This window comes from Aegilops tauschii, chromosome 6 (assembly GCF_002575655.3).
Source record: "Aegilops tauschii subsp. strangulata cultivar AL8/78 chromosome 6, Aet v6.0, whole genome shotgun sequence".
In the NCBI taxonomy this organism is placed as follows: domain Eukaryota; kingdom Viridiplantae; phylum Streptophyta; class Magnoliopsida; order Poales; family Poaceae; genus Aegilops; species Aegilops tauschii.
This window is the reverse complement of record NC_053040.3, coordinates 60,960,240-61,032,328: the sequence shown is the minus strand read 5'-3', so window position 1 is coordinate 61,032,328 and position 72,089 is coordinate 60,960,240. Positions and strand designations below refer to the sequence as shown.

The 72,089-nt window shown below is 46.8% G+C and overlaps 2 protein-coding genes across 2 annotated transcripts; both read right to left on the bottom strand.

The window, feature by feature from the left end:
• Positions 1-20,554: 20,554 nt before the first annotated feature.
• Positions 20,555-35,711, bottom strand: LOC109782370 (uncharacterized). The gene is made up of 26 exons (XM_073501741.1): positions 35,483-35,711; positions 34,932-35,082; positions 34,017-34,082; positions 33,825-33,908; positions 33,336-33,419; positions 33,169-33,222; positions 33,063-33,093; positions 32,931-32,988; positions 32,800-32,851; positions 32,665-32,701; positions 32,353-32,570; positions 31,649-31,726; positions 31,434-31,559; positions 31,227-31,321; positions 29,972-30,764; positions 29,846-29,884; positions 29,529-29,626; positions 29,221-29,335; positions 28,809-29,135; positions 27,904-27,972; positions 27,003-27,085; positions 24,687-24,959; positions 24,491-24,597; positions 23,466-23,617; positions 21,778-21,968; positions 20,555-21,197 (listed from the first exon to the last, which is right to left on the bottom strand). The coding sequence occupies exons 2-26, from the start codon at positions 34,983-34,985 to the stop codon at positions 20,885-20,887; spliced, it is 3,597 nt and encodes a 1,198-aa protein (XP_073357842.1). The 5' UTR covers positions 34,986-35,082; positions 35,483-35,711; the 3' UTR covers positions 20,555-20,884.
• Positions 35,712-36,895: 1,184 nt separating this feature from the next.
• On the bottom strand, positions 36,896-41,531 carry LOC109782369 (uncharacterized). The gene is made up of 2 exons (XM_073501013.1): positions 41,118-41,531; positions 36,896-37,475 (listed from the first exon to the last, which is right to left on the bottom strand). The coding sequence occupies exons 1-2, from the start codon at positions 41,370-41,372 to the stop codon at positions 37,239-37,241; spliced, it is 492 nt and encodes a 163-aa protein (XP_073357114.1). The 5' UTR covers positions 41,373-41,531; the 3' UTR covers positions 36,896-37,238.
• Positions 41,532-72,089: the final 30,558 nt, after the last annotated feature.

Genomic DNA, 72,089 nt, shown 5'->3' with positions numbered 1-72,089 from the left:
AGATATAATCTCCTTGGTTGCAAAAAAAGTTAGACATGCGTATGAATATATATAGCATGTTCAAACGCACAACAAAGATTGATGCCCCCTTTTACATCTGATTTACAAATGCCATTATCTCGGGTTCAAATAGATGAATGCACTTCCTATGAATTCGAATCTTCGAAACCCCCTTTATGTTGAATTCGACATGTATTCTATTTCGTAGCTAGCAATTTGGAATGTATCCATGCAAGTGACAAATGTATAAAGTGCTTCACACTAACAACATGGAGTGCACTAATTAATGTTTATATATGAATTGCAAAAGCATCCATTGCCTGTATTTCAAACCGCTCTCACTCTATGGATCGATAATATGAAATAAACACATGCACATGCTAGAATTCAATAGAGTATGGGTGTCTGGTAGACCGATTTTCGTCCATACGCAATTTGCAATATTCATGATCTCATCCAAAAATAATAATGCCATTTATATTTTAATTTAATGCGTAGAACCTCCTTTTACACGTAGATGCACTATGCCTCGGCCCGTTCTCACAAACGCGATATATATCTCTCTATCTACCGCATAAGTGCACACACTTTATATGCATCGGCATTTCTCTTTCACACATGCTCACAATCTCTCTCGGGGTGTCGGGGAGTCTCACGCACATGCTCTCTCTGTATCTCTCTTTCTCTTTCTGACTACTATGTACCACTCTTTTCACTAATCTCAGTTGGAAAACACTATTTCTCTCACATGCATATATACACACGCACGGTCTCTACTAGCCCTCTATACGCACATATATGTGCCTACGTGTCTCCCGCACGCACATTATCTTTAGGCCTCTCTCGCACACATTGCCCCCCCCAGACACACCTCTCTCTTAGTAGTTAGCAGATATGATTCCATCATATCATTCGGTAGGATATCCCTGACTGTTAGGCTGGATGGTAATACGAGGCAAAGTTTTACCCTAGTTCAGACCCTTGTAGTTGAGGAAAAAGCCTACTCCTGGTACTGTATATTAGTGATAGGGGTGTGTACAAAGTACACGTGAATACCAGGCATTGTGCGTGTGTGTATACTATCGACGAACTAGCCCCCAAGATTCTATAACATACTGGGGGCCTAGGGTTACAAATCATATATAGTCGGCTTATCACCATTGGGGATAGAGTCCTCCGCGACGCTGGTAGCTAGCTTCGTGTTTTACGCCGAGTCCTCCACATGGGTCTTCGTATAACGCGTCTCGATCCAACCTATGTGGCGCAGGATGGAACCGACCCATGAGTCCTCATGTTGACCCACCACAACTAGAAATTATGTGCCCACCACACCACACACGCAATCAGCCACTAAGAAAATAAGCATATACAATAGTACAATGTTATACATGAAAGTTAATTGCATGGTGCATCCAAAAATATTTGTTCTGCATTGTGAATGTTTATATATTCTCCTAAAATATTAGTCACGGGAAAGAGAAACGAAGGGCATATCTCTCCTTGTCTCCACCGGACATCCCCTCTTTCTACACCACTTTCACGTACGCACACAAACTATCTCTCGGCCCTCTAAAAGTATGCATGCCCACGACACATTCACGCATGACGGTCACTGTATTTCAAGCTAAAGCACTATATGGTCACTGGAGTTCAGAATATGCTCATTACGGTCACCGTATACATTCTCGTGGTGATCATACGGTATCTAGCTCACGATACGTCTCCGTATTTTCTTGATGACACTGACGGACTTTGCATTTGATGCGTGCTCCGTATTTTGTTGACGACACTTACAGTCATTGTATTTGAAGCGAAAGCACGATATGGTCACTGGACTTCAGAATAAGCTCATCACGGTCACCACATACATTTTGTCGTGCTAACCAACATGTGGTTGGATGGTTAGGAGGACAGTGGTTTCTCGAGCCCACCAGGGTTAAAGTCCAGGTGCTCGCATTTATCCTGGGTTAATTTCAGTATTTTCTGGCGATGTGCGTTGAGTGGGAGGAGACGTTCCACTCGACTACGAGGCACCTATGGTGACTTCGTAAAATCTCAAGATCATATGCTGGCCCACTCTCTCGAAGGTACTCATAGGGGTAGGGTTTGCGTGTGTGCGCTTATAGAGGTGAGAGCTTGCACGTATATATGAGCCCTTGCGTCTATACCGTGTTAAAAAAATACATGTCATGATTATACGGTCACTGGCTCACCCGTACAACTCCGTATTTTGTTGATGACACAATCAATTGACCAGTCAAACGTTCCACGTGGCGCAACTAGTGTTGCACCATCGGGGCGCGTAACCGTGGGGCCCACCTGTCAGCCCGTATATGAAAGAAAGAAATGGTAGTTTGAGTCTGTACTTGTGTTAATAAAATACGGAGTACATTTTAGGGTGATCATACAGTCACTGGCTCACCATACAACTCCGTAATTTGTTGATGACACGATCAATAGACCAGTCAAACGGTCCACATTCAGCAGCGCACATTACCATAGGGCCCACCCGTCAGCGCGTATATGAAGGACAGAAATGGTAATAAATTAGTGGTCGGTGGGTACTCAAAGTCGCGAGACCTCTGGTTGGCAGTCGCCGGCGGTGGGGGCACGTTTATTGGGCGGTGGGGTGGGGATCGCCGGAGAAAAAGCTCGGCGCGGGGGGGCCTAGAGGGATGGCCGGTGCGGCGGCGGACCGACAGTGAGGAGTGGTTTCGGGGCGGGCGGGGCGGCGTGGAGGCGCGGGCCGGCCGCGGGGGGCGGGGGCCGGCGGTTCGGCCGGTGGTGGCTGGCGGCTCAGGGGGGTGGAGTTTGGTGATAAACTGCAGGCCCTTGATTTCGTATCCAACGGCTGGAAAATCTAATGGCCAGAGATGAAAAAGTCAGTCGACTGACGTGTAGCCTCACCCCGCACGTACACATGCACGCACTCAAGACACGCACGCATGCAGGCGTGCAATACTGACACATACACATAACGAACAGACGCACACATGCAGGCGTGCAACACTGACGCGTACACATGCACTCACGAACACACGCACGTACGCACACATGCATGCAACATTGAAACGTACCCTTGCACGCACGCAACACTCGCACGCCTGCATGCACACAGCACATGACGCAAGACACATGCTCAACCTATACGTGCATGCACCCTTTGTTAAGGACATGGATTGTTACGGGTATTAATCAATCTTATCTGTGATAAGCAGAACATTGATGTTTGTAGCGGTCTTTATGTCTAGGTTTGTATCTCTATAGTCCCTCTCACACACATCCACGTAGGTGGAGGACGTGCACGTAGAGAAGAGGTGCACGCACGGCGCACGTACTCCCGTCTCTTTCCCAACCACACCCGCGCGGGTACACGGTGGAGCTCATTTCTGTACGAAAAAGCAGCCCACGTGGTAACTTGACACGTGTACTGGTTGTCCACTAGATGGAGGGAGGATCATCTACCACGGGTGAACAAACAAATTGCGACTTGACGCGTTATGTCAAATAAAAAAGAGGCAAACCATATGGGGCCTACCTTAGAGGCAAGGCTCTGTACACTGGAGTACTTTTGATGTGTCCCGTCAACTCACAGAACGAGGAGAAGCTTGCTTAGTACGCCGTCTCCCCTGCCCACGGGCGCGGTGGCTCGCAGGATGAGGTGAAGCTTGCTTACTACGCCTTACGCCCGCTCCCTCGCCCACGCGCGGTGGCTCGCAGGACGAGGAGAAAATTTTACTAGTACTCCCTCCGTTTACTCCTCGTCCCTACTACCTTGGTTAGAGAGATTATCATATTGTTTGGAATATATATGTCCTTTAGTACTCCCTCCATTTACTTATACAAGGCCACTATAAAAAAAATACATTTTGCATCTATACAAGGCCACAAATAGTAATCGAGACAAAAGTTACTACTCCCTCCTTTCCAGTTTATGGCTCAATTTCAAAATCTCTCCAACCAAGGTAGACGGTGAGTGGTCGAATTAATTTCGTACTCCTAGTTTGCAAAAGTAATTAGTACGCTCGTTTTTCTCAAGAAGTTATGTTTACCGAGGCATTAATTAGAACGAATGCATGAATGACCACTAAATTTCCATGAACTTCTACATGCATTGGTGAGTTTTCTCTTGACACTGCTTGCATCGGGTGATCTAACGCACCTCGAAATCCAACATGTGATGGTACTACTGCTAGTAGTAGAATTGAGACTTATAAAACGAAAAAACGAATGTTTTTTAGATGAGCCCTATAAACCCTAGTGGGTACGTACTCCGTAAAATCAGATTTTCCCAAAACTAAGTCGCTCAACCTTTATTTGCTTGTTTCCCTTCCTGCCTCCTTGCCTTGAACAGAGTATGCCAAACTCCCCTGCCTGCCGCGCGGGAAAAGACCCGCCCTCGCCTTTTTTTAGTCCGGGTTTGTATCGATGGATCACGCGAAGCAGCAAAAACCCAAGCCGTGTCTTGTACTCCTCCGTCGACGCTCGCTTTCATGAATTTTGTACTTCCTGTCGCCGACATGTGGGACATATAGCAACCGGGTCGACGTGTCAAGCACCAAATAACAGTGCAGAACAGCAGGGGGGATGCACCCCAGTCGTACCGCCCCAGTAGTAGTAGTAATGAGCAATGAGACGTCAAATCACAATGCCGCACCTTCCCAGACGGACGAAGCAACCATTGTTTCACACTTTGGTTCGCCATCATCTCAAACCAAGTAGTATTGCTTCTGCCTCAAGAGGAACACGCGCATCGCCTTGGTACATCATGACACGTGGGACCGCATGACAGGCCATGCTCCCCCGCCGATCGCTCGGTAAAATCACCTCATTTTTACTACTATACTTCCTCCGTATCGGTTTACATGGCATGCACGTCGTTCTAGGTTGAGAATTTAACTGGCTATATATGTGATGAACAGTATATGTTTAGAAACTACATCCGCTTAATAATCCAATGATATACTTTTTGTGACATAGTAACTCAGATTTAGTTAGTCAAATGGATGACCTAGAACTACGTGCACGCCCTATAAACCGAGACGTCTAAAAAAACGAGACGGAGAGGGTAGTTCAGTACGTATCTTTTTAGATCAATATAGTCGGGATTCACCAAGGAGCAAAACCAAGTGGTAGGCTGCACCTATCGTGTTGGCGTAGCGACTCAAGCAGGGTCAGTCCGCACATGAAATGGCGACACACATAACAGGACCCCTTTGGCCGACATGTGGCTCATCCACCTTCTTGTTCCACGTGCGATGCATCAAATTACAGTTCAGAGCAGCGGTTGGAATTGGAGGCACCCCGGTCGTAGCGTCGCAGTAGTAGAAAATGAGTGATGAGGGGTCAAATCACAAAGCCCCACCTTTCCCGCATTAAGCTGGACGGACGAAGCAACCATCATTTCACTCTAGGGCGCAAGAGCATAAAGAAAAGAGAAAACCAATGATGCGTGCGGCAGCTACCTAGGGCACCCTAGGGTAGGGGTCTCCACTACATATCTTTTTTTGAAAGCGCCTCCACTACAAATCGGCTTCTCCCTCGTCCTCTTGAAGAAAACCGGTGATGCGTGCGGCGGTAGGGTTTGTAGGAGTACTACTACGGCGTGCGGGGCCACGTCGTAGTAAACGGGAGAAGGATTGAGTTCGAGTCGACGCCTTAAATATGTGTGGGCCGCTTGGTTTTAGGGGAACGAGGCTGCATTTTGGGTTCGGGGACCAGTGGAGATATAGTACGTACAAAAAATTGTGGACGTAGGTTCGACCGAAAGGCAATGATGCATGGGCCCTGCATTTTGATATACCCGGGGCCGCGTGAAATTTGCTACTCTACTCAAAACTAGTAAGGTACACATGCATTGAGCGCATGAGATTTCGAAACCAAATTATGAATAAATACACACTATAGCATGTAAAGCTTTGAGTCATATATGCATGATGTAGATGTTCGTTTAGTTCTTATAGTTCATCTCATTCAAAATCAGTTAGTTTTATAAAAATGTTAAGATTCATGGGGTTGTGCAATGTAAAGCATAAAGTAAAAAACAAATAATGGCATTTCATTTAGAAAAAAACAATTATGATACGGAAGATTCTAGAACAAAGGAGAAGTGCATGTGTTTTGAGTTTGTGCATTATGCTTAAGTTCAACCATGGAGTCTTCTAAATTGTACATGTGGCAGATCTGGTGGAATGTTGATGATATCCAACAGCCAGTAGTGCTCGGATTTGCCATCTCTGCACTGTCGGATTAGCTTCATCCAGCGACCATCTTTCAAGTTATTCGCACACTATATAGTTCTTGTGCCATAGTTGCATGTCTTGGAAAAAAGCTACTAGTGGGTTGTACTAGCTATTTAGGAATATAAGATGTATACATGGAAGTTGTAGGGAAAGAGATGACATGGAGTATCTCAATTCCTATGAGTAGGGATTGGAAAAGAGATGTCATTTGGTTGACATCATAGGAACTTTTCTATTGAATCTAGAGATGACATGTATCTCAATTCCTATGAGGAGGGATTAGAAAAGAGATGTAATTTGGTTCATATCATAGGAAATTTTCTATTGAATATACGCTAATGTTTATTTTCCTTTGAAATTATGGGAGTATAGGAATCCATTCATATGAACCAAGTGGCTCTAAAGCTATAGAAATGATATCATGTTTATTTCCTTTGAAATGTGGAGTATATGAATCTATTCCTATGAACCAATTGGCTCTAAAGCAAAAAATCCTATAAAAATCATATCATATAGAGTTCCTATGATATTCCTCCACACCAAAGGATGGTTGAAATTGCTGCAGGTGATACGATGGTCTTTCTTTGTAGACTCCTCCCCCATCTTTATAGTTACCTCTCGAAGATGAATGAAATGATATATACAGGGTAATCTACATGTGCAATTTGGTACACGAAAACTCGGTAAAAGTTTGTGAGGTTCGAATTTTCAATAAAGCTATATGCACTGCATTTTGGACGGAGGGAGCATACGGCAGTTGCTAACACTCACGTGGAAGATTTGTGTGTAGGAGGAGTGGCTGTTCTATTAAATGACATGGCAAAACTGACACTGTCGGATGCCGATCTAATGGTTCTTACGGCGTTCGTCAGGAAAAGGCTTGTGGCGAACGTTTGTCGGATAATGATTTACGGACACATGCATTGCATTGATACGTGCCCCCTCTCTCTCACACACAGGCACCCTCCCGAGTCCTCTCGCACCCACCGTCTATCTGCAGGTAGATGTCACACACATATGTGCTCTTCACACCCTACCCTCAGAACTTCTAAAAAACAAAAGACGTCGCACACATTTTATTTTAGCTCACACGTCACACACTTATGCTATTACTCTTGTGGCGAACGTTCTTTGGGCATAGTATATTGTACTCTCACGAAGAGAAGCGGTGCACGCATGCACTAGTTCTCTCACACCCACTCGCGGGTACACGTAGGAGCACATTTTTTTGAAGCTGGTACAACAAAATCACTCCACTACATATATAAGCAGGAGCCTTAGCGCTTGCTTTACTAGGGTTCCTCTCGTTCACTCTCTCATGCCCTCCAGATCTAATCAAGACATAGGTGGCCACACTCTCTCTCAGCTCACGGCTGGTCACAAATCCAGCTGGACAACCTCGACCGGGGCAGGAGTGTAGGTGCATCGTTCACGCTGTCGTCGGCGGCGAGGGAGGAGACCAACGGCTGCCCGCACGTCCCGATCGGCGGCCGTGCCGTTCTCTCCGAGAGAGCGCCGGCTCCGGAGGGCCTCTGACCCCTTCTTCCTCCCTGCGGTATTGTGGCCAAGATGCGGCCTCCCGACGCCGTCTTTGCCACATGCCGACGACCCTCAGGTATATATTCCTTCGAAACCTGCCTTGCTCTACTGCCCCATCTCCCCACTTGGCTTCGTGTGGATCTTTTTCTACTTCCGTCCGCTGTTCCAAAGCCACCTAGACTTTTACTATTATTAGAGGTAAAGCTAGTTCATACAGTCGACTCTAAGAGTTGGTTCAAACAGGGAAGAAAGTGGGAAAGCTGTAGCATGAATCTAGGACTTGGTTCTAAGAGGAAACGGGGGAAAGTAGTAGATACTGGCTACCCAACCGGTCTCTTGGTTGAAAAGACAAAGAAAGCATGGTGGATGGCGAAGTGTGGGGGGAAGTGGACCTATCTCTTGGTTGAAAAAGGAAAGAAAGTGACGGGTGTTGGGGGACAATGCAAATGAGAATGAGCAGGTCTAGATTTCCTGTGCTCACATAGGAAAATGTCGCCGAGGAGATAAAAAATGGGACAAATGCAGACATGCTGCGTGAGTGTTTGCCGCTCTCGGCAACCACATCTGCCTCACCACTTTATGCCTCTGTTGTCCCTACGCCCATATCGCTACCGTTAATGTAAAATCACATGAAGCATTAAGCAATGCCACCTAATGTCACTATAAGTAATGGTCTAGTGCCGTCGATAAATTGAAGCAATGCCACCACCATTTTATGAAGTGCTTCCGTCTTGCTTTATTTCCCATGAATTGTGTTTTTGCAGTTACACTTAAATCTCACACCGCTAACATTGCTTCATCCCAGTGGAACTGCACAAATTTGATTGCACATTTACTGACCATGTGCTACTCTCATGACAGTAATACTAATGCTATTGTTCTGCATGTTAATCTAGTGGCAGTGTTGATGTGATGTGATGCTACTTACTTAAGGACACTTTCATACTGTCAATCTAGTGCCAATTATAACACAATAGATGCTGCTGTTAATCATACGCCACTGCAAATATCTGTTGCTGTTTAAATAACCGTATTTCGTATTTGCGCAAACAGGGATGTCTGTCTCCATATCGTTTCGGGATGTCTCTCTTTGTATCGTTTCTATCCGCGCAATCAAAAGCACACACCTCAGTTTTAGTAGAACTACGCAAAATGAGATGGCTATCCCTCGTTGTCGTCGTCTAACCACCCATCTTCCAGGTATTCCTACATTGGTAGTTACTAGGTAGAATGACCAACGCAATCTAAAAGAAGCTGATTCATACGTTTTACTTCCTGATTGCAGTGCAGGGACGAGCGAAAACATCTGCATCCTAGTCCGGAATGCACGTTCCTCCAATTCATCCATGGACCGAGGACAAGCTGGCACGGCTGCACGGAGGTTTTTGGGACAGGTGCGCGGGCAAGAGGCATTGTGGTCTGCTTATTTCTACAAATAGCGGCGCTTAAATTTAGTGGAATGCACAAGACTTTCAGCTGGTCAATACACTGCATGGTTCAGTTTAGCATTCCAGCTGAGAACACAATTATAATTGGTTATTCTGGAATGAGAGAACCTAACCCTGGATGGTGGCAACAAGAAAAAACCAGAGTGAACTCCAGGAAATTTAAGCCTGCCGGGAGGCCCTTTGCTCAGAGAAGCCTTGCTTGTTTTTTCTGATTTGTAAACCTTCTCACAACTTTGTCTTTTGCTATTAACTAGTATATGTTTGTTATGTTCTATGAATCATTGAGATGTATAAAATTGCTTAACTTATGCTTTTCAAGTTTTTTATGAAGCCGAGTTTAATGTGAGTGTTCCACATGAACGCTGGACTAGCGTGTGAACGTTTGGAATTTACATTATGGCCTCAGTTAACTGCATGAATCACTGTAACAAGATACATAGTTGCTTATATGTCAGACAGCAGATTGTTGATTGTTAGCTGGTCGATAGCCGAGTGTTGAAGCGAGCTGAGCCAATGTGACGTGTTTTGCACAATTGCTTACAAGTGGGGTAGCACCAACAGTGTTTACAAGTACTTATGTATACGTCGGCGCACAGTTCTCGAACGAGTACTCTATTTCATCAAAACACACACTGCTCGTATGATAAAACTAGTGAGGATGCATCTATTTCGGCAACAATTACGATGATTCACGGGCACACAAAAGTAGCAGCAGTTCCCATAGATGGATTCAAACAGAGTACTAGCCCCAGAGGGCTCGATAACAGGCAAGGTTCGGATAATTAGACAGAATCCAAACTACTATTAAACACTAGCTGGGGCAAGTATTTCATGCCTATATCTAATTTGGGCTGGACACAAGACGGACCTTGCCATGAACATCATCGAGGACGTCCGGCAGCAGCTCAATCCTGTGAACCTTCATGAAGAAAACCTTGTGGCCTTGCCACTCATAAACTTGTTTGTGGAGGCATGCCACGTCATCTTCCTGCGTAAGCTTGACAAGAACAGTATGCCTCACAAACGAAGGAGTAGCTTTGAACTTCTTGTGCTTCAGTACACCCTAGACAACACACCTGACAACAGTGAGGCTGGAATACAACTCTTCATTGGTATAAGCGCAAATGGCTTCCAGGATCCAACAGCCTAAAAACTCTATTTTTCCAGTGTGTATATTCAGGTCATCCGCCTCATAGCGAGTGACATGTACAACTACACAATCCTTGTCTGCGTCAGGGCTCTAATTGAAACAGAAACAAATTCTGAATTACTTTCTAGCATAAGAAACACAAGTTATTTAAACCACTATGTATAGCATGGCATCGAAGCTAATAAAATTTTGCATTATTCATCACCACATACTTAGATGAAAAACCACAATCGAGATCGGCAAAGAAGAAAATCACCTTGGGCAGCTCAGCGGGGGGGGGGGGGGGACATCCTCGAAGGGGGAAAACTGCTCCTGCAGTGCCACGGGGGCTGTAACCTCAAACGGAGCGTTGACCATCTCAGTAGTGGCCGTGAGCGTATCTGGGGTCGGCTCGGTGGCTGCCTCCATCTTCTTGGAGCTCTCTGTCTCGTGGGGATCAGCCTCCCGCGTCTGCTCCAATATCGACATATCTTTGCCTGGTTCTCCTTGGTCCATCATGAAACTGACGAATACTAGGAGACCACTGAAAGGAAAACACAATCGCAATGACAATGAAACAAAAAAGAGAGTGAGGATCGGTTACTGCTTTGCAAAAGTTCTTTTTTTTCTCTAAACGAAAATATACCAACATCACGGATCCGCTTACCTTCCCTTTGTTGGGAGAGAAGAACAGTGGCAGATGCGAGTGTTGCCTTTCTTGAAGACGGTGAGGGAGAAGGGGATTCAGCGAAGAGTGAAAATGATGGTTGTTTCGTCCGTCAAACTTAGACTGCGGGGAGGTGGGGTTTTGTGATACGACGGCTCGTTATTGCCGCGCTACGACCAGGGTGACTCTCCGCCTGCATACTGCCTTCTAATTTGGTGGATGGCATTCGGGCCCGCGCGCTGCATGGCCCGCATGTCGGTGAACAAAAGTATAACGACATTCAGTAGAGGGAGACGTTTTGATGACCTAGGAGGAGCCAGAAGCGGTATTTTATCCACTGTACTAGTAGTAATTGTTTTTCTGGGTAGCTGTAGAGTGTCTCCACTGTACTAGTAGTAATTGTTTCTCTGGGCCCAAGACAAAACAGCCCATCCACCCTAGTAAATAGTAAAATCAATTCAAAAGTCCATATATTTACTGAATGAGAGGCGCTACCCACACCCAGCACACCGCCCCCCAAAAAAACCTGGGTGTTCTTCTTCCTCCTCACTCCCACCCACCTCACGTCAGCTCGCTCCACTCGTACCCCCAAATTCCTCACCTCACTCCTACAGAAAACCCCAGCTCCCATTCTTCCTCACTACTACAGAAAAACCCCAGCTCCCCTTCTTCTTCACTCGCACTACAACTAGGCTCGTCATTCGTTACTCTGCTCAAATCCGTGAGGGCGACGCGACGCCCTCGAGGAAAATGGAGTCGGTTGACCCCAGTGCCAAGAAGATGAGGCTCTCGCCAGCGGCGACGCCTGTTGTAGATCCCGCACCCGGCAGTGCGGGGAGAAGCGGCGACCCGCCCCCATCGGATACCAGGAACCCGTAGAATCTCGGGTGGACCGCATCAGCGATCTCCCGGACGCCGTCCTTGGGGAGATCATCTCGCTTCTCCCCACCAAGGATTGCTGCCGCACCCAAGTCCTCTCAATTCAGTGGCTCCCTCTATGGCGCGCCGTGCCCCTTAATCTCGACTGTCATCAGCTATCTCTCTTCAATGATTTTGAAATCCCCAGAGCCATCATCTCCTCCCACCAGGGCTCCGTTCAAAGCCTCTACATCCCGTCATGCTACCTGAGCAAGCATACCATGCCCTGCACGGTGGACGCCTGGCTGAAATCCCCTGAATTCACAGAACTACAGCTGCTTGAGTTCTACTATTCCCCTGGAAATCACCTACCAGATACCGAACGCCATCTACCTGTGCCCTCAGCACCGATGTCCATCTCACGGTTTTCCTCCTCTCTCCACACTGCCACCTTTGCGCTGTGCGACCTACCAGACAATCTGGTACTAAACCTTCGACTCCCATTTCTGAAGAAACTTTCACTTGTGCGGGTTCGTATATCGGAGGCCTCATTGCACAACATCATCCACTCCAGTTGCCCTGCCCTGGAGTGCTTGGTGCTTGTTTTCACAGTTAGAATCGGTTGTCTCCAAATAAAGTCGCCTAACCTTGTAAGAATTGGAATTTGTTTTGACGGAAGGCAGCTCATCATCCAAGATGCCCCTTCACTTCAAAGGTTGATCATTGATTCTAGTTATTCACCGTTGCAAATAACCGTCCTCTCTGCGCCTAAACTGGAGACCTTGGGTGTAATACATGATCTCTGTGCTCATTTCAATATGGTGTTTGGCTCCATAGTTCTTCAGGTACTTTACATTATCATCTACACTTCTAACCATAAGCTGCATTTTAAATTTCTGCGCATAAGTTATATGTCATCTTGGAGTACACATTTTGTACTAATATTATGTTCTATGCTCAATGAAGAGTTTCTCCATGGATGGCCTATCAGTGGTGCTGGATTCTGTCAAGATCTTATATATCCAAATGAATATGTTTGATCTGAACAAGATTATTGGCTTGCTGCAATGCTTTCCATGTCTGGAGAAGTTGTATATAAAGGTGATAATTTCACGCACATTGGAAGCCCGCATATAGTGTACTAGAATTAACCGTTCAGTTGTTGCTCTTTCGACACTCTTTTTTTAGACCTTAACTGTTTTCAATCTTCATGTCTATTTAGGCAACAGGACGGGTAAGAAAGTTATAACCAATCGGTGGATTCGTAAGCATCGGGATTTTCTCACTTCTCATGGGATTCGATTGAAGACAATAACGCTAGAACGATATGTAGCCAGCCGTGCAAACACTAGATTTGTCACATTCTTCCTGCTGAATGCGAGGTTACTATTGTCCATCAGGCTTAAGTTTATCAGCAGCATGGTTTTGATGGATGGGTATGTAGAAGAGCAAAAAAGGAGTTTCAGGTGGGCAAAAGAGCTTCTGAACGTGCCGGGCTTCTATTTACAACATATTGTGGTCATAATCCAGTAAATTTTACGACCCAGGATGTTCATTCTATGGACCTGACCGATCCATTTGACTGTGACTGCCAAAAACAGTGTTGGAGTTAGATGTTGTTGCCCTTTTCAACCTGGTTTTTTTTGTAAACCTGATGAACAATTAACCCTCGTGCTTTTGTACAGTTTGTAAGCTGGAGTTAGATGTTCTTGCCCTTTTCAACTCGGCTGTGACTTTCATATTTTCTTTGAAGCAAGGCAAATGGCTTGCCAGTCGTTTAATTTAGAGTGAAATATTGTAACAACTAACAAATCCCAACCAGTTATTTATACTAGTTTTAGCGACGGATCAGGGTAACAACGGGGCTGTGCGGGGGCTGTCGCCCGTCTAGCCAGGGTTTTATTTATGTTTACCACATCATGAGCCCAGTTGTGTTTTTTTCTTGCTGAAAATGGCTAGCCCAGTTCTATTTTTTTTTAAGAAATACCGAAACGAGGCCTACTTGCTTTATCAGCCCTGCTGGGCTGCAAATCTTTCAAGACAAGGAGAGTTTCATTCGGTTTGCCCAGAAATGGGCTGTACATTTTTTAAACACATCAAACCGGGAATTAGTTTCAATTTTTTTCATTACAAGATTTTAAATTCCATTGATTTTTATGCGTGGAAAATTATTTGGATTTTATATTTATATAAATTATTTTTCAAAATAGTTTGAATGTGAATCGATATTTCGGAATTAAAAACAGTTGATAATTTCACGCACATCGAAATATGCAAAAAATTCGTATACTTTTTTAACCGTGGCCACAATATAGGGTGTAATGCTAACAAAAAGAAGATGTGCTCCAAAAAAATTCTTAAGAATTAGCAAAGGGGTTGTACATTATTAGAAATAATGCACACGAGAGCAGTGACTGTTGGATGTCCATCCAACGGCTCTCGTGCTTCTTCAATCTCTGCTTTTCCTGCTCCAGCCGCTCAAACAAGCGCCGGCGGGACTGCCTGCTCCCTCCTCCCGCGGCCGGCTATGCTGCCGCGCAGGCCTCACCGCCCCACCGTACTCCCATCGCTGGCCTAGCCATCCCTCTACTCACCCACACCTGTTGTTATTCTCCGGGGACGACAGACGAGTCTTCCCTAGCTCCGTGTCGTTCCTTTCCTAGGACTCGCCGTCGTCCACCGCCCTGGTGCTCTCGGCGCGGCCTAATCAACGTGGTCAATGAACGACATCCATCGGAAGTGGACTGTACGTGGAGAGGCTGACAGCTGGGTCCACGACCGCACGCAAGGAAATGCCTCCTTATTACGCGCAAAATAATGATTCCTCCACCTGACAGCTAGGACCCACGGGAAGGGCTTCTGTATTTCACGAAAAAATGTTCCCCCCGCTGACAGGTCGGACCCACCAGCTATATCTTCGCATGCAAGGAAGTGCCTCCTTATGACGCACAAAAAAATGAATACCCCCTGCTAGCTGGGACCCACCATGGTGGGTGGCTGACTTGTGGGCCTACTAAGTTGACGGGGACAGAGGGCTTTGTCAACTTAATCAATATGAACGATTCTAGCTCCAGTGACCGTACGATGTCCATCCAACGGCCATAGTGCTTCTTCAACCTCTGGTCTTCTTGCTCCAGCCGCCCAAAGCAGCGCCGGTCGTGCCGCCTGCTCCTGCCTCCCGTGGCCGGCTGTGCTGCCGCGGAGGCCTCACCCCCCATACTACTCCCACCGCTGGCCAGGCCATCCCTCCACTCACCCACACCCCTGTTATTCTGCGGCGACGGCAGCCACACACCGCAGCCGAACCAGTGAACCCTCGTACTCCTCTCCGCGTGGGCATCCACTGCCGCGTCTTCCCCGGCTCTGCGTCGTCCCCTTCCTAGGCCTCGCCGTCGTCCACCGCCTTGGTGCTCTCGGCGCGGCGTGGTCAATGTGGTCAACGACCGACTTCCATCGGAAGAGTACTGTACGTGGATAGGCTGACAGCTGGGTCCATGGCTACAGCCCAGTTTTTTTTGTGATTTGCCAAGTAAGTCGCTTTGTCAGGCCTGTTGGGCTGCAAATCTTTCAAGACGAGGAGAGCTTCATTCGGCTGGCCGAGAAAATGGCCTATTAGTAATGAGAAATGGGTTGTACATTTTTAAAACACATCAAACTGGGAATTAGTTTTAAATTCCTTTTTTTTCATTTCGAGATTTTAAATTGCATTGATTTTTATGCGTGGACAATTTGTTGGATTTTATATTGATATACATTTATTTTTAAAATCAGTTTGAATGTGACTCAAAATTTCGGGATTAAAAACAGTTCGGACCGCATCAAAATATGCAAAATTTCGTATAATTTTTTAACCGTGGCCACAATATGGGCTGTAATGCTAACAAAAAGAATATGGGCTCAAAAAAAACCTTCAGAATTAGCAAATGGGCTGTAAATTATTAGAAATAATGGCAGATGGGTTGTATGATGTTTTCCACAAATTTGAGGCTTTCCTAAAAAAAGTTGACGCACAAGCAGTGACTATTGGATGTCCATCACGGCCGTCGTGCTTCTTCAATCTCTGATCTTCCTGCTCCAGCCGCTCAAACAAGCGCCGGCGGGACTGACTGCTCCCTCCTTCCCGTGGCCGGCTGTGCTGCCGCGCAGGCCGCACCGCCCCACCGTACTCCCATCGCTGGCCTAGCCATCCCTCTACTCACCCACACCTGCTGTTATTCTCCGGCGACAGCAGACGAATCAGTAAACCCTCGTACAGTCGTACTCCGCTCCGCGTGGGAAACAACTGCCGAGTCTTCCCTGGCTCCATGTCGTTCCCTTCCTAGGCCTCGCCGTTGTCCACCGCCCTGGTGCTCTCGGCGCGGCCTGGTCAACATGGTCAACGATCGACATGCATCTGAAGTGGACTGTACGTGGAGAGCCTGACAGCTGGGTCCACGGCCGCACGCAAGGAAATGCCTCCTTATTACGCGCAAAATAATGATTCCTCCACCTGACATCTGGGACCCACCGAAAGGGCCTCTGTATTTCGCGAAAAAAACGTTACCACCGCTAACAGCTTGGACTCACCAGCTATATCTTCGCACGCAAGGAAGTGCCTCCTTATTACGCAGAAAAAAATGAATACTCCCCCTGCTAGCTGGGACCCAGTACAGTGGCAGGCTGACTTATGGGCCTACTAAGTTGACGGGGATGGAGGGCTTTGTCAACTTAGTCAATATGCACGATTCTAGCTCCAGTGACAGTACGATGTCCATCCAACGGCCGTAGTGCTTCTTCAACCTCTGGCCTTCTTGCTCCAGCCGCCCAAAGCAGCGCCGGTCGTGCCTCGTGCTCCTGCCTCCCGTGGCCGGCTGCGATGCGGCGGAGGCCTCACCGCCCCCTACTACTCCCACCGCTGGCCAGGCCATCCCTCTACTCACCCACACCCCCTGTTATTCTGCGGCGACAGCAGCCTCACACCGCAGTGAACCAGTGAACCCTCATACTCCTCTACGCGTGGGCATCCACTGCCGCGTCTTCCCCGGCTCGGCGTCGTCCCCTTCCTAGGCCTCGGCGTCGTCCACCGCCCTGGTGCTCTCGGCGCGGCGTGGTCAATGTGGTCAAGGAACGGCTTCCATCGGACGTGGACTATACGTGGAGAGGCTGACAGCTGGGTCCACGGCCGCATCAAGGAAGTGCCTCCTTATTACGCGCAAAATAATTATTCCTCCACCTAACAGCGGGGACCCACCGGACGGGCCACCGTATTTCATGAAAAAAACGTTTCCCCCTGACTGCTGGGACCCACCAGCTACATCTTCGCACGCAAGGAAGTGCCTGACAGTCGGGACCCACCTGGTCGAAGCGTACGTAGCGTTCTCATTCTGGTCGCGAACGTGTACGTACATACTGGTCGATGTAGAGGCGCGCACGTAGCATGTACACGTACGTACAGCGGCTAGGGTGCAAGAAAGTAAATACGGCCACGTACGTACGTATGGGCAGGGTCTCGAACGCCTACTCGCGCGTACGTACGGCCAGGGCTCATGTACATGGCTGGGTCGGAATGGAGAAACAGCGTCGTCGTCGTGTTCATGGGGAGCCAACCGGCTGGGTCAGAACGAAATGCGTCGTCGTGTTTATCGGGAGGGCTTGGACGGAACAACCGATGAAAACGAGGCCTGGCGTACCGCAGAACGGAGGAAACGGCCTTGTGTTCGACCGGCCACGTTCGAAACGGGATCCTGTTCATCGGGAGAGGTCTGGCGTACCGCAAAACGGAGGAAACGGACCTCCTACGGTCGAAACGGGGGTCCTGTTGATCGGGAGGGGTGTGGCGTACCACAAAAACGGAGGAAACGGACTTGTGTTGGAGCGCTACGGTTGAAACGGGGGTCCTGTTCATCGGGAGGGATGTGGAGTACCGCAAAACGGGACTCCACGAGATACTGTTCATCTCCACCGTCGACCCCCTCCAGCCTCCACGGGTTACTGTTCATCCATCGTCGACCTCCTCCAGCCTCCACCTGCGACTGTTCATCCACGGGCTCCTGTTCATCCAGCCTCCACCGTGCGCTACTCCACCGGCTACTGTTCAACCAGCCCTCTCCACGGGCTCCTGTTCAACCACCCCTCCACGGGCTACTGTTCATCCTGCCCTACACCGTCTACTTTTCATCCTGCCCTCCACGGGGTGGTCCTGTTCATCCTGCCCTCCATGGGGTCCTGTTCATCCAGCCCTAACCGGCTCGAACGATCAGGGTCCTGTTCATCCACCCCCACCGGGAACTGTTCATCCAAACCCCCCAGCAACGCTCACTGTTCATCCAGAGGCAACGCCACCGGGTCCTGTTCATCCATCTCCACCGGGAACTGTTCATCCACCCCCCCCCCCCCCCCCGCAACGCTCACTGTTTATCCAGAGGCAGCATCGATCGGCTTCAGTTAGCAGCAGTAGCGAAGGAATCGCTCGATCCGGTTCAGTTAGCAGCCATCGATCGATCGCTCAGGTTCAGTAACGCGTAGCCTGCAGTGCAATCGCTCGGGTTCAGTTAGAGCCCAACGCCTCGCACACACGCGCGTACGTACGAGAGAAACGCGCATCGCTCGGCCCCCGACCACCCACCGTAACTGGGGACTCCCCGATATTTTCCGTGCCCTCGCTTCTACCACGGTTTTTTCCGTCATGGACGGCCCAAAGAATGTCATGCAGCTGCGTCTCCGGCCCGCCCAGGACGAAAAGCCCATTTTCTGTCATGATTTTTTGTCATAGAAGTAGGACCCCACCACATCTATGATGATACCGGGTTTTGTCACAATTATCGTCATAGAAGTGTCATAAGTATGACAGAAAAGATTTTCGTTCGGCCCAAAATGTCACGGATGTGTCTTTTTTTGTAGTGTAAAGAGGTGGAGTGGATTCCTCACATAGCTCTGCCAACTTGGACATAATCTGTAGAACTGGAGCCACAACATCGACGATCACTTCACCCCCGACGTCAATCGACACCGCAGAGCATGGCCTAGCACGAGGAGAGAAACCTCCATAGAGGTCGACTTCCTCTCCATCTGCAAAACTAACCTGAAGCTCAGGGAGCAGATACCCAATCGGCACAACCTGAAGTTTACCAAGAGCAACCTCCGCCCTTGCCAAGACACTCTCGACACGCACAAGACATTCACAAAGCTCAATGCAAAGAAGCTCAGCCTGCTGCTCAAGGACGGGTTGTAGTGGCACGCCAGCTTGGATGACGGATGCAGGCGGTGGAGCAACACATGGTTGCGGCGCAGCCTGGTCGAGGGGTTGCTTCGCATGGCAAAAGCGAGCAATGTGGTCGAAACGGAGGCAATTCCTGCAACGGATTGGATCTCTGCAGGAGTGTGCTCGATGACCCCGGCATAGACACCGAAAACATCTGCCTCTCAGCGACGCCAAAGGAGGAAGCCGTGCATTGAAGGTAGGGCGATGAAAAGCCGGAGGAGGCGTGAAATGACGCTCCTTCGAGACGAGCTGCCAACCCCCAGCTCATCCCCGCGCGGAGCAACCGCACAACACTCAAGAACGGCAGGTGCCTCATCCCGATGGGAGCATCCACGCCAATCCCCCCAACCCGGGCGCACTATTGAGTTGTGATTAGCCGTTTGCCACCGTAATTCGTTTCATGGACCTCCGTTTTTTTTAAAATGCCATTTGCATTGACCGCTCGTAAAGCCATCTTTGATGAGGTTTCTCACTCATGGGAGGTGCCTGTCAGACATAGTTGGGAAAAGAAAAAAAATATCACACGGGCATGGCTTGAAGAATCAGGAAGAACTAACATGTTTATTCATCGACAATTTTGTTTTTATTTTTATTTTTATTGTGCTCTCGATTGTTGGGAGTTGTTAACTTTGTAGTATGTTTGTTATAATCACACGGCTGTTAGCATCTATAATAAGTTGATGTATATGTTTGTAGTTCCTCTATCTGAATTTCTTACGCTTTTAACTATGACGATAACTAAGTCCTAAGCTTTGAAATTCAAAGTTGGAGGTCTTCGGTACCAAATATTAACTCACTCCACTTCCTAAAAGTTACTACCAAATAAAGTTTAGTATCTGGCGAATGTGTTTTAGTGGCTGTCGTGTTAATTTCCTGTCAACGCTGTTACCGAACGCTCAAGCATAGTTATCCCTCTTTCAAAGCTATAATGATACTCCTCTGTCCTGAAATAAGTGTCTCAACTTTGTAGGAACCTTAATAAGTACTACCTCCGTCTAGGTGTGTAAGTCATCTTACGTTATGCACCATGACCAAGACGGAGAGGAAAACAAGAAAACTTAATGTCTTTTTGCTAATTAATAGCATTGCATGCAATGAACTAACCACTGCATGTCATGTTTGGTAGTCTCAAGTTATTGAAAGCATGCACGGCCCACATATCTTATTGGTTGATATGTCACAAAACAAGAAACAAGAAATGAGTTAATATACCGTGCCTAAGTGTTTTAGGATTATTTGATTTTCGTAAGGTGACTTGCACACGTAGACAGAGGGAGTACTACAAAATTGAGACACTTATTTTGAGAAGGAGGGAGTATGATGCAACGACCAATGAAAGCTAAATTGTCCTTACAAGTAAGGAAAATCTTTTGTCAAAGTCTTCCTCGCGTGAACAAATGTAAAGAAAAAAATCTTGCGAGGAAAATGTAGTTACTTGTTAAATCAGCAAAATTAGCCATCTTGCAAAACTTAGCTGCCAATTCATTTCCAATACAGAAAAGAGACGATCGTTTGCGGTGAGAAGGAAAATTTTGCTAATACATTCCCCTTGTTTAGCAGGCTTACGTTGCCCCCAAAATGGCGAGTTATATCACGGACCCTACCCTCTGTACATCACACCAGCAAAAAGTTATTTACTCGCCCCAGCCAACCCAAACAGAAAGACCCTAGTACGGTTAGCGCCAAACAAGAGATCTCTACTAACTAGAGAGATATATACGCCCCGGCTGATTCCAATGTTACAGTGTTGTCCACACCCAGTTATCTTGGAACTCTCGGAGGCTTGCCCGAGGCGCCTGTATCGCAACGCTCAGCTGTCGAATGTTGTTGCTCCTCCAGGAAACCGTACACCCGCGAACGGAACTTCTGGGCCAAATCGGCGAGATCATTCGCCATCTGAGGGTTTAGCTGCCTCAAGGGGTACTTGCTCCTCTGGGGCAGCCGGTTGGCGATGTCGATTGTCAACCCCGCGCACCGCTTGCTCCCCATCAGCACCTCCAGGGTTGGCTTTGAAAACATGGCGTGCGAGGCTAGTCGGTTTAGAAGGATCAGAACTTCTCTCATCAGCAAATACCTGCATTGAAAAATTATTATTTGCATCAAATGCAAATAGGGAAGCACCGAAAACTCTCATATTTACAGCACTTGTTCAAGAACACAAAAGCATGTAATCTACGATAAAATTACAGATTATTATCTTGCAACAACTGTTCAGATTTGTCATACAGCCCACACTTTATGTGCTTGAACAATTGGGCAAAGCAATATACATCTAATCTTCAGGTGGGCTCAAGCTCCCTAACAAAGAAATACAACTATGCATCCAAACTTCAATCAATTATTCCTTATAGTGATGTATAAGTTAGCCTTCTGATCTATTATTTGTGCAACTATTTTACAACATTTTAAAAATACTGAATGAACAAAAAGGTACTCCTCCGTCCCATAATATAAGATGTTATTACATCCAATATGGCGAATGATATGATGGGACAGACGACAGAGGGAGTAGCTTCAAAGTTAATGGTCAACTAAAGAATAACATCTTATATTATAGGACAGAGGGAGTAGCTTCAAAGTTAATGGTCAACTAAAGAACTGGGGGGGGGGGGGGGGGGGGAGGTCAGGTCAGGATGGAGAAGTTTGAAGAATACCTTTCATTCAATAGCTCATGTACCTCGGTTGAAAAATCAACTTTGCATTCCATCTGTGAAGCAAGGACTTCCATGGTCAACTCAAGAAAACTGTGGGCAGTCACTGAACCTAGAAGCACTTCATATCCCAATTTGCCACTAGAAGCTATGAACGCTAATAGATTCACAACTAGCCGACAAAGCTTGAGCTCCTGAAAAACATCAGCTCTCTTTAGTTAATAAAATTTGGAAATACAAATGCTAGCTATTTTAGCTATGATGAACTTCTATTGTTGCAATCAAGCTTAAAACTTTGGAGGACATATTATGCTCATGCAGCAATGTTTTTTAGCATGGCAGGGGAAAGAACCTGTTACTCTCTTTTTAGGGTGCATTTGATTGAGGGGTGGCAGAGATATCCACTTTTTGGGTGCCGCCAACTGTTTGGATGTCTGCTGGATGAGGGCAACCACCCTTTGCTTGCATGGGTCCCGTGAGTGCAGGTGAGGGTGTACCCCCATTGGCCCGTCTCAAGTCCCGCCCCCTCGTAAAAAGAACTGTATCCTAGTGCTTGAACTACTGTACATTCAGTCATATGAATTGTTTCTATAACACAGGCTAATCTCACGACATCTTCACAATAGGTCGTCACAACCCAATGTTTATCCACATCCGTCCGACCAAACAAAAAAAATGGCTCATCCAATCCAACTTTTGTCCCTCTAACCAAACGAAAAACTGGCTCATCCCACTGATCCAATCGAACAAAAAAGGGATATCGTCATCCATGTAGACTTGGATATCCCCAACTCAGCCTGGGAATGGGGCGGTCTCGTTTGGGTATTTCCGTGCGGGTTACTGATTGGTTTCACTCTGGTTGGGCTATGCACAGAAAACGCTAAATGGGTGGGGCGGTGCGGGTGTAGCACAAAAGTGGTCTGGATTGGGGTGGTGCGGGCAGAGTCCGAATGGAGAGGCCACGGGTTCGACCCACATGAGTACAGCCGCTCCAGGCCAATAGCCACCAGCCACAGACTCTCTACTTCTATGGGGTTTCCATGGCTGCCGCTATGCGCCGCCGCCGCTGCCGTCAGAACATGATGCTGCCAGCATCATCCTCCTCCATGCACCCCGCCGGCGCCGCTTCAAGTTCTCGCTCTCCACCATTGATTTGAGCGGCGTGACATGCCAAGGCATCACATGAGAAACGATCGAATCAAGAGCTGGCAATCCAGGCGAACACCACACCGGTTTCTTGACGTCTGCAACCACGGCCGCACCAAGAGGTGGATGGAGTTGAGAAACTTCAGTTCCATACGGCACGACCACACCAAGACGTCCTGCAGGTTGGATAGCTTCACAACCACGGGCTTGCACGGTTTGAGGAATCGGGTTCAACCCAAAAGTTTGGAACGGTTTGGTGTGGGTTTGATGGAAGTTTCCCATGGTCTGATGTGGGTTGGATTCTGCAAATTGTTCTGCGGACTGGTTTGATTTCGATCGTCGACTTTTTGTGAGTGGATTGGATTGGATTCAGTGTGGGTTTCAAACCATTCCCAGGCTGATCCCCAACCCATCCCTCTTTGATCTCAAACAAAACACACCCTTAAATCAAAGGTTCCAACCTATAAATGCTACAGACAATAAGTTAAAGCTAAATATGTTTATGCAGAGTCCTGACTGAATCACTAAAGATCCAAGGAACATACCAGAGAAGTTGTTGCTTCACAAGTCAAACATTCAGACAAGTCCTTAAGAACTGAGTTTATAGCTTGCTGTGGTTCGTTTTCACATCCAACAGTTTCCATCAGTTCAGAACCATCTTTACCTCCACTGCAAAGCATCTTCAACATCGCAGGGCCTAACAGCAAGGCAGAAACAGGTATTAGCTTGCAGTTACTGGGCACAGGGAAATCAAAATAACAGCAACAAAAAATGTATACATCCCGTTAAAAAGAATCAGAAAACAAATACCAAAAAGATTGTGTGTCCCAGTACACCTAATATACCAAGAGGAACGAACGTGACCAAAATAGCATTTCTTCTTGGAGCACGTGTTTTTTTTAACAGAGTGAACAGTTAGCAAAAAATATCTGTAACTTGAAGAATTGTATAGAATCCTTGCGAACACCATATTTACGTTTAAAGGTCCGTGGATTATCATACATAGGCAGTTAGTTTAATATGCAAAATGAACCCACAGTTTTAGGCTTTTAACACCAAGACAGCATAAGTCCACATCAAAATACCTCCAGATATGACTCGACGCAAGTTTCTCCATGAGCAAAAGCTATACATGACAGTAGACCATCGATAAATACAATTTACATTAAAACTTGAGCACTGCATCAGTTTTTTTCAAATAAAATGGAAGAACTATATGATGCTAAGTTGCAATAGAGATACAGCAACCAACTTAATTTATGAGATGTCACACGCAATTATGTACATGATGTGTGTTTGGAACAAGCCAGTTAGGCAGCAGAAAGTTCAGGAAATTGACGAGGGTCCAAAACCCTTCTATCAAGCATTTAATACAAGTTTGTGATTGTCCAAGCATTTCTGTAATTATTTCCCCCTAAAATAGCTAGGAAATTCAAGGGATATGGTGTCAGGCAACTAACTATTCTGCAGAAGGCACAGTGGAGCATTCAACTGGCAAGAATAGTGCTCCATATGCAACATATTATGTTCTTAAATATGGAAGATAGAATATCTAAGCACAAGAACTTACAGTTCAAAAGCAAGAAAAGTAGATGCACCGAATGCTTCTTTACAAGCAATGCATTCTCTTTCTGCAGCAACTGATGCAAGCTTTCCATTACAGAAATAAATCCAAATCTGAAAGTAGCAGCATAATATATTAGGCGTCAGCATAGGTAATTTCAACCAATTTAAGAAAAATAAAGATTCTTCACATGTTTGCTTACTTTTCACGCTCCCCTTTGGAATCACTAGTCCTTACAGTGAGAATCATTATGGATAATGCATCAACACGAATACCCTCTTCCGAATATTTTAGCGCAATTTGTAGCACTCCAGTGAAGAATGGAGTCCAGAATGTAGAAGGAAGAAACATATTTCCAATGTGAAGTCCGTCTTCCTCTGGGTCAGGCGTATTCAGCAAAGCAGAACTGTGTTCTTGATTGTTCCTCTCGATTTCCATGTTATTGTCAACATACGTCTCAATAGAAACATTATTCCTGAGGTTACACTGAGGAAAATCATATTAAAGTTCATAAGCATTACATCCTACCATTATAAAGAAGTGAAATAAAGTAATCATACAATCCACACTTCTTACTGTATTACTGCCTATTTTCAAAAACTGCACTTGGTAGAACCTATAAATAGGAAAATATCCAGGGAAACAACCCTTTTGCTGAAAACTCTGCAGAAACCATGTGTACAAGTTTTAGAAGGAAAAAAAACTAAGAAATCCCATATGTAGGTGATGTTTTTTTTTTTGACACTTAGGTGAGGTGAAGTCATATAAACCTGAAATTTTTCAAGTTCAAACTGATTTGCATTTGAAAGCTAGAAAAAATAAGTCAGCATTGAGTACTGTTCCTTTTACTATTGGCTGTTACTTGTTTCTCTTTTTCATAGCTCCCAAATGCGCTGGAGGCCTAGAGTGCGTTCTTGAATTTTTACATGTTTGAAAAATGCCACCTCCCCAACATAATGCTTCTTTTTAGATTTTTCTAATCTGATGTCCACAGTCTTCAATGGAGAGGTAGATTACAGCAGATATTTTCCTACAGCATTAGTGGGGAGGCTAGTGGTACATCGTTCGTTCTTCTGATTCTAATCAAAACAACAGCACCTAGGACTGAATGTGCAAGGAAACGGAATTCCTTCATCTGGTGGAAGCCATTGATGGTGTTAGCCTCAACCCTGACGATGACGACCAATTTATTTTGCAATGGACCAAGTCAGGGCTCTACTTGGCCAGCTTGTCATACCAAAAGCTTTTCGTCAGCACAGCCAATTTGCCAGCTTGGAAACTGACACTGCTGGCCATACTTGAAATGCAAATCTTCACTTGGTCCCGGATGACACTTTCTCCATTTCGTCGATACTGATAACAACGTATATTGACCTCGTTTCTTTTTCTTGTCATTTGACTTCTTGGAATGGAGTTCTTCTCATGATAGTCACACAAGAGAAAGGAACTAATGAAGCAAATGATTGACCCATCATATATCATCCAAAGAAAACCTTCAAACGAGAGTAGGTTGGGGCTGAAGTAGTGGAAGAAGAGCAGGACGTGTAATCTTTCCGGGACTTGGACTCGCATAACTACTAGCAATCATTCATATTATCGACGGAGTTATTAACCTTAGCAGCGCAAAACCGGTGTTGGACGGTGGACTACCTCGTGAAATGAGGGCTGGATCATCCTGAGACACGCCTCCTTTGCGACCAGGAAGGACAAACACTTTTGCACCTGCTGTCAGAATGCACTTTCACCCAGCAGGTCTGGCATTTAGCTTTGGCCAGACATGGACTTCATGGCATGACCCTCCACCCGGTGCGGTGATCGGTTTTTTGAGTGGTTCTGAGTGCGCTGGTGATGACAAGATGAAGGCACTTGGCCACTCAACGTCTTCATGATTTGAAGGCTCTGGAGACTGCACAATTCCTGCATGCTCAACAAAGTAATGTCATGCTACCAGGAGCAGGTAGACTCCATTTGGGTGGAAGCAGGGCCATGGAAATTGGCAGGCGCAAAGATACTGAGAAGGGTACCCCTGCTCATGATACCCCCTGGTGTCTCTTAGGTCTGGGCCATAGCTGTAGCTCTAGCTGCAGTTCTGTTCCTTAGGATATATTTTTCTTTGTTTTCTTTGTTTTCTTTAGGAGGGCCTAGGTGTCTTCGTTTCTGGTTTGGCTTTTCTGTTGGTGTTCAGCTGTCATTTGTGTCATTTTGATGCCTTCTTTCTATAGTTGTTAATGTGTTACTATGGCTAGTGGTTAACATTATCTAGGTTGAACATTTGACAAACCAAAAGGCATCCTTGTCCCTCACACAAAAGCAAAGAAAAGGCCACTGGATCATTAGAGAAAGATAACATTGATACTGAATATGGTAAAAATGGCTGTTCTGCATTTCCCTTGTCTTAATTACTACTTTGTTTTAACATTTGTTTAGCCTTCCAAAGATGCAGACAAATTGCTAACCACATAACAGCTATCCTGGGAATCCTGGCAACAAGAAATGTATTCAATGAAGTAAGGCATACCTTTGGTTAGACCTGGTTCCATGAGTGAGCAAGTTCTGCAAGATGCTATGCAATATCCGCAGTGCTCTACTGACCACAACAGCCTGAAAAGAAAGGGAACAGGTAAATACATGCATAAACCAGCTGGGCCAGTCGAAGTCCAAAACTCGTAATTAAAAAAAAAAATTGCCCTCACTTTGACATACATAGCAAAAGCTAAGAGGGTTTAATGACTATATATGCACTACAGAAGAGAAAACAATCATGATGTGTCACAGTTACCATTCTTCAAATCAGTAGAAACATTATATCCAATCGAACAGACTCTACCAACAGATGCATAGTTGCATAAGAAATCTATATAGCTATTAACACTAGCATTTTCCAGAGTCTACATAATGTCAACTGGTCAGCCTTTTATTCTTCAACTAAGCAACAAGCAAGGGAAGAGGAATAGAAGTGCTCAGAACTTAAGCTTGCAAAATAATGATGATTCCTTGTTAATTAGAACTGGTTCTTGGCTGGCCAGGATTTTTACACCCAAAAATGGGTGGAAATTGGTCAAAGGTAACCCTGTGTTCATCGGTAATTACAGAAAATCAATCATTTTCCTCCCCCGAAGGAATTACAAACAACACAGAGATCACCATTTTGCAATCATTCAAGTCGAATTAATCAACTATGTTAAAAATCATTAATAACCTAATTAGTACTCCCTCCGTCCCAAAATAATTGTCGTTGATTTAGTACAAAGTAATCAGCGACACTTCGGGGCGGAAGGGGTATTAGCTTATAGAGTGCTTAGAGCTATTTCTTTTCCTATGCCAGTGAAGAAGCACAATAGATAGTCATACAAACAACAATGAAATGGCTAAATAAGCAAGTGTTTCTATGGAGATAAAGCAGGATAATTGGTTCTCACATTACCAACAACACACAGATTTAGCAATGCTTCAAGAAGCGTCTGTATAGGTATGGTGTCACTATTCATCTGCACAAACAAAATAAACAGGTTGGAGATATGAGATGTTATAACAAAAAAAATACTCCCTTCGTTACAGAATGTACCACGTACTAGTCTTGGCTCTCTAAGTACTACTCCCTCTGTTCCTAAATATAAGACCTTTTAGAGATTTCACTATGGACCACATACGGATGTATATAGACATACTTTAGAGTGTAGATTCACTTATTTTGTTTCGTATGTAGTCTATAGTGGAATCTCTAAAAGGTCTTATATTTAGAAACGGAGGGAGTATTCAGTGCATGCATGGAGGAATAAAACGTAAAGCTGGATATTTGCTAGGTATATGGGGGACAACACACTTATTTTGCATTGGACTGTGAACAAAAACAATACAAACTATACCTTTTTTCAGAGGAACTAACTGGATTAGAAGGCAATATAGGAAGACAAGCTAACAGTAGCATTCTAGCTGTTAGAAGAAATAGCAACCTGTATTCCTATGAGACCATAGGACAGTATATATGCACATACAGGTGTGCTGGAAATCCCTTATACAACGAAGATGCTACGCAGCTAACGTAAAACAACTATACATGTGTCTAACACTAGCTACTGTATATACAGAAAATGGGTGAGTGCGGTGTTCCCAATTTAAATGGTGCATTATTCTGGTGGAAACAAATCGTTTACCACTCTGTCCTATCGCAAGGCAAATAAATTGCAAGCATTGTATAACAGATTTTAGCATTGAAAAGTAAAGTTGAAAAGCAAAGTAGAGTTTCAATCTTGAAGTGCATACTTAGTGCGAGCTGCAACAGAGAAAAAGGAATCGAAAGTTTTTGTGTTTACATGACCATCACCTTGACAATAATATCATATACTTCCGAAACAGCATTATTCATGGAGGAGCTCGCTTCAGTAGAGGTTTCACACTTGTCTGGCAATCTCGCAGATTGGAAAAGTGTCAACATTTCTTCTGAGCAAGAAGCAAGGATCTTCGAGATCAAACTCCTCCCTAACATACTGTTAGCTGGCCTGCCCCAGATTGCACATAGGTTGCTAGAGATGTTATTCATTAATACTTTCTTGCGCTCAAGATGTCCACTGTTCAGTGGAAGATCTGTCTGGACTCCTTTAGTCTTAATGTCCTTAGATTTGTTCCTTTCTAATTCAGGGTGGGCGCTTTCCTACCATTCACAGCAGAACTGATCATTAATGAAATTTGTTTCGACAATATAATAGAGAACAATACAAATAAGCTAGGCATAGTACCTCCAAACATACTCTCTTCGTGGATGTCCAACAAGAACCCCTGGCATGCAAAGCCTCATTTGCAGGGGTATGGCATGGCTGATCAATATCCATCTCCCTACTAGAAATATCTCTGCTACACCCAAAAAAAAATATAATGTTAATAGCATCAAGCATGCACCCAAATGCAGTATGGATGTCATGTGAACCAAGTACAGTTTCAAAAAAGCATTCCCTACCATCGAAGCTGGTTCGAGGCCAGTTAGTTATATTTACAGAAGTTCACACAGAAAACACGTGTTACATGAGTTAAAGAGAATAGTACTTACACATTTGCCTTCTTAAGATTATGAATCTCTGCTTCTTTGGCCTCGATTTCAAGGTCTTTCTCTGTCATGCCTTTCTTCAGCTCAATGTGCTCGTTTTTCTGCATGATTGATTTGCAAGTAAATATGCGAGTCAATTCAACACTAGACTAGTAGCTGCCATGAACTTGCAGCAGTCCACATCACAGAGTAGGATCAAACAGGATCAAAACGCACCAAGCTCGAATCAGTTACAACACAGCATGGGCATTGATGAATGGTAAAACTAGTACTGCTACTATTATGAACCAATAACAATAAGCGGGCAGTGAGATGCGCACCAAGTCATTCATCTGCTTCAAGGTACGCTCCAGCTCCCTCTGCAACATCCGGTGGGATCACAAGCATCGTCAGATCACGAAAGGCGGCGCGGTGATGAAAGCACTATGTATGGCTATCTATCTCACCCTAAGCTCCTCGGCCGACTTGCTCTCTTTCTCCTTGGCCGCCCTAGGGAGCCTCCCCCTGGGCGGCACGGCCTTGACGCGGTCACCATGGGCCTGGCTCAGCGCCCTGGCATCCCTCTCCCTCGGCGCCCCCCTGGGCCGGTCGGGCCCCGCCGCCCCTGTGATCTGGCAGTCGCTGTCCTCGGCCGCCACCGAGGAGGAGGGGCGCTGGGAGAACTCCCGCGGAGGAGAGAAGCCGCCGCAGCTGCTGTCCGGGACGCGCTGGGAGAGCTCCCTCGGGGGCGAGAAGTGGAGGGGCGCGCGGGGCGCGGAGGCGGGGACGTGGGAGGGGTGCGTGAACGGGGAGGCGGCGGGGGCTCGGTAGAGGGGGGAAGCGGATGCGGCGGGGGCGCGGGGGAGGGGAGCGGCGGCAGATGCAGCGGAGGACGAAGGAGGGTACGAGGCGGCGGGGACGCGGGGGAGGGCAGCGGCAAACGCGGCGGAGGAGGGAGGAGGGCACGAGGCGGCGGAGGGCGGCGCGTGGTGCTGGGTGGTGGCGGCTGGGTCGGGAGCGGGGGTGGCGGTGCTAGGGTTGCGGGAGGCGGAGCTCTCCTCGGCTTCGCGGCAGATGTTGTCGAGGTACTGCTGGTTCGCCTCCCACCAACCGTCGTCGAAGCCGTCGCCGTCCATCCCCGCGGGCGCCTCGCCTCGTCTCCCCCCGCGGCGGCGGAAGGAAGCGGCGGCCGAGGGTGGTGGGGGGGGGGGGGGGGGGGGGGGGGCTGGGCGGTTTGGGAGAGGCAGACGACGCGCCCTCCTGGGGTTTTCGGTCCTGTGCTATATACGTCTACGAAACACTCTCAACAACTTCTTTCCAAATCAAAATCACGGTACAAACGCAGACGTTCATACACACGCACATACACCCATCCCCTACGACGCACGCCGTGTCCATACGAGCTCGAACATACTACACGAAGAAAAAAAAGGAGTGGAAATTTGCAATGAGTTTTGGCGGTGAGAACTGAGAAGTGCACGCACCCACAAATGATCTCTCTTTTCACAGTAGGGATGAAACAAGCACAGGAGTCTGCAGGTAGCGGCGACAGCATCGCCATTGTCATCAGGTCGATAAGAGGCACAAGAAAGAAGAATCATCTGATTGTGTGTGTGTGTGGCAGATCGGGGTCGCCATGTTTGTTTGTTACAAGAATCATCATCAATCATCACGAGCTATGTAAGTAGAGTAGAGTAGAGGTCCCATGCGTCGTCGGTCAGTCAGGGCTCCTTCTGGTGGCTGCCGCCGTTGGTGTCGCCCCGTTCGTTCATGTCGGGGACTGCGTCGCCGCCGCCGCCGGTCTCCCCTAGCTTCGCCTGCAGCAGGTGCCAACACCACCGTTCAGTCAAGCTCCCTTCATCCTTTTATCAAGGTACTATTATTACAACACATGATCAGGGAGGCAGGGGCTGCGTGAGGTTTAGCTACCTTGAGAGAGGTGTTCTTCGAAAGGAGCTCCTCGTACTCCTTTTTGATCCGGTCGAGCTCGATCCTGAGGGACGAGTTCTCTGACTTCAAAGCCTCAGCCCGCTGCCCGAGCTCTTCACACTCGGCCTAGAACAAGTAATAACATGCTTTTTTAAAAAAGAAGCAACTGGCGCTTTCAAGTGTACAGTGAGTACGGCATCTGTTTTACATCATACCTGCTTGCGCAGCCGGGACCTGCGCGCTGATTCCCGATTGGACAGCTTCCTCTTCTGCTTCTTCAGTTCCCTTTCATCCTGAATATTTATTTATTGGCAAGAATACAGTTATTATATGGAGAAAACAGCTGAATATAATAAAAAAATAACTCCAAATCATGGTATCATTCACGCATGATAGGATTGACTAAACTTTCCTACAATCTCATTTTGAAAATGAAGGGGAAAAAAGGTCCAGCAGAAGGTTTTGTTCAGTGGACTGTAGGTATGTTCTGGTATAAATGTCTTGTCAAGAACTACACCTGAGCACAATAACAGAACACATCAAACTGGTTTCACATTGAACAACCAAGAACTATCTCCAAATAACCTAAGGAAAATTTGAGCTGCAGTTCGGAAATGAAACAAAATGCCGTCAAAAGGTGTGGCTCAGTGGGTGGCGGCAACATAATGTATGACTAAGAACTCAAGTATAAGCAGCACGGTTGCAAAAGCAACTTTGGTTCAGCGGACTAGTAACGCAAATGTATGGTCAAGCACTACACAGCCAGCAATGATTACATAGCAGACCAGTAACCTTGACTCCTTTTCGGAGAGAAACATTCTGGTAACATAGCAGGACATGCCAGTCTTCAAAGGTAAGATCTTAGTCTAACGTTTGTGCAGAAAGTAAGGCGAGACGGAGCATGTGCCAAGGACTTTACCCATTGCTCTCCTCGAGCTGAACCAGACGGTACTTTGCCGCGCATTGCAGGAACAGGTGAAGAGCCAGTTGCACCCCAGTAGTCCATCCCTATGTTCAAGTTCGTCGCAGGACCAGCAACTCCTCCTATCACGGCACCTGATTGTACTGGAACCAACGGCATGGATTTATTAAATGTTCCATGCGATGATGAATGAGATACGCCATTCTGAGCACTGCCTGCATCACCGAATGTACCCTCCATCTTATGCAAAGAAATGTGCAAGTCCACTTTATCTATCATAAAACTATAAATAAGCCCTCAAATGCATACCATTTTCATTTACATCATTCTCCTTTGAATGTGAATCCTGTTGCAACAAAATTAGTCCACGAGTCAAGAGAAAGTTGAAACTTAAACCAAATAAAAGATATGATGTGCAAAGTAATATCAAAATATCAAACTCACATTTTGAGAATTGGCATCACTTCCTTCACTCTCACTATCACTTCCGCTTTCACTGCAGGTTGAAGGTACCATATAATTAGTTGTTTTGGAACTAAAGAAACTTGTAATTACCACACATTGCTAACAAAAACCTGTTGGACGTAACCCCATTGGCAGATGGACCAGATGTTTTGCCAGGCTCATTTTTCCCTGAAATTACGAACAGAGATCTAAACCTGATTCCCAAGCTTAAATAACCTTAACACTGATCTTGGAAGACTTACCATTCGTTTCTGCAGCACCTGGTGCAGCTCCCTGAAAGACATGTCGAAATTTGCATGAACAACTAGTGACAATCAGAAAAAAAAAAACAAAGAGATTATTACTTACAGCAGGTTCAGGATTTCCATTTGTTTGCATAGGATAATGAAATGGATGCACACCCTGTACAAGTAGTTATTGATTCGTACGAGCATGTCAGTAAAATTGGATACATATGGTGTGCGAATAGGAAGATAGCTTTGTAGATTACACTTGTCAGGTACAAAAGTTCATACAGGAGTAGTCGGATGGGCATATACTGTTCCTGGTGGATACATCATATAGGGGGGTGGTGGTGTCCCGTAAGGTGGCACCATGTGCTGCAATTGACAGGTCCATATTTTTAGGTTTACATACAAAAAGCACATGCCTACATATAAACATGATTTTACAGTTAATGCAAACCACCACCTGCCTAACTTTCACCCCCTTTCTTCCTCTTACAGAATTCTTTATCGCTAAGTAAATAATATTGGAGAGACCTTTTTAATAATATCGGGAAGAGAAACACATGTAATAATAAGAACTATAAATGGTCTATCAACAAAGCAGGAAAGATCCCAAATTCAAGATGAGGCGGACATCAACTGAGGTAGGATCAGATGATCAGTCCCTAATAATAGAGACCAAGATTCCAAACAGCACAAATTCATACTTTGCCGATCTTGCTCTAAGCTGAACAGGGATTTATGAGGAAAAGGGACAAAGTTTCCTATAGAGGGCACCTGAGCTCCCCACATATATGGATGAGCCTGGCCTGCAGCAACAGGAGGGGGGAAAAACCCATGTGGTGGCATCGCTGGGTAGCCCTGCCAAGATTTACAAGATAATAAAGTCAATGACAACATTAAATAACATAATTAATTCAGTAAAATAGAAGCACATCCATCTCATTGGTAGAAAAATCATAGAATAACCTGAAAGCCAGGCCATTCAGGGTAAACTGGAGCTGTAGTGCCAGAGGTAGTAGCTGGAGGTTGCTCCTGAGAATAGGAAAGTAAGAAACCAAAATGGGATTAGTAAAAAGAGAATGTTTATTACAACAGAAACAGGGAATTTGTATTTTGATCCAACAGGGTATTTCCTTCCGTCAGCACAAGGAAACTGGCCTAGGTAACTAGAACTGAAGTAGCCAAAATATCTTTCAGTAATGCAGTCCATGCTGTTAAATGTTGGTTCAAAACAATGGCGATTAGACTGACAAGCTGTGGGATCGAGTTTTAACAAACATTAGCTCTATTAATGATCTATCTGCCTTGCAAAACTCCAATTTTTTTATAAACCTAACCTTAGCTCCATTAATGATCTATCACCTTGCCATGTGGGCCTTGCCTGTCAGTTTTTGTGGTTAGTTCCATGAAAGAGAGAATTTGTGTGGTAAATTTCCAAAGGTTGGGGTATTGCGTGACTAGTGCCCAGAGATTGGGTTCCTTGATACAGTATTTACTAAAAAGTTAAGGGGTCTATCAGTGCCACTGCTTGAACAGATGTACGCACTTCAATTACAAAAAACAAGATTTGCAAGGCATCAACGTTCTTGAGCCAGCCAAACCATGGTAATCTGAGTAGTAAGGAAATGTGCACTTCTGCTATAATTTATATCATACAATACTTATTCAAAGTGTCTTCTAATTTGGGTGTAACAAAGTTACTGTCGTTTTAATAATCCATTAGGTGCTTGCAACACATCCAAGCTACATACACAGAAACACGGGAAGGAGCACTAAAAAACCAATCAATTTTGTCTTTTCGAGCGAATGGTCGGAACCAAACTAAGCACCACAAGACAATCCATTCATTCGAAAAGATGAAGACGTTGTGCAATCAGGCACCTGTTCTGGTGGCTTTGAAGCCTTAGGCGGCGTGCTAGGATCATTGCTCCCCATCGGATTCACCAGCAGAGCTTCCGGACGACCAGCTCCACCAATCACTCCATATCAAAACCAGTATACCTGTAACTCTGGGTGGCAGGAAAACCTAGAGCTGCAACAGAAAGGAAATCAAACATTTTAGCAGCAAGTTTTATTATGATAGGGTCGAAAGGCTTGAGAATTTCGCAGGCAGAACAAGATTCCACTCGTTTGGTGATCCCCTGGCGTCCAATCGAGCAGTAAGCTACAGCGATAGCAAGGAAATCACACTGAACCTCAAGAGAAAACTCCAAGGCGCATTACGCAGCGCCACCACAGGAACCCACACCAGCTAAAATTCTGACGAACCGCCGAACCCTATCTAACTAACCCTAGCCGATTCGGGCGCAGAGCCGGAGCCGCGTCCATCCGGCGCCACGGCTTCAAACCCCCCCAGAGATCAGAAATCCGCGGGTCTCTCGTCCAATGCGAGTGATGCACCAGGTAACCCTTCCGAGTGTTTCAAAAATTACCAGCAGGCCTCACCGGGCTCGGGCTTGGGGCGCGAGCGGCTCGCCGGAGATTCGGGGGCCGGCGGGATACGACGCCGGCGAGGGCGCCGCCACCCACGCGTGCAGAGGAGCGGCCCTCGCCGAGACCAGCAAATGCGCGGCGGCGGGGGAGGGAGGGGAGGAGGTGGTGGAGGAGGAGGGATTGGGAGGGGGGAGGGATCGAGGAAGAAGAGATGGAAGCTCCGCGGGGGGGGCGACTGCGTGGACCGGGTTCACGGCGGACGGCGGGCAGGAGGACGCGGGGGGGCCCGCGGTCCAGGCGGGCGATGATTGGTGGGCCGGGTCCACGGGCGGGTACGGCGTGAGCAGCGGCAACTGGCTGGGAGTGGCCCACTCCACTTGGATGGATAGGCCGGGAGTGGCCCACTTGGATGGATGCTGCGGCGGCAACAACCGTCGCCGGCGCCATGCTGGCCTGCCCATATCCCCTCCCTCTCTCAACTGGAGGAGTAATTAATCATTTCTTTGTGAATTGTGAGGCCATGTCATGCCAATTATGAATCCTTAATAATGCGGAGGGATGGAGATAAATAGTTTTTTATAAGAGCAACTTGCGGAACGAGTGAGGGTCCTAAGAGCGTGGAATAAACCGAAGAAAAAATGATGTATGATTGCCGCCTCATGGATCGTCGAATCTTATGATCAAAGCACGTGGGATTTTGCGAAATTATCGCTCCGGCGGCAGTGGATGCATGAAAGTTATGTAGTGGCCGGGTTCTCAAGAAATTAGGGTTTAAGGTTGAGTATTATGTTTCACATGAGTTTTTTCGCTGCCAAAGGATGGAGACAACTTCAGATTTTTATAAGAGCAACTTGTGGAATGAGCGAGGGTCCTAAAAGTGTGGAAACCGAAGAAGAGAAAAGATGTATGATTGCAGTGTCATGGTTTGTTGGACCTTAAATAGAGGAATTCACAAAATCGCTGCTGCTTAAGGTCACATTCATCGCATCCCTTTATTCTTGAAAATCATCGCACTGGCGACGGCGGATGTATGAAAGCAATGCAGGGGTCTCGAGGAATCAGAGTTTAAAGTCTAGGATTATATTTGATAGGATTTTGTTTTTCATTGACTCAAACTCATTGAAAAGACCCTTCTTTTGTTCTTTCTACTGTACAATCAAAACATACAATGCTTCAAGCTCGAGGATGTATAAATTCAAATCAACATCACATTACAGTCCCATCAATGAAATCAAAGAGCAGTGCAATGAACGAAGCTTTGTGGTTGTAGGTCGTGGTAGTCTATGTTGTAAATATGATTATCGCACAAGGTTGTTCACGTAAACAAATCATCGTAAATTCATAATCCACCATGACGGATCCTAGATGAGGAAAAAGAAATAGACCGAGAACAGCAGGCAAAAAAAGGGATCTCGCACAAAGTCACCAGCCCTTCAGTTCAAGGGTTTAGTTGGTTGCTCTATTTGAAAGTACACGTCCCCCCTTCACCAATTCAGCTTTGTCTGCTTTCCACTCACTGTCCAACAATGTACAGCTACTAATAGTGGTACAAGGGATCTGATCAGCCATGAAACCAGGCCTGATCCCAACACACTCAACTGAGAATGGTGCAAACCAGACCCACTCCTCAGAGGCTCCAGACGGTGAGGGGCACAAGGTAAAGCTCCTTTGCTCCTCGGGCCGGAGGGGGAGTGGATGACAGTTCTCGAGGCGGCAGCCGAAGGCGCGCTAGAACCCAGGCTTGCGTTTACACCCTCACACCCACTGGAGCTGCCCTTGATGCTCCACACAATGGCGGATGTCGCCGTCTACGGCGACCGTTTGCTTCCTCATCGCTAGAGCGGTTGGTCTCGTGTTGTATTTCACCTGGAACCTTCCAGCTGGGCTCGCGTCGCTGTTGTTCGAGCTTTCGGGGAGGACCTCGTCCAAGAACTCGTCGGCGACGTCGCCGTCTTCGTCAATCCTTAACCTCCTTGTATACCACCGGAAACCCTGGTTGGATGAAGACATGGCATGAATAAATTCGTATTCAAACAACACGATGGAAACAGCAAAATCTCAGGTAGTTTACAACATCGCAGGAATTTCACATTTTTCATGATACGAAACAAACATTTTAATGTGTTGATAGCACAACCTTCCAAAAAAAAGAACAATTGATGGGTAACAACTGACATCCTGTATTGCATCACTAGAGAAAACGGTGATGTGTTTTGTCATTTGCTCGTCAAGAGTAGGCAAATAACACCAAATTTGGTAGCTAGAGTGTACAGAAAAACCATGGGCTTGTGCAACACACAGAATGCTCCACATACACTCTTCTTAAGATCTTCCCACCCACCCATGCACCAACCCACAGAGCAAGCGCTCACACATGCACGCACACAAAGCTAGTCTGGTGTCCTACAACAGATTTGGTGATCAGTAATCCCTGAATGCTATCTTCAAATTCCTGGCGTTCAATACCACAGATATTTTATGCAACTTGGAGAATAAGGTATATTAGAGTAACTGTGGCCCTTGATCCAATGTCGGACCTGGGCAGATAACAAATTATTAAACCACATGTGTGACCTTTATGCTTAAAATGGGCATGATCACTTGAATGACATATGAATATGATGCATATCCAAACTCATATTTGTAGAAGTTATATCAACCATCAGTAAGTGTAGCAGCAGCCAGATTTCCAAGTCCACATCAAACTTTGGAGAAGTGTCTAGGCACCACTCGTGATGGATTTGGGAAATTCTGTACATTATACATTTGTGTACAGTCTAGTGCAAGTGCTAGGTCTAGTTCATCATTTAATGGTGACACATGACAGTAACTCATATCCGCTATCCAATACCATAGACTATCACATAAATTATGCATAACAAAAACGATAATATTGTATTCGCAGCAAAAAAACATTTTTAACAAAAAACAGGGGAACAGCTCTATTTGCACTAGGCACTGTAAGGTGCATCTCTATCCTGGGATTACTGTAGGACATCACCAGTAACTGCTCAAGGATCGAACAAGGGGCGCTCCCAGACTAAACAATATCAAAATCAGAACCAAAAGGTCTAATTCCGTATAACACATTACACATCACATAATACCAGAGTCAAATCCAACGATAGAGTAGGCTAAATGGTCATACCAGATCTAATCAGACTAAAAGGATTCACATCCCGAAGCGACTCTTAAAAGAGAAATAGGACAACAACATACTGAAGGACGACAACATACTGAATAGACAACTAAAATTGTGCTTTTGAGTTAAATAGACCATAATTGCATAAAAACTATCAACGCTCAGCAAACTAACATTGAATACCAAAAAAGCAAAAACGGGTAAACTCATCATGAGTTAATTATCCCATTTGGCCCTTGCCATTATCAAAAAAGTACTGGTGGAGTATCAATTGCACAATTCTTACAGGCACTAGAAAAACACCTAAACCAACAAGTCAACAGCGAGTCAGCAACCACCAGATGAGCAAGTCCATTAGCTAGGACCTAGAGCTGGTAATTTTGAATCACTACTGAACTTGGATAAGTACCAAAAGCAAAAGGACTTGAATTCCAAAAAATGCTTAGCTAAGCTGACATCCAGGCCGCTCATCGAGCAGCCTATGGACAAAGATGCCCTGCAGATGTGTTGTTAATTACGCAGTACAAGCTTCCGTGGCAAGCTCAGTGACTTCTTGGCCATGATCTTAGACCAGTGCTGGTGCCAATTCTTGCTAAACCAAGATGTGGTCCTGTTTCTAAGCAGGTGCCTATGGAGGCCGGCATGGGCATGGCATCAACAAACCCCACTGAAGCAGTCACATCAAGCAGAAGCAGAAGGAAGGGTTTAGAAACAAGAGCAAGTCTGAGGCGCAGGAGTTACTTGCGCGTGCATGTGTTTTTTTGGACGTGAAGCCAGAGCTTGGGAAAAAAGGAGTTGTGCAGGCCTCATAGAAAATGTGGACTTCAATTTCAAGAGTCCATTGCCAACTTGGTCCATTCACGGTGCTAACGCCGTATGAAGAATGCGGAGAACGTGAACAAGAATAAAAACAAGAAGGTTACCGCCAAGGGGAAGGCAACCACAACTACCTGATAGATGCCACTCAGTGCTTTGTGTCATCAGCATAGAATTTGTAGTGGTGGTCCTCATCAATGGGTTGGTTTCTCGGGTTTTCATTTAGTCATTGTGGGCAGTTAGATGATGCTAGTAGCCATGTTTCGTGGGCCTGCATGTATGGTGAGCTGGGGGACAAGGTGCACCTATACGATGGTCAATGGTGCTACGCTCGGAATGTGGCCAAGTAGGTGCGGCCGGCGCCCACTGTTTCTCTTTTTAGGAGTAGTCTGCAAGCCATGTAAGTGGACGTGTTTGTAACAAAATTTATTCTTTACTTAATGAATTGACAGAGGTCCTGCTGGTATCTCTAAAACATGATAAAGTATGCCTACCAGATTAAAATAAGTATTAAACTAGAAAAAGAAACGGGCAACCAGATGAAACGAGTTAAGCTTGTAGAAGAGTGGCTACATAATTGATTAATAAACATGAGAATTAGAAGAGCGGCTACATAATTGATCAATAACCAAATGAATTTGTACTCTAAAGATATATGCCTGCCTTAATATGTTCTAAACAATTGGTATCTCAAACTAAGTTTTGAAGTGATGAAGTCATATACTTCCTCATGCATCCGAACGATGGCACGATATCCTACCTTCTAATGGAAAATATCTCAGTGTACACCCCATGCACAGCATAATCTATCAGACACAAAGTATGGCCCTCAATGAACAACAAAAGTTTTAACACGAATTATGCACATTGCTTATTTTCTGGGTGAGCTCCTTTCCAAACCCTCCGTAACAGTCAGGTACAAAGTTCACCAATACATGGTAAGGCTCCCCTCTTCTGAGTGACTAGCAAAATATGTTGGCGTCATTTCTAAACCATTTTGCAGCTTCCCTCTATTGCAGTTAAAAAAGGCATCACTGTGCTAAACCGACTAGCTACGTTGCCCAAGTCATGACCAAGAAGGTCACATCTTTTGGCGGTGGACTAAATATAATCTTCACAAAGTTGCATAAGGAACCTACACCCGCACAACCTGAAACTGATGGGGAGGGGGGGGGGGGGGGGGGGGGGGGACTGCAGCACCAGGACCAGGAGCTATAGTATCCATGGTCGCCTGCCAATACCAAATTCTAAAAACGTACAGCTGCACTGCAATTGTCAGAACAGGAGAAAAGGAGAACAGACGCCCTAAAACCTAAAGTTTGCATAAGCACGCAAAGCAAACCCACGTCATGAAGCTAAAAAGCAGTACAGAACTGGCACAGCCGTCAGCCAAGATTGGATTCGTCCAAGGCGCCGCCATCTAATCGCAGTATATGCGATGCTGTGACGGGCAAGATCCTCAGAGCCCGAGATTCCCACAATCTGAGCTACTGCTCGAACTCCAGCAATTCGGCGAGTAATCATACATTTCAACTAGCAGTACAGTAGATAGAAAGATAAAAAAAAAAAGAGTAAGAGCTCTACCAAGATCTCACGCGCTAGTGAATACAAGACCTACGAGGAGCAGCGGAACTACAGGCAGCACGCACATCACCGCGTAGTACGGGGGGGGATACCTGGACGCCGCCGTCTCCCGCGGGGCAGGGCGCCAGCACGGGCCCGGCCGCCGGCCGGTCGACCGGCACGGGCACCTGGACGCTGAATCCGCGCCTAGTAGCGTGCCCGGAGGCCGCCGCCGCGGCGGCGGCAGCGGCCACCTTCTCGTGCGGGACGTCCCCGCCGCCGCCGCCGCCGCCGCCGGCGTCGTGGTGGTGGTCGGCGTCGTCCCTGGAGCCGCCGAAGATGCCGGCGATCCGGCGGAAGAAGCCCATCGCCGGCGGGATCCCGCGGGAGGGGGAGGGGGAGCGGCGGTTGATCCGACGGCGGCCGGGCGCGAATGTCAATGGTCGGTGGGAGATGGGGATATGCCTCCTTCCTTCCTTTCGCTGCTTGGAGTTCTGGGCTGAGACGTGGGGAAGCAACTTCTCCTCTTCTTGTTCGATAAGTTCTGAATAGAAAGAAAAATGTGCATTTATATATTTTGCAGCGGATAAAATAATTCGCTACAAATCTGATGTCGGATTTTTAAGAATGACAAATCTGACCGTAGAATGGCAAATCATGCTTGTTGAAGAAAATTGGCATGCTCATGACAACATAATTCGCCAATCCCGAAAGTCAGATTTTGATTCCGGCACCAGATTTTTAACATTCCCGTAAAATAAATCATTTTCCTAGTTTCTTTGGCTTGGTTTCTTTACCATGATTTTTTATGGCTTGATGGTTTGCCTTCTTCCATCTTTCTCTTTTCCATGAAACCTATATCGACTGAACCCCCCCCTCCCGCGGCGCTCCCGCGAGCGACCGGGGGGGGGGGGGGGGACCCTAGCGCCGCCCCCAGTCCCTCCCCTTCCTTGAGCCTCCCTCCTCGACGTACTGGCGGGCAAAGCCCGGCCAGTGCTGGCGGCGGCGGGGCCCTCTACTTCCCCCTCTCGGTCCGGCAGTCGTGGGCCTCTGGAGCGGGCGACGGAGCGACGTTTGCTCGGGGTGCGGCAGCAGTAGCTGGCGGCGGCGAGGCGAGTTGTGGGCCGCGGCATGAAGCGGTTGCAACAGAGGTGGTGCGCAGCGTTCGGCCAGATCTGGGTCCAGCCGGCGAGGGCCACGGACGGCGCGGGCTGCGGGCGTCCGCCCCTACCGTGGATTCCGCTGGTGGTGGTGGAGGCGCAGCGGCGGTGGTAGGTGGGAGTGCTGGTCAGAATCCAGTCGTCCCACCGGCTGGACGACGGCGGCAGGGCGGATGGGCTCCCCGGTGAGTATTCTTGGCGTTCGGCGGTTGTACTTGGGGCCCCCCTTGCCGGTGGTCGGGTCTGCGTCGGTGGCCTTGCGCGGTGTTACGTCGGCCGCTGAGATGGGGCAGCACAGGGGTGTGTCCGGTGGGGAGGCTGGCTGGAGGGATGGGTGGCGCCGACGTGCTCGGGCCCCCGTCACTGGCACAGGGGTGTGCCGGTCCGGATGCGTCCGCTCCCCCACCTCCCCCTTTCCCTGGCCGCGTGTTGGCTGCCGCAGCTCCGGCGATGTTCAAGGCAGGATGTATGCTGCAGTTTGTCGGTCGGTGGTGCTCCTTTGGGGCAAAGTTGATCTCTTTGGATGGTCTTGGGGGTGTCTGGATGTTGGGTGACGGCCCTGGCGGCAAGAGGCATGGCGTTCGGGGGCGAAACGTGCATCTCAGGTGCAGGCAGGCAGCCATGGTTTCGCGGGGGATGTGGCTGCGGGTGTTTGGCGGAGCAGGGGTGTGTCGGCGGAGTGCGGGCATCGGGGTTCATCACTTGCCCGGTCCTTTTCTGGTCATCGGTGGCGGCGTCCATGGACGTCGTATTCTTCTTGAAGGCTCCGTCGCGGTGCTCCCACCCCCTGCGTCGCTCCGGGTGAAAACTTGATCTGCGGATCGGGCGATGGCGGCTATCCGTGGCCGTACCCTTCTGGGAGGCATCGTCTTGGAGTCCTTACTTCGTCATGGACCGTCTCACTCCCTCGGTGGCTCCAAGTGGTTCTTTGTAGCTCATATTTTGTTGGCTTGGTTTGTGTCCGAGGGGTGTGATGGTGCTCGGCACCTTTGTATCCAGCCTTGGGTGTGTTTGTTGTGTGTCGTGGTGGCGTGTGTGTGCTCGGCTTGCTCAGATGTATGTAGTGATGATTGCTTTAAAATATAAAGCGGGGGGGGGGGACCTTTTTCGGTAAACCTATATCATGTTTGGTTAGGTGGGAATTAGTGGTATGAAATGAAAGTTTGAGAAACCTTTCTCTCAGATTCATACTACTATTTTCCGCTACACACCAAACATGGGTTAGGACAAATAACCAGCTTCTCAAGCCTAGACCCTGAATAAACTTCCACCTATAAACTCAAAGTCTTGCTAGTTCTTTGTAGTTAGAGCATATTTTGTTCAGAATTTCACAAGGTACTATATTGCTTTGCAATTTCTTCTAACGAGTTGTGTGTGCCGGTGGGGGGGGGGGGAGGGGGAGGGGGTAGGAGGAGTAGAAAAAATATATTTAATGCCATTATTCAGAAACTGATCAACTTTTCCTTCAATCCTAGTTTCCAGGGAAAGGTAACCAAAAATCTACAATCCAATTGAACCACTTTTTCGCTTTTTAGAAATTGTACATGCAGTGAATGAGACGACTGTCTTTAGCGACATAATAACATCTTGATTACTTCCTCTCTTTTGGTTTTATAAGGCTTGGGTGTATTTTCAGATCATCATTTTGACCAACCAAAACAAGTTATATGCCAAACAAAGAATATATATAACTGAATTCGTATTCAAATAAAGTTTCTCTTGAAATATTTTTATGACATATAACTTGTAATGTTGGTCCAATTGATGGTCGAGAAATATGTGCGAGCCTTCTAAACTGTAAGTGAGGGAGTATGCCTTTGGAGGCGGTTTAAGTTCAATTTGATTGTGTTTATTAGAATTTATGTGATTTTGAAAAAATTCTATCAATCAAGCACCTAAGTTTACAAAATTCATGCGTCTTTTTAATTCATCTGTTTTGTGCATACAATTTTTCAGTCATATCTTGTGTTTTTTGTGGATACACTTTTATATTCATGCGGGCTAAAAGTGGCCATGAGTTTCCCTTATAATCTACTCTCTCCATCCACTAAAGTTAGTATAAAGTTGAGACACTTATTTTGGACGGAGGGAGTATTTTACATGCATTTTCAAAGGATATTTTTCATTGAGTTCAACCACATGTAAGTTCTTTTCAATGAATTATGCCGCTGGTCCTACTGGTAATTCAACAACATGTTCATGAATATAGCAACACATATCACGGTATCCAATTCCTATGTTTTGCATATCCATGTGTTTTGGGAATCTTGTGAACCGTTGGCTCTCACTCTGTAGTTTAGTCATGCTTCCTCAACCCGTAACCAACAACGACATGTTATCTTTTGTTGTTACCATGGGGTTGTTGATTCTGGATCCTAAGTATGATACAAGGTCTTGACACCTAGGGCGTGTTTGGTTGCAGTTTGCAACAATAGTTGCATTGCATGTCCATCTCCAGCCAGCCTGGTTGATGAAATGCAGCCTCATATGCAGCAGATGCAACCTGTTTGGTTGTCTGCATCGCATGGAGCAGCATTTACCCCCCTGCTGTTTGGTTGACGTTTTTGTGCTTAGGGTGTGAGCAGATGCAAACTTCAGCTGTTTGGTTGCAAACAACGTTTGTGTTCTGCTCACCCCATTCAAATGTGGTGGCCTTACCACCACATGATCAACACAACAGCAACAGCAGAACGGGAAGATCAAACAAGCAATGTAATGACAGCAAACTTAACACAGCAAGCAAGGAAATGACAGCAAACTACTTAACTACATAGCATAAGTCTAGATTAAAAGCACGGGCATCCTCCTTCCTTGCTCCATGCCAGGGTGCTGCTCCTGGCCAAAATATGAACAAGTTCCCAGCACAAGTCTCGCCACACACCATAAAAGTTCTCCACTAACACCTTACTTAACTTAACTACATAGCCCGCTCGATGTTACCAACGCAATTGTGCCTGCTGCAACGAAACCTGCACATGACCGAGGAGTCGTGGTTGTAGATCTGAACCTTCAGTCCGAGTCCTGATATGTGCACAACGACGAGGTCGCCGGGGACGATCCGCACTACAAAAAAAAAATACTTCCGTGATGATACGTGTTTGTCACAGTAGGTCGCGTTTTTTGTCATGCATGTACATCCATGACGATTTTATGACAGAATCAAGATAGTCATACCTGTGTTGTCGTAGAAGTGTTCCATGACATTACCAAAATTATCATCACGGAAGTGTCCACTTCCATGACGATAAATCACGCGTCACAGAAGTGCTTTCGTCAAGGGTGACCGACACATGGCATCCACCGTAATGGAATGCCGTTAAGCTATCGGGTCGGGTTTTGGATCCGATAACCCGTTAACAGCCCTGACCAATGGGAAATTTCCACGTGTAAAATTCTTATTGGCCGGACGAAACACGTGTCAGCTCGTCGGTGGGTCAGATAGGCGCCTATAATATGTCGACACGTGCCACGGCCCACCACTAGCCCATTTAGCTTACAAAGCCGGCCCGTTTGACTTGGTCAAAAGTTAACGGGCTGGCCCATGAAAAGCCTGTTAACGGTCTCTTCGCAAATAGCCCATTTTACGGCCCGTTAACTCACGGCCCGTTAGGCCCTAAAGGAAATCGGCCCAACAACGTCATGTGGGTCGTCGAATATAACACCAGCCCATTTCACTTTCGGCCCATGTATGGCCCACGACGTCTTTCGGCCCATATGAGGCCTTCGTATCTTTCGGCCCTTTACAGGCCCACGGTGACTCTAGCCCATAATGAACAGTAATTTTCTTTATACCCGTTAACGGCCCGTGATTTACATGGGCCGTTTCCAGCCCGTGTTAGCTTTCGGCCTATTGACGGCCCATACGTTCTTGGGCTCCTTTTCGGCCCGCGATTACTTCCGGCCCGTTACTGGCCTGTTCCCCTAATGGTCCAAATTCGGCCCATGGCAAGAGTCGGCCCGTTGCTGGCCTGTTCCCCTAATGGGTCAAATTCGGCCCATGGCAAGAGTCGGCCCGTTACTGGCCTGTTACCCTAATGGGCCAAATTCGACCCATGGCAAGAGTCGGCCCGTTTCTGGCCTGTTAACCCGTTGCGCCGTTTCCAGCCCGTCCTATATTCTGGCCCATTAACGACCCGTTATGCCTGTGACAGAATTAAGCCTTTGCTGTCCTACGGCCTGTTAATGGCCTGTTACCGTGCTGGGCCGATACCAATTACGCCCGATTACGGCCCATGTAGACCCATTTATCCGACGGCCCGAGGCCCACCGATTACAGGCCCATTTATCGACGGCTCGTAGGAGACCCATGGATCCTACGGCCCGTATATGACCCATGGTAGTTGCGACCACTAGCAAACCAGGGAAAAAGAAGACTAGGAAATAAATAAGGCCGAAACTAACGCTAGGCTATTAATGCGATTGCACAGATTACATCCACTCGGCATCAAAGATCGCCACCAGTGCAAATATAGGGAACACCCTACACTATACAAAAATGGCTTGCTGTTTTCTTCAATCGGTGGCTGCAAGTTAAGAATAAATTTTGTATCGCACCAAAACAAATTACAACTATATAACAAAAGGAAGCTTGGCATAAAATTTAACAGTCTAGCAGATAAATGCACCACCAGAAGTTCAGAAGCTCAGTTCATTTGACCTGACTGTTATGTTTTCATGCTGTATTGTCCGATGGAGCACCATAACCCTCGCCTTCATTTCCCCTAGGCTCCTGAACAACATAGCAAATGTCTGATAGTCTGGTTTCAAAACCATGCATATCTTGACGACATTGAGCAATGTTTCTCCTTGTTTCACAAAGGGTCTCTGTTAGGGAATGGACTTGTGTCTGGAGCGCAGATACAACATTGCTTTGAGCTTGCATATCTTGATCATGAGGCAGTTTGGACGATATTGCCTTAACAACCAACCCAGTATTATGCAGGAACGTGCTTTTGGCACTGTTAGTGGACAGGTACTGACCCACTGCAGTAAGAGCTGACATTGCGGTTATAGTTGCCTCGCCACCTTCAGAAGGTGGCGGTTCCACCATTTTTTCCATAGCTCGCTGAAAAGTTGAGGTTTTACATTAGTAGTACCAGAACAGAAGATATTAAGGAGGCAGCAAAACCAAACAAAATAGCTTTGGTCTATATACATAACTTATTCTGGTGAACCCATGTAAAAAATTAGTTGTATTTTATTGCAAAGTACATAATAAAACCAGGTTCCAAACATATGACCATGTACCATCGCTAATGTATTGTCTATTTCTTCACATTGTATTGAGGGCTAAGGATAAAGAGACGAAGTTTATAATATGGTAAGCATAGTATGACATCATTCATATCACAAAACAACTGAGAACAGACAAACAGTCAATTGTAACGTTGTGTGGGCAAGTCCAGCACGGAACTAGATTACGGGTCAAGATCAAAGGAACATCACTCCTCTCTTTTAAACCTTGTAAGGTGCAATGATACGCTAAGACAATTGTGTATAAAATTGAAAAGAGTAATAGACATTGGCTGCAAACCATGCAGTTCAAGGCACAAGTCAGAGTAAGTAGTAGTTAAAAGGCATGAGGATTAAGGACTTACAATAGTGGCTTTGACTGGTGTAGTCATGCCCTTCTTCTTGCTGGTGTGACAGTCCTTGAAGATTTCCACAACATTTGGTTCGGGTACTTTTTGGTCCTTGCGGGCTTTCCTCTGCATTTCGAACAAGTCAATATAGATCTGATAATATGGTACAGCAAAAAGAGTGAAACAGTAGCTAATTACAAGAGCCTCGCAGTGTGCAATATAGCTACGAGATCCTGTCGTCTGTTGGAATTTCACTTTCGTACGGTTGGCCTTGTTCTTTGAACAGTTCACCTACAAGAAGATACATTTGTGTGGCACATGCGTAAATAGGACTTCAACATGTGATCTGATCACATATATATAATGTACCTGATACTTCGGATCAGACCAGTGTTTAACAAGGCCCCTCCAGTCTTCATCCGATATATTTTCCACTAGAGATGTTTGGGAAAGTTCACTGTTAGCCTTGCCTTCAAAGTGAGTTTTCCTCAAGTTATACCGATACTGTCGCAGAGCAGACTTGAAAACATGGGTGCAAGATTGTTTGGTTGCATCATCTTGGCTATCCAACTTGAACCTCATCTATTGAAAATTATGGGAGTCTCATTATCAGCAACCTAGAAAGTATGGGAGAGAGCAAGACGATCTTACTAGTTTCCATACATAACCATACTTACAGATAAATGGTCGACGAAGGTGTTGAACTGGGTTTCGTCTTTGTCATTCCTGTACTGAATCCATGTTGGGAGGATACGTACATGACACCTAACGGCAACCGCTGCCTCTGATACTAACTTGGCTGACTCTGTAGCATCACGTGGCCTTTTTAAACCTGCCTCAAAACGGATCTCCATTCTTCCTCCTCTAGATTTAGTTAACCTATCGAGCATTATCCCTGATGTTTGTTTCCTCTTGCGCCTAGGTGCTAGTCCAACAACGAATAAAGTGTTAGTGTACATCAAACTGTGAGACTACATATAAAGAAGCATGCAACTGTAACTTGACTCCAGCAACTACCTTCTTGCTGTTGAAGCTCACAAGGTTCATCTGATATTGCCAACTCGTCTTGTGTCAAGAGTGCTTGGGAAGTAGTGTCAGGTGGCAAGGGAGCTTGGGAACGTGCTGCTAGCTCAGTTGACGCACGAGTAAGTCGTGCAGCTGGTAGTACTGTGGTAGGTGTTGCAAGAACTAGGGCTGTCTCTGCTTGTTTGGTGGCAGCTATTTGTTTCTGTTTGGCTTTTTTTGCAACTCGTGTAGCATGGGATGCCGTGTTTGTAGAATTTTCCGCTGGACTTTGACCTTCTATTGCACCATCAGTACCAGCAGAATCTGCAAGATTCATCCGCTTCTCATTCCCTGCCATTCTGTGTTTCTTCCTCTTTCTCTGTGCCATGTTAAGTCAAGCCGACAAGAAAAACGAATAACAATTTAGTTCTTCAGAACAAATTGATGCGTGATGCAGACGAACTGAACTTTGATGTTAGACAACCACATGATAGGAGGATGTAATATGTATGAAAAACAGGACGGAAGAGATAACCAGAACTATGATGTGTAAACTAAGAAGAAGACATTTCACCAAATTAGAAGCAATGCAATGGAAGGTAGACACCATATGAAAGATGCTACAAATATCGCTCTGCCAAGTTAACAATGTCTCATCATAAATGGCGTTTAAACAAATGTGAAGCAGTACAAGAAATAAATCATATGCAAGGTGCAAACAACATCACACTACCATGTTAGAGGTCTCTCGTCATTAGTGCCATTGCATATTCATAGCATTGCATATTCACAGCTTATGATGTGTAAACTAAGGAGAAGGCATTTCAACAAATTAGAAGCAATGAAAGCTAGACACCATACGAAAGATGCAACGAATACCACTCTACCAAGTTAAAACTATCTCGTCATAAGTGCCATTTCAACAAATTAGTAGTACAAGCTAGAAAAGAATGTGAGATGTAACCTATATCACACTCCGAAGTCAAACGTGTCTTATGATAAGTGATTGTTGCAGGTTACACAACAGTAGTAATTTGATGTAAGAACATGGTGTGATAGACAGATATTGTATGTTCTAGAAACAGGAACACGTGTCTTATTCAAGTATAATGTGTAAAGTAAGCAGATGGAATTCAACAAAATTAGAAGCAATACAAGCTAGACATCACACATAACATGCAACCACATATAACAGCGCCAAGTTAGAGGGAGCACCGGTGATGCTGCACTAGGGGAGACATGCTCATCACAAACACAGCTTTGTTGAGTGTCTATGCATGTGTTGTCTTGGAAATCATCTTGGGGGTGTGGAGGAGTAGAAACTGTAGAGGCCCTCCGTTCGGAAGGAGCACCTTTATCCGCTGCCTTGCTAACTTCCTTCCGCTTTATTGATTTTGAATTGTCAAGTAAAACCGACAAGAAAAAGCAATAAAATTCTCTCTTCAAAACTCATTCATGCATGATACTGACAATCACTACTTTGATGTAAGGCAAACACATGATACCAGGATGGAATATGTACGAAAAACAGGACGGCATGGCATGTTCACAACTGTTTGTGTAAACTAAGCATAAACCATTCCAGCAAATAAGAAGCAATGCAAGCTAGACACCACATGAAAGATGCAACCAATATGACTCTTCCAAGTTAAAAGCGTCCCATCATAAATGGAATTTCAACAAATTAGAAGCAGCGCATGCTATAAATCATATGAAAGATGCAAGTAATATCGCACTGCATATACTAAAGGTGTCTCGTCATGTTGATTGATGCGGGATACAAAAAAAACAATAGTTTTATGTAAGGACATGCTTAATAGACAGATGTACTATGTACTAAATACAGGAAGGCATGTCACATTAACAGGTATAATGTATAAGCTAAGCAGACTAGCACATGCAGTTTAACCAGATTGGAAGAATTACAATCTAGACACCATATGCAACATGCAACTACATATCACACTGCCAAGTTAGAGCAAGCACCTGCGATGCTAGTGTAGGGGAAATGTTGTAATCAACTACAGAGCTACGTTCACTATCTTCATCTAGCATTTCTGTTTCTTGAGAATCATGTCGGGAGGCTGACGCTGCATTCTTTAAATGAGGAGTAGTCCCCTTGCCTGCCTGCCTCGTCATAAGTGATTGATGAGGGATACACAAGAACATTAGTTTGATGTAAGAACATGGTTAATACACAGATGTACTAGTATGTACCAAAAACAGAAAGGTATGTCATATTCAAAGGTATAATGTGTAAGCTAAGCAGATGCAATTTAACCAAATTGGAAGCAATACAAGCTAGACATCCGGCTGGAGTGGTGAGCATGATCATCTAGGACCTGAGAGCCTGGTGGGAGGCGGGCTGCTTCGCCACCATCGCAGCTTTTTAGTTGGCTTCCAGGTGATGCCTATCTTTGCTGGGCTTGTCACTGGCTCGACCAGTGCCCTGACTAGCTCTTTGTCTTCTGGTGCTCACGGGATGGTGGTTCATGCAAAAAAATATCTTTCCTTATCTTACCGACTTCGGCCTTTCGAATACAAGCTAGACACCATATGGAACATGCAACCACATATGACACCGCGAAGTTAAAGCAAGCACCTGGGATGGTGGTTCATTGCGAGCGAGGTCATCAACTCCAGAGCTACGTTTACCGTCTCCATCTGCTGACACTGCACCCTTTATAGCGCTGTAACGTGTCTTGCCTACCCGCATACGAAGCTGGAGCGACTTCTCTCTTTTCTTTTTGGCTTCTCTCATGGCAGCAGAGTCTGAAATACCCTTGCATAAAAACACAATAGTGAGAGTAAGGGTGAAGTGTGTGCAGAACTAGTGCACTGTAAAAGTAGCAGATAGCAGGTGGTTGAAAAATAAATGACACGAGACATATGATAGCTCTACAACATTGCATGGCAAACAAAATTAGATTCTACTCCGTATGATTTTGTAATATATGAGCACAGGAAATGCAGGTACTCCTCCAGCACACCACCACATGTGGTCATATCTAAGATAACATTCGACTGAAAATAAATAGGTTAGTCAATTTTTTTAATGAACCGTCTGATCTATAAGGAACGGGCAGATGGCCTTCGTCTACCTCCCGCCAGTCACTGTTGACGATCTTTCTCGAACCGCCAGCGATCACCGACCCAGACCCCTGCCTCCGCTGCCCCGCCCTCCCATCGACCTCACACCACCGTCGTGCTTGGCAGCGCCCCCAGGCCATCCCTTTAATCCCGGCCGACCTCCAGATCGGGCGCCAGTAGCTCTAGGCCGCACACGCCCCTAATATAAACACCAAGGCGTTGCTTCCCCGGCGTAATAGGCATACTAGCGCCTGTTACGCCGGGGAATGCTTCCGTTAATTGGGAATCAACTGGCCAGAAATTGAAATTCAGGGGAGCGACGGACCTCTAGCTAAGGTGAAATTGTATATGAGGAGAAACCTTGTGCATCGCGAGTTACTAGGAACATCTAGTATCAAGAAGAAGCGGTCAACTAGTGTCTTCTGTGGGATGAATACCGTGCAAGCAGAGACGTAAGATTTGCACGAATAAGGGAAGAGGAGTACCTTTTTTGGTTGCCGGTGTGGTCACCTCCACATGTCGCGCCGATATTCTTCTTTTTACCGGGGAAACCGATGTTCTGGAGGGTGCAGGCTTGGACGAACCCATGGCCAAATTGTTGACTGTGTTGCCGTGGTCGTATGTCGGCGGAGGGGAAGCAGATTCGAGGCAGCGAAGGGCGGTGTAGCAGGAACAGCACCGGTGCGGTGGAGGGTGGCGAAGTTGGAGCGGCAGCGGTGAGGCGCAGGACGGCGTGGTTGAACTGGCTCGGGTACGGACGGCTCGGCCTCGGCTTCAACTACTAGCCGTGGAGGGCGTTGCGGTTGAGGTTGCGATGGACGACGACGTCGGGGTATCGGCTCCGGCGTGATGGAGGAGGGCGGCGGTTGATGGGTGGGATGGGGTGGCGGACGGAGGACGCCGGGGTTTCACGGCTGGTGGAGAGGTAGTTTTGGTGCCCACGGAGTACGAATGGGGAATCGGACGGGTGGGGGGGGAACCATGTTTCGGTCTGGGACGCGCTTGTTTTTGGCTTTTTTGAACAGAAGATGGGACGCGCTTGTTTGAAATTTGGGGAAAGTACAAACTTTGCCCCCCTCTTAAATTTCGGACCTACTGCGGGTCGAGGGTAGGATGGTAATCCTAGGTGTCCCAAATAGTGGGCGGGAGCGATTTCGACTGCGCGCATGTGTGTTTAGGCGGCCATTGTGTATGAATGTTTTTCGGATGCGGTTGCGTGGCGTCTAGATGAAGCTACAAACCTACCCCGGTTTAGACCTTTGGACGTCGGGCCGGTAGGTTTCACGGGTCGGAGTTATTAGAAAAGTAATTTCCTTGTACTACCAAACATTGGTCTCACGCGGTTTCGGGCGAGTAGAGGCTCTTTTGGCGCTTCGTTCGAAATTTTGAAACACAAGCATTCATGTTTAGAGTACTCTTGAACTATGAGGATTGACCTAAATAGACAACGTTATATTTGACCTTGTATGTTTGAAAACCTCATTAAATTATCCGCTTCTTTTTGAAATTTTGACACTTGAAAATCCTATAACTACGGTTATTTTGGAATGGAGGAGCTAAATTTGAATCTATTTTGTACACGACTACATATGCTATTATGTACAAAATCAGAGCAAAGATTGGTGCCCCCATAATTTAGGTATGGTTTACAAATGCCATGATATCAAATTCAAATAATTGAATGGACTTCATGTTGAATTCGATTTTTTTAAACCACCTTAAGTTGAATTCAAATGTATGCTAGTTCATAGGTAGCTATTTATAATGTCCATTGTGTAACTTTCATATGTATAATGCGCTTTACACACACAATATGAACTATACTCACGTTTATATTCGATTGCTAAAGCGATGCATTGTCTAGAGTTCAAAATACTAACTATGTGGATCAATTGTGTCGAATAATAACATAGACATGCTCAAATTCGATAGAATCTAGATGTCTGATGGATCAATGACCGCTCCTTACGCGAATTACAAATATCATGATCCCATCCTAATATTTGGATACAATTTATATCTTTAATCAATGTGTAGAGCAGTCTTTTACGTGTAGTTTCACTCTCCATCGATGGTCTCTCACACATGCTCACACACTCTCTCCCGAGGTGTCTTTCTCGCACACATGCTCTAGATATAACCCTCCCTCCCTCTCGTAACCATTTACAACTGTTTTCACTAACCTTTATCACAAGCACTCTTCCTCTTGCAAACATACACACACACAATCCTCATCGACCCTTTCTATATACATGGACCTGCCTACGTGTCTCATGTACGCACATTATCTTTACACCTGTCTCTCACGCATTGTCTCGCACCTCTCTTCCTAATCGACGAGTACGATTCTAGCAGAGCATTCTGTAGGATGCCCCTTAAAGTTAGGTTGGATGAATAGTAATATCAGAGATAAAGGGGTTACCTTAGTCCGAGAACCTAGGGTTACAAATCCTAGCCGGCTTTGTCAGTCGACACAGAGTCCTTCACAATTCTGCTATCTTTGTCTTGTACGACTAGTCATCCATGGGTCTTCCTAAATGCGCCACGGGCCGACCAATGTGGCGCAGGACAGAATCGAACGAAGGGCCTCACCTCGACCCACCGGACCTCACGCGGCGACACACCCTCTGCCCCCACGTCTCATTATCTTCTCACACCCACACATACCAACACAAACACCACACACACAGAAAATTTCTCCTGGTGCCTCTATTCCCTCCCCCCTTGCATATACACACTCAAGGGAATGGAATCTCTTGTCGTGACGTCATATTCGTCTCTCTCTCTCTCTAGACCACTCTCATTTCTCGTGCTATCTCTCCCACGCCCCCCCGTTGGCCCCTCTATCCATGCCTCTCTCGAATACGTAATACACACACATACCTCTCTAGGCCCCGCCAAATGCATCAACTACACATTCACACATGTTACATCACGTACCCCATTGATCTAAAAAGCCCTCTCTTCATGTTTATTTCGCATACAACATTCCTTTTGAATAAAGTGTGGCCAAAAAATCATTTTAGAGTTTCTACATATATACAACATTACAAAGTTATATGGAGGAGTACGAACGCTAATTTGCATTGCATGGTGCCCACAATGATATTTATTCCGCACTGTGAATTTGTATATTTTTATACTATATACAAAGTTAGTCATAATAAAGAGAAACGAAGAGCATCTCTCTCTCCATCGCATACCCCCTTTATGCCCCTTTCACGTATGCACACAAAACTATCTCCAGGTCCTCTAAAAGTAAGCCCCCAGAAAATTCACGCATGTTTCATCTTTCTCTCGCGATATATGCAATGACGATCATTGTATTTGAAGCGAAAGCACGATACGTACATTGGACTTCAGAATCCACTCATTACGGTCACCATTTACGTTTAGTGGTTATTATACAGTCACGGGCTCACCGTACAACTCTGTATTTGCTCATGACATGACTAGTTGACCAGTTAAACGCTCCACGTGGCACCTCTAGTGTTGCATCACATTATCTCACTACCATCGTGCCCACCTGTTGACTTGTATCTACTCTACATCTACACTCTTATAAAATACATAAAATACACTCTTATAAAAAACAGAGTTGGTGATGATGGTGTGCCTGCCATCCTGCAATATAGGCCGTCTGATTTATATCTGACGGATAGGAAAGAAACTATGGCGATTTGCAAAAAGGTACCCACACACCTCTCCACATTTGCAAATAAGGCCTTCCCTCGTTCATCCTTTTCTCTCACAAGATAAACAAGTCATACAAATGCATCTTGATGTTACGTGCAACGCACGGGCATCTTGCTAGTAAGAATGAAAACAAACGACAAACAAATATTTGGACGGTGGTTCGAAGTCATGACCGCGGGCACAGTGGACAAGGTGGCCTTGTATTGGTATGCTGAGCCGTCTGTTTTAACACACAGGAGCTGGTGTGGTGATTATACACACACGCACGCATGCATACGAACTGCATCCACGCAACACTCACACAAACACATGCACCCACGCACGCACGCAACACTCACACGTACACACGCAGCCACACACGCACGCAACACTCACACGCACGCACGCAACACTCACACGCACACACAAACGCATGCATGCACACACCAGTACACCACACGACCAACACACACTCTCACGCTCAACTGCTCAACCTACACGTGCATGCGCACACATCAGGCCCTGACAGACACATACACAACCAGGTGATTCCCGCGCACGGGTTGGAGTCTTGTCGCGCCTGTGTAAATTGGTGTTTATCTGACCTTTTGCCTATGCGAACTGACAGGTGGGACCCACAAGGAACATGGTCAATTTAACTAGTCAACATGGCGCCACGCAGACTATTTGGCCGGTCAACAGAGTGCAATCCGATGCTGAACTGTGAGCAAGTGACCGTATAATCACCGCAAAACCTATATAGTGACCGTAATCAGCTTATTCTGAAGTTCGATGACCGTATTACGCTTTTCTCTCTGTAGGCCCTCCAAAACTACATCTCTACACGTTCTCGCATGTTACATCTAACAACTATGCAATACAGCACTACTACTACACTCTAACACAATAAATCATATGTGTTTTTAGTTTTACTAGATATCATATTGTTACTTATAATTATTCAGTTTGCATACATTAAAATTGCCTTTGAAATGTATGGCCAGTATCATCTACCGTGCGGGAAAAATCCCGCCCTTTCCTGTTTAATCAGGTTTGTATCGATGGATCATGCGAAATAGCAAAACTATAGTACTATACAGTACTACAAGTGACAGTTCACTGGGCCGTCGTGTCGTCTACTCCTCCGTCATAAGAGTGAAGCGCTCGCTTTCATAAATCTTCTAGTCCCTTTCGCCGACATGTGGGACATCAAGCTACCGGGTCCACGTGCCATACCGGAATACAGTGCAGAGCAGCCGGGGTGAAGCACCCCAGTCATGGCGCCGGCGTAGTAATGAGAAATGAGGCGTCAAATCACAAAGCTGCACCTTTCCCGCAGTTAAGTTGGAGGGACGAAGCAACCATCACATCATTTCACTCATTGCTGAATCCGCTTCTCCCTCATCTTCTTCAACTTAACCACGTGTTGCTTCTGCCGTTGTTCTGCCTCATGTGGGACGCGGATCGGCTTGGTAAGGCACTGACACGTGGGACCGCATGTTAGCAAACCGCCAGGACAACGTCCTCTGAAAATAAGAAGCCTAATCCTAGACTTACAAAGGGCTACGTAGCTGCTACGTATACTTTCCATCTAATATATATATGCCCCCCTGATTTTCAGGTGGGGTGGGCCTAATCCTCTCCTTTAATCCAATCAAATAGTCCCACATCACATCAGTTCGTAACTTTACGTAAACCATTACGTGGATGTAGCATTGCTCAAATAAGAAACCTCCCCCGCCATCCGCGCGGCAAAATCACCTCCTTTTTACTAATCTTGATTCTATAATTTTTTAGATCAATATAATTGAGATATGTATAGATAGCACACAGGAGCAAAACCAAGTGGTACGGTTAAGGGCATCCACAATGTGTAGCCAAATGTGAAAATAGCTTTTGGCATCGTGGGAACCATTGTGGACGGTGTTGCCAAAGCCAAAAAGATGGAACCGAAGCTCCCTGATTGATTGATTGAAGGAATAGAAAAATGCAACGTCTCTCCTCTTTCTCCCATGCTTGGACGCATGTAGTACAGTATAGAGCACAGAGTCTACTCCCCTGTCCCTTCTATCACAAATCACAAAGCAGTGAGGTGTCAAATCACAAAAGCACGGACGAAACAACCATCATTTCACTCTTCGCTGCCTCCGCTTCTCCATCGTCTTCTTCGAGAAACCATCTCACGGCACTAGTACTCCTAGTAGTACTAGTAAAGGACTTCCTGGATGCAAATAGGCGGTTGTCTCGGCTTGCAGGCGGCACTTGCGAACGACTTACCGTGGTCTCCCTCGATGGTGTTCTCCGTTGAACGCACTTCGCCAAACCACCAGAAAAAAAGATATCATCGACGTCACCGCAATGGGGAAGGAAGTCAAATATAGTTACTACCTCCATTTTTTGTACACAAGGCCAGTATATCAAAATTACAATTTGCAAAGGGCCACTAACACTAATCGAGGCAAAATTGATGGGTTTAGCAACCAAGGACATTAATATCCCCTGCATGCATGCGGAAGTGAGAAGGTTGGTTTGCATGGCGCTGCATTAATCAAGCGATGAGGAGTGAGATGGTTAGCTCTTTGGTCTTTGGAGAAAAAAATACGCATTAATTGACACGTGAAACGAGGATTTGTATCGATTAAATCCCGCGAAGGAAAACCCCTCCTTTCTTTTTTAACACTAGTACTCCTAGTACGTACGTACTTATCCTGTTTGGGTCTAGGCCTTGCATTGCCAAACTTCGCCACACATTTTTGCCAAGCTTGCCTAAAGTTTTCAAAATGAGAAGGAGGTACACTTGCGCACGGCTGTCGCGGTGGCACTGCACCCTCACACGGTCGCTCCTGCATGCCGCGGTCGCACCGCACCCTCACACGGTCGCTCCTGCACGCCGCAAACCCAACCAAGGGAACACACCCTCACTGACATGTGCTGTCGCATGTGAACAAACCAAACTCAGCCTTCCTATCGCTGACACATAATTTTCGTTCATAGAGTATGTTTATCCAACCGCATGTTGGGGAGTATCCGTACAGCCCGTGCGGTGGTCTGTTGGGGAAGAAGAAGAGGTGAGGAAGAAGGAAAGAAGGGTTAGGAGACGTAGGATATTCATCCAACCGCCTGAAATGGTAGACTGACCCAAGTCAGGCGACTTGCATAACAAATATATGTTTTTACATAGCAAAAGATCCATAAAAACAACAACATAAAGAAAAACTATCACTGCTCGCGGAAAGAGACGGCCTCGTCGTCTTTGGCTGCCGGCGCGAACCAGCCGTCGCTGCCGACGTGTGTCTCCGCACCGTGGTTGTCCTCGGCCTCTAGCTACTCGTTCAAGCAGAGCGTGCGGGCGCTTTGCACGGACGAGAGCACAGCCCGGTTCAAGTCGAGGACGTCCGGTTCCGCGTGCAGGAGGGCCTCGAGGGCAGCGCGCTCCGCGTCGAGTCGAGCCTCCGCCGCCCGGTTCAAGTCCAGGACGTCCGGTTCCGCCTGCAGGAGGGCGTCGATGAGAGCGGCATCCGCGCGCTCTGCGTCGAGTCGAGCCTCTGCCGCCTGGTTCAAGTCCAGGACGTCCGGTTCCGCCTGCAGGAGGGCCTCGATGGCAGCGGCATCCGCGCGCTCCGCCTCAAGTTGAGCCTCCGCCACCCGGTTCACATCCACGACATCCGGTTCCGCCTGCAGGAGAGCCTCGATGGCAGCGGCATGCGCGCGCTCCGTGTCGAGTTGAGCCTCTGCCTCCCGGTCCTCCTTTAGTATCGCCATGTTGAACTGCTGGTCCGCCTGCACCATGGGGGACTCGGACGCCGGCACGAAGTCGACGTCCATCGTCTCATACCCATCGGGGGCCTTCTGCGCCGCGACCTCCGCCATGAACATTGGATCGGCTTCCTCCTCCTCGTAGCTTGGCTCCAGAGAACTCGGGGATTGGTCGGCCGCAAAGCGAGCTTGGGAACGGAGGTCTGTGGCGCCGACCACCGCCGCGATTTCTGCGCGGCGCTCCGGTGTCAGCATCTTGTAGTAAGTGATCTTGCGGCGCACCATGGCTTTCCGGCGAACTAGGGGACGCTTGATGCGGGCTAGGGGATCGAAAGGTGGGGGAATGGGCTGGAGATTTGGTGTGGTTTTAGGGCAGTGGCTGGCGTAGGCCGAGCAGCGAAGGTTCTGGTGTGAATAGTGGTTTCGGTGACGACCGGTCAATCGGTTTTGACTGTACATCACTCTTGTCGCGTTCGCGTTGTAGCCCGACACGCTGGACCCTCCACGTCGCTCATCGAATGGAACGCGCTTCGTCTTGCGTTTTCGCTAGCTTGTGGGACCGTAGTTGAGAGCAAACCGACGTCCCTCCCCCTCCCCCGCCCGCGTCATTTATTATACCACCACTCCCTCCATTTTATGCGGAGTAAATAAAAACAGAGGGAGTATACTACGGATGAGGATCCCCTGACATGGCCGAACCCATTGAGTAACTGACATGCGGGGCCTAGCAAGCATGGGGTCCGCCAGTAAGTGACCGAAAGGGAGGGTAAGGCAGGGATACCTACGTCAGAGGATCCACTTCCACTATACTACTTTGACCAAATGTTAGAGTAATAATATATGACATGCAACTTACACAAATGTTAGAGTAATAATATATGACATGCAACTTACACAAAGCATACAGGGTCTAATGCGTTTTTTGAGGCTAACTTTGACCAAATGTTAGAGTAATAATATATGACATGCAACTTACACAAAGCATACAGTCAAATTCGTATGTGAAAGGAGTTTCCAATGATATAATTTTCACATTATACATCTCATGTACTATTAATCTTGTCAATAGTCAAATTGGAAACCATCTCGAGTACAAATCTAGGAGTACGTACGAATCTAACAATATTGATTGGGCGTTGTTGAATGTTGATACCTTTTTTTTATCAAAGTAGAGATACTTTGACTACACATAAAACTTATATGTAAACTAGAAAGGATAGGGGGAGTATATTGTACGTTCAAAAACGAAACAAACATTGAATACCCTTTATATATGATTTGCGGATGCTATGATCACCGGTTCAAAATTTTGAATCCGCCTTAGGTATCACGTGCCCCCACTCGTTCCCTCTCGATTTCATCTCGGGGTCCGGAGATCTATTGAAAGAGGACTAGGGTGGGTACATGCGAATGATACTCGGCGGAATGTTCAAATGAGGCATGCGGGAGGATGGACTCGACTGGAGGGCGACATGATTGATGGAGAAGAGGGTTGGAGAGGAATGAGAAATAAGCAAACGCCACATGATTATACTTGAACGGCTCAAATAAACAATAAGTTGTCTCGCTTGGCCTACATAGTGAAAGGCCTAATGCGCAATGCGGAGCACTGACGCTCGAATATGGCCGGGAAAACAGGGAAACCGACATGTGGGGCACACCCGTCGGGACGACGTAGCGCAGACTAGTCCAATGGAGGAGCTGGCCCACGACCTCCTCGCCACCGACAACCGTTCATGTGGGTCGTTGGGGCCAACAACGGGGCGCAACTCCAGCACCGCCTCTGGACACGGCGACCGCGGTGAGCGACACGCTCATACCGTCGCTAGACACGGTCGGTTTCAGTGTGCCAAGGGTGGCGTTTGTGTTGTAACACCCCGGATGTAACTTCCCGTAATTGTAACTCCAACTCTTGCCATTTTCAGCTATGTGTTATGATATTCCCTTCGTGGTCGGGTTTTGTTTTTCGTTTTGCATTTTGTTCATGTCATGCATTTCATATCACGTCATCATGTGCATCTCATTGGCATACGTGTTCGTCTCATGCATCCGAGCATTTTCCCCGTTGTCCGTTTCGCAATCCGACACTCCCACATGCACCGGCGCACCCCTCTTGTCTCTTTTCGTGAGTGGGTATTAAACGTTCTCGGAATGGACCGAGTCTTGCCAAGTGGCCTTGGTACACCACCGGTAGACCACCTGTCAAGTTTCGTTCCATTTGGAGGTCGTTTCATGCTCCAACGGTTAACCGGGTAACCGCAAAGGCCTTTAGTGTGTTGCAGCCAAACACCCCTCCAAACAGCCCAATAACCCATCTAAGTCCCCTCCATGCTCTCGGTCGTTCGATCACGATCGTGTTGGCGAAAACCGCACTCCATTTGGAGTCTCCTAGCTCCCTCTACCTATAAATATGTCCTCCCCGTCCAAAAATCCGGGTAAAAACCCTAGCCCCGCTCCCTCCGCGCGCCGGACACGTCCGCCCGGCGCCGGACAAAACCCGCCGCCGCGCCCATCCAACCGGAGGCCGCCACGTGGCGCGCCGCCGCCGCCCTCCGCCACCGGTCCGCGAGCCCGCGTCGGGCCCGCCGAGCCCATCGCGCCGCCGCCCGGTTTGCGCCCCCGCGCCGCCCGACTCCGCCGCCCTCCCGCGCGAGCCGGCGAGCTGCCGCCGCGTGCCTCGTCGCCGGACGCCACCGCCTCGCCCCGCTGACCTCGCCGCCGCCCGTCGCCGCGGGCGCCCGTGCTCCCCCGCGCCGGATCCGGTTGGTCCAGCCCCGACCTCCCTTCCCCGAGCTCCCTCCGGCCACCACCATCTCCGTCTCCGGCGAACAAGCTCCGGCCAGCTCGACCGAGCCGCGCCTGATCCAGATCTGAAACGCGGTTGACCTTTTTCCCTCCCTCCGAATTCTCGAAGTCCTGAAAATATTGCATTATGTTGCTCTGTTCATCGCATCATATCTCGTTGCATACTGCTCCGTTTCGTGCGTGTAATATATCAAAATGTTCATCTCGAGATGCTCTTCATTTTGTTCCATTGGGCCATGCTCGTTTGTGTCCATCTTGATGCCCAAATCTCTGGTGCAAGAATGCTATATGATGTTTTCTGCTGTTACTTATCAGAACTTGGTGATTTGTTATTTTGTTGCAATTGATGTGTGCATCTTATGGGCATGAGCTCTATAGGTGTTTTGATCTATGCCATGCCATCTTTACAGGGGTGTATGCCATGTATTTTTGTGATCTATGTGGTCACTATCACAAGCGTGCAAACTAGGCTTCATGATGTTTCTGTTTTCGGGGACATGATTTTCACCAAGTCTGTTACTGCTGTTATTTTGTTGCCATGTATCCATGTGGCTACAGTGAGATACATGCTTAGTTTGAGTATGGTCAGTAAGGATGTTTTGTATATATAGTTGTGATCTATCCGTCCATGCCCCTGTTTGCAATTATGGAGTGCACTAACATGTCTTAATCTTGCTCTACTTTTGCTATAAAATATTGCTGGCAGATTGTTAACATGATATTCAATTTTGCCAAGGTTGTTGTAGTTGTTTCTTACACGCTATGATATTGCTCTTGCCATGGATAGCTTAATAAACATGCCATCTTGCTGTAGGTATGCTTGTTTTGTCATGAATTGCTTTGTGATGAGTGAATCAAGCTCACCAAGATGCCTTCATAATTCTGTTTAGTGCCATGCTCTGTTTTCTGCTAAGTCTGAAATCTGTTAACGAAACTTGCTATGTTTACATGGTTGCCATCAGATCTTCTGATCCTTTTTGGCTCATGGTCAGTAAGGGACTTTTGTTCTATGCTTTTAGTAGATTCATTCCTTGCCTTGTTTTGCTATGTTAAGTTCCTGTGGCATGTGTTTTTCTTGCTCTGAACATTGACACCTGATGCTGTTTCAGCCATGTCCAGTATTTTCTCTAAGTCTGCTATCCTGATATCTTTTGCACTTTTGCCATGCTTGTTTGAATCTGCTATTGTGTGATCTAGCTGTAACTCAGTGTTCATCTTTTTTCAAGCATCTCCTGTAGATTACTGCCATATGCTTTGTTGCTACGTTGGGGTGCTGTAGCATAGTTACTTGATGTATTCTAAGTGCTATTATGCTGTTAATCGCAGAATCGTGTCATTCTTCTTTTGCTTGCCATTTGCAAACCGTGCATCCGTTTCCGGTGATCTTTATATCGATTTCGACCAAAATCATCTCATATTTCCAGTGGCATACTTGGTTTTCCAAGTTACTGCCTTGCTCATTCTTTTTCTTCTAGAGCACGCATATGCATCGCATACCACATCTCGCATATCATGCATGTTTTGCATCATGTTGCTTGTGCATTTCCCGTGATTGATTGTGGTTCCATTGCTTGTGTTCTTGCTGTGGGTAGAGCTGGGAGACGAGTTCGTGAACGAGGAACCTGTTGAGTACGCTTACGAGGATCAAGCTTTCGACAACTCTGAGAACCTTGCAGGCAAGATGACCATACCCTCGAAATCACTTCTATCTTTGCTTTGCTAGTTGTTTGTTCTATTGCTATGCTGTGCTACCTACCACTTGCTATATCATGCCTCCCATATTTGCCATGTCAAGCCTCTAACCATCCTTTCCTAGCAAACCGTTGTTTAGCTAAGTTACCGCTTTTGCTCAGCCCTTCTTATAACGTTGCTAGTTGCAGGTGAAGTTGAAGTTTGTTCCATGTTGGAACATGGATATTTTGGAATATCACAATATCTCTTATTTAATTAATGCATCTATATATTTGGTAAAGGGTGAAAGGCTCGGCCTTATGCCTGGTGTTTTGTTCCACTCTTGCTGCCCTAGTTTCCGTCATACCGGTATTATGTTCCTTGAGTTTGCGTTCCTTACGCGGTTGGGTGATTTATGGGACCCCCTTGACAGTTCGCCTTGAATAAAACTCCTCCAGCAAGGCCCAACCTTGGTTTTACCATTTGCCACCTAAGCCTTTTTCCCTTGGGTTTTCGCGAGCCCGAGGGTCATCTTTATTTAAACCCCTGGGCCAGTGTTCCTCTGAGTGCTGGTCCAAACTAGAGCCACTTGCAGCACCACCTCGGGGAAACTCGAGGGCTGGTTCTAGTTGTACGTAGTGTTCATCCGGTGTGCCCTGAGAACGAGATATGTGCAGCTCCTATCGGGATTTGTCGGCACATCGGGCGGCTTTGCTGGTCTTGTTTTACCATTGTCGAAATGTCTTGTAAACGGGGATTCCGAGACTGCTCGGGTCTTCCTGGGAGAAGGTTTATCCTTCGTTGACCGTGAGAGCTTATAATGGGCTAAGTTGGGATACCCCTGCAGGGTATTATCTTTCGAAAGCCATGCCCGCGGTTATGAGGCAGATGGGAATTTGTTAATGTCCGATTATAGAGAACTTGTCACTTGACTTAATTAAAATACATCAACCGTGTGTGTAGCCGTGATGGTCTCTTCTCGGCGGAGTCCAGGAAGTGAACACGGTTTGAGTTATGCATGAACGTAAGTAGTTTCAGGATCACTTCTTGATCATTTCTAGCTTCGCGACCGTTGCGTTGCTTCTCTTCTCGCTCTCATTTGCGTATGTTAGCTACCATATATGCTTAGTGTTTGCTGCAGCTCCACCTCATTACACCACTCTTTCCTATAAGCTTAAATAGTCTTGATCTCGCGGGTGTGAGATTGCTGAGTCCTCGTGACTCACTGATTCTACCAAAACAGTTGCAGGTGCCGACGATGCCAGTGCAGATGACGCGACCGAGCTCAAGTGGGAGTTCGACGAGGAACGTGGTCGTTACTATGTTTCTTTTCCTGATGATTAGTAGTCGAGCCCAGTTGGGACGATCGGGGATCTAACATTTGGGGTTATCTTATTTTCATTTGGATTTTGACCGTAGTCAGTCTATGTGTGGATTTTAGATGATGTATGAATTAATTTATGTATTGTGTGAGGTGGCGATTGTAAGCCAACTCTCGTTATCCCATTCTTGTTCATTACATGGGATTGTGTGAAGATGACCCTTCTTGCGACAAAACCACAATGCGGTTATGCCTCTAAGTCGTGCCACGACACGTGGGAGATATAGCCGCATCGTGGGCGTTACACACGTGGCGCCCCGCCGCCCGCGCCGCGCCAGCCCGCCGAGCCCATCGCCGGCCCCCGCGGGCCCTTACGCCGCCGCCCGCGCCCGAGCGCCTCCCCGCGGACCCCGCGCCTCCGCTGCCGCCCGGGTCTCCGCCGGCCGCCGCCGCTCCTCCGCCGACCACCAGCGCCTCGTCCGCTGCCGTGCCGCCCCGCTCCTCCGCCGGCGACCCCGCCGCCTCGCCACCCGCGCGCGCCTCCCTGCCGCCCGGCGCTCCGGTGCTCCCTCAACCTTGCCGGAAGTCTCCCTCGTCTCCAACTCCGGCGAGCCGCCGTTGCCTCGTTAATCGTGCCCACAAACCCTAGATCGAGGTTGTTTTTCCCCCTCATTTTTCTGCTAAGTCTCGAATATATCACTTTATATTGCTCTGTTCATCATGGCATATCTCATTGCATACTGCTCCGTTTTGCATGCATGATATATCGAAATGTTCATCACAAGATGCTCTTCATTTTCTTCCATTGTGCCATGTCTGCTTGAGCTCATATTGAGGCCCAAATCTGTGATGCAAGAGTGCTATATGATGTTTACTGCTGTTACTTATCAGAACTTGATGTTTTGTTATTTTTGTTACATTTGATGTGTGCATCTTATGAGCATGAGCTCTACAGGTGTTTTGCTCTATGCCATGCCATCTTTACAGAGGTGTATGCCATGTATTTTTGTGACCTATGGGGTGACTAGCACAAGCATGCAAACTAGGCTTCGTGATGTTTGTGTTTTCAGGGACTTTGGTTTTGCCAAGTCTTTTACTGCTGTTATTTTGATGCCATATATCCATGTGTCTACAGTGAGATCCATGCTTCTTTTGAGTATGTTCAGTAAGGATGTTTTGTACATATGGTTAGGCTCTATCCATCCATGCCCCTGTTTGCAATTATGGAGTGCCCTAGCATGTCTCAATCTTGCTCTACTTTTCCTATAAAATGTTCCTGGCAGAATGTTAACATGATATTCAATTTTGCCAAGGTTGTTGTAGTTGATCCATACATTCTATGAACTTGCTCTTGCCATGGTTAGCTTCATGATCATGCCATCTTGCTGTAGGTATGCTTGTTTTGTCATGCATTGCTTTGTGATGAGTGAATCGAGCTCACAAAGATGCCTTCATAATTCTGTTAATGCCATGCTCTGTTTTCTGCTAAGTCTGAATACTGTTAACGAAACTTGCTATGTTTACATGGGTGCCTTCATATTATCTGTGCCTTTTTGGCTCATGATCAGTAAGGGACTTTTGTTCTATGCATTTAGTAGATTCATGCCATGCCTTGTTTTTCTATGATAAGTGCCTGTAGCATGTTTATTGCTTGCTCTAAACATTGCTATGTGCTGCTGTTTATGCCATGTCCAGTATTTTCACCAAGTCTGTGAAGCGGATATCTTTTGCACTTTTGCCATGCTTGTTTGAACCTGTTATTGTGTGATCTAGCCGTAGCTCAGTGTTCATCTTTTGTCAAGCATCTCTTGTAGATCACTGCCATATGCTCTGTTGCTATGTTGGGGTGCTGTAGGATAGTTACTTGATGTATTCTAAGCGCTATCATGCTGTTAATCGCAGAATTTTGTCATTCTTGTTTTGCTTGCCATTTGCAAACCGTGCATCCGTTTCCGGTGATCTTTATATCAATTTCAACCGAAATCATCTCATCTTTCCAGCGGCATACTTGGTTTGCCAAGTTGATGCCTTGTTCATCCTTTTTTCTTCCAGAGCACGCATATGCATCGCATATCACATCTCGCATATCATGCATGTATTGCATCATGTTGCTTGTGCATTTCCCGTGATTGATTGTGGTTTCATTGCTTGTGTTCTTGCTGTGGGTAGAGCCGGGAGACGAGTTAGTGAACGAGGAACCTTTTGAGTACGCTTACGAGGATCAAGCTTTTGACAACTCTGAGAACCTTGCAGGCAAGATGACCATACCCTCGAAATCACTTCTATCTTTGCTTTGCTAGTTGTTCGTTCTATTGCTATGCTGTGCTACCTACCACTTGCTATATCATGCCTCCCATATTTGCCATGTCAAGCCTCTAACCAACCTTTCCTAGCAAACCGTTGTTTAGCTAAGTTACCGCTTTTGCTCAGCCCTTCTTATAGCGTTGCTAGTTGCAGGTGAAGTTGAAGTTGGTTCCATGTTGGAACATGGATATTTTGGAATATCACAATATCTCTTATTTAATTAATGCATCTATATATTTGGTAAAGGGTGAAAGGCTCGGCCTTATGCCTGGTGTTTTGTTCCACTCTTGCTGCCCTAGTTTCCGTCATACCGGTATTATGTTCCTTGAGTTTGCGTTCCTTACGCGGTTGGGTGATTTATGGGACCCCCTTGACAGTTCGCCTTGAATAAAACTCCTCCAGCAAGGCCCAACCTTGGTTTTACATTTTCCTACCTAAGCCTTTTTCCCTTGGGTTTTCGCGAGCCCGAGGGTCATCTTTATTTTAACCCCCCCGGGCCAGTGCTCCTTCGAGTGTTGGTCCAAACTAGAGCCCTTTGCAGCGCCACCTCGGGGAAACTTGAGGCCTGGTTTTAGTTGTACGGACTGCTCATCCGGTGTGCCCTGAGAACGAGATATGTGCAGCTCCTATCAGGATTTGTCGGCACATTCGGGGGGCTTTGCTGGTCTTGTTTTACCATTGTCGAAATGTCTTGTAAACCGGGATTCCGAGACTGATCCAGTTTTCCTGGGAGAAGGTTTATCCTTCGTTGACCGTGAGAGCTTATAATGGGCTAAGTTGGGACACCCCTGCAGGGTATTATCTTTCGAAAGCCGTGCCCGTGGTTATGTGGCAGATGGGAATTTGTTAATGTCCGGTTGTAGAGAACTTGACACTTGACTTAATTAAAATTCATCAACCGTGTGTGTAACCGTGATGGTCTCTTTTCGGCGGAGTCCGGGAAGTGAACACGGTTTGGGTTATGTATGAACGCAAGTAGTTTCAGGATCACTTCTTGATCATTTCTAGCTTCACGACCGTTGCATTGCTTCTCTTCTCGCTCTCATTTGCGTATGTTAGCCACCATATGCTTAGTGCTTGCTGCAGCTCCACCCCATTACCCCATCCTTTCCTATAAGCTTAAATAGTCTTGATCTCGCGGGTGTGATATTGCTGAGTCCTCGTGACTCACAGATTCTACCAAAACAGTTGCAGGTGCCGACGATACCAGTGCAGATGACGCAACCGAGCTCAAGTGGGAGTTCGACGAGGAACGTGGTCGTTACTATGTTTCGTTTCCGGATGATCAGTAGTGGAGCCCAGTTGGGACGATCGGGGATCTAGCATATGGAGTTATCTTATTTTCATTTGGATTTGACCGTAGTCGGTCTATGTGTGGATTTTGGATGATGTATGAATTAATTTATGTATTGTGTGAAGTGGCGATTGTAAGCCAACTCTCGTTATCCCATTCTTGTTCATTACATGGGATTGTGTGAAGATGACCCTTCTTGCGACAATACCCACAATGCGGTTGTGCCTCTAAGTCGTGCCTTGACATGTGGGAGATATAGCCGCATCATGGGAGTTACAGTGCTATGGCACGACCAACGGTATGTTTGGTTTGTGCCCAAGGTTGCCCCATCAATGCATTGGGTAGCCAAAATTTTGGTTGAGGTATTGGTTGCCCATGATTTGGCGGACATTGGCAAGAAAAATGAACTACAGTTGGCTAGAGTTCATTGGCATGCCAAAGAAACGGCAACCATCCAAACAAAGACCAATCTTTGGGTCATGACCAAAATTTTGGTTGAGGTATTGGTTGCCCATGATTTGGCCGACATTGGCAAGAAAAATGAACTAGAGTTGGCTAGAGTTCATTGGCATGCCAAAAAAATGGCAACCATCCAAACAAAGACCAATCTTTGGGTCATGACCAAAATTTTGGTAAGGTGCACTTTGGCCACAATCCAAACACACCCCAACAACCGGCTCGTCGAGGATGCACGGGGCGCCGCGACGTGTCCGCGGAGTGGTGTAGCGCGGCCAACTACATCCTCTGGACCTGAGACCATGCCGGGTCATCTTGCTTTTTCAATGACATGCGGGGATCGCATGTGAGCAAAGGGCATCTCCAACGTTGCCACGACCGCAGCTGACTACCCTGGCACACCAAAACCCTCGTCCCTCGCGCCGTCGCGCGGTGCGTTCCCAGCCGGCGCCAGCTGCCCGCATTCATGCCATCCGTTCGTATGTCATCGTTAAGAGGCTCGTTGCCCGAGGAACCAACTCCGGCGACTTAATGACGCACCCGGACGCTTGGCCTCACCGGAATGCGCTACTTAAAGCGGCAACACCCAGCTAACCTCCACACCATAGCGCATCGTCCTCCTACCTGGCACCACATCCGCCATGACCGCAAGTGCGAACGCTCTGCGGGAGAGCTTGTCTTCGGGGATGAAGCTCGAGGTCGCCGCCCTCGCTCAAGTCACCTCTCGCGACACAATAGCGGCGTAGCCGGACGCGGACGCGACCGCACAAGCGGTGGCCACGTTGGCGGCCGACGACGGGAGCACCGTCAGCCACGCGTCCTACTTGCCGCCGTCCAATGTCCGACACCGCCGAGGTCGGGGACTCCTCCGAGGATGTGTAGGGCATGGGAGGCGGCAGGGCATGGTGTGCCAACTGGCCGGTCCGTATCCCGTGTTCTACTCTTCCTCGCCGGAGACCGCACCTTCACTTCACGGGTCTTGAACCCCGCCCCCGTACATAGAGATCGCAGATGGAGAACATCGGTCGCCGCCGTAGAATAGGTTTAGGGTCGGGTTTCTTTTATTTTTCTGTCCTATAAAAGTTCAAAATGTAATGAAAATCTGCCGTGTTTGCATTAATCTCGGCCGGTGTATATGAACTTTCACAATAATATACATATTGTAGGAGTACTAGCAAGATGCCCGTGCGTTGCACGGAAGATCAAGATCTTGTGGGAGAAAAGGATGAACGAGGGAAAGCCTTATCTGCAAATGTGGAGAGGAGTGCGGGTAAATTGTCATAGTTTCCTTCCTATCCGCTAGATATAGATCGGACGGCCTATATTGCAGGATGACAGGCACACCATCATCACCAACTCTGCTTTTTATTGAACCGAGACAAATCTAACATGCGAAGTAAAATAAACACATAGGGTCTATACATACACAAATTATCTTAGGCACTCCAATAGTACGTCCACTACACATTCACGCATTTCACATCTTTCTACATCTACGGGAACCTACGAAAGGGTTAACGTAAATTGCCTCTCTCTCTCCTCCCCTGATTTTCATGGTGGTGGGCCCCTCCCTCCCCCCAATCTACAATCAACAGCTCACACGTTTCACATTACGTTAATTACGTAACTGGGATTACGTAGGTGTAGCATTACTCGTCCTAAAAAACCCAACTAAGCCAACCTCCCAGCATATCGCGCGGGAAAAGACCCGGCCGCGCCATTTTAGTCGGGATTACCGGATTACTAGTAGTAGTATCGATGGATCGCGCGAAGCAACAATTTTTTTTGAGGGGGCGAAGCACCTAGTTTAAAAGGAAAAAGGCGGTACACTCACAGCACTCCTGTCACGGTCGCATTGCACCCCGCACACGTTCGGTCCTGCACCCGGCTCATGCAAACGGAACGCGCTTCGGCTTGCCTCTTCACTGACACGTGGGACTGCACTTGGAGAAACCGACCATGCGCCAAACTCCCCCCGCCCACCGCGCGAAAATCCTCCCCCCCACACTCAAAAATTCCCCTCAAATCCGATTCAACCGCCCTTCGGCCAACTAGCCAATAATATTCCCCAAACCCCCCTCCCCACTGTCCCCCTCCACTCCATTCGCTCCGCCAAAGCCGCCTCTCGCTCCCACAGTACGCTCTCGTAGACTACCGTCTTCTAGCTGCGCCGCCACCACTGGCTACGTTCTTGTGGAGGCGCACGGCGGTCAGCGCCGCCACCGCTGGCGACGTTCGTGTGGAGACGCACGGTGGTCAGCTTCTCCCACGGTACGCGCATTCTAGATTGAGGCCCCGTTCATTGTTAGCTGATAGACGCTGTTAATCTCACTGTTTGCCGAAGTAGTTTACTGTCAATATGCTCTGCTTAAGAAGCTTCCTTGCCCTGTTCTACACTCAATCTACTTAGCTGAGATGGCATGCCAAGGCCGATTAGTTGCTAAAATATCCTGCCATATATTTATTGTGACGTAGATTGCCATGGTCTAGTAGCCAATCTGTTAGGTGAAATAGCTCTACACCATATTATACTCGATCTTTGTTGCTGCGATGGCCTTCGATAGTTCGATGGCTGTGTGCTCGGCCTCATTGACTGCTGAAACAGCCTCCATAATTTGGCACTCAAATCTGTTTGCTGAATTAGCTTTACATATATTTCGTTACTTAGATCTGCCCGTCCAAATATCTTGCCATAGCTTTAGACATCGACCTAGGTATTTTTTTTCTAGACTTCACAAAAAAGCATATATGTTTTTCCTGTAATATCTAGTAGAAGAACTAATTTGTATGTCTAACAGATGGACATGACTTGGATAACTTCTGCTCGAAGATTCTCCGCCGCATATGTCGAGGGGGTTGAAAACTTCATGAACTTTATCAGAGCTGAGTACGGTGGTCCGAAATCAGATGTGCTCAGTTACAAGACCCCAGTCAACTGTGCAAAATCATCTACACTTGTATGGGAT

What these genes read in the sequence shown, in the direction of transcription:
- LOC109782370 (XM_073501741.1), bottom strand. Translation starts at nt 34,985, where the DNA reads ATGGGGAGCAATGATCCTAGCACGCCGCCTAAGGCTTCAAAGCCACCA. An exon ending in CGAAGAACACCTCTCTCAAG is followed by an intron (nt 31,322 to 31,433) that starts GTAGCTAAACCT and finishes CACCTGCTGCAG; the next exon opens with GCGAAGCTAGGGGAGACCGG. An exon ending in ATCTGTGTGTTGTTGGTAAT is followed by an intron (nt 27,086 to 27,903) that starts GTGAGAACCAAT and finishes CTTTCTTTTCAG; the next exon opens with GCTGTTGTGGTCAGTAGAGC.
- LOC109782369 (XM_073501013.1), bottom strand. Translation starts at nt 41,372, where the DNA reads ATGGGCTTCTTCCGCCGGATCGCCGGCATCTTCGGCGGCTCCAGGGAC. An exon ending in CGGGAGACGGCGGCGTCCAG is followed by an intron (nt 37,476 to 41,117) that starts GTATCCCCCCCC and finishes TCATCCAACCAG; the next exon opens with GGTTTCCGGTGGTATACAAG.